Source organism: Gallinula chloropus, assembly GCF_964237585.1.
Source record: "Gallinula chloropus genome assembly, chromosome: 5".
Lineage (NCBI taxonomy): Eukaryota > Metazoa > Chordata > Aves > Gruiformes > Rallidae > Gallinula > Gallinula chloropus.
The window spans coordinates 6313274-6375764 of NC_140090.1; the positions used below are offsets into that span (position 1 = coordinate 6313274).

General features: G+C 44.6%; 1 protein-coding gene across 1 annotated transcript; it reads left to right on the forward strand.

Moving 5' to 3' along the window:
* Nucleotides 1-2635: 2635 nt before the first annotated feature.
* On the forward strand, nt 2636-39911 carry NXPH2 (neurexophilin 2; the record flags this gene model as incomplete). The annotated part of the gene is made up of 2 exons (XM_084265267.1): nt 2636-2689; nt 39168-39911. The coding sequence occupies 2 exons, from the start codon at nt 2636-2638 to the stop codon at nt 39909-39911; spliced, it is 798 nt and encodes a 265-aa protein (XP_084121393.1).
* Nucleotides 39912-62491: the final 22580 nt, after the last annotated feature.

Here is a 62491-nt window from a genome sequence, read left to right on the forward strand (position 1 = left end):
ATCGAGCCTGTTTGTATTTAATAGGATAGAACCACAGTAGTTTAGTTTAAACACTATTGTTCCATTAAAAGCCAATTACAGAAATTCAGCTTTCCTTGAATTTATAGAGCACAGATTTTCATTTTAAAAAAAAAAGATAAATACCTATCTAAATTCTTCACCCGAATTTAGGCTTCATAATTCTAGCTAATTGCATAACAGTCATTTCACCCAGCTGCGCAGCGCAATTCGTCACGACGGAGCGAAAGCTCCGCGCAGGACGCGCAGGCAGTACCGCCTGCCAGCAGTAGAGAGCGCTCAAGATGTTTCCATGTATTACACGGACCCGAGATGGGACCGGGCACGGGATAAACCCCTACCTGCCTCATCCCTGCGCAGGGGGTTCAGCGCTAGGTCCCCGGCCAGCATTCCCTCACGGTGAAGCCCACAACGGATTCATTTCCGTGTGCCAAAGGGTCTTTTCAGCGCCGCGGAAAATACCTCGTCACGGTAGGGAAGGGATGTGTAGCAGCACTCAGCTATTTTCTATCCAGGATGTGAAGGCGATTTGTGGGGCAAAGTCCCAGTAGGTAGATCCTGGTGTATTTTCTGATGATCATTCTGCATTAAAAAAATAATAAAATCAAAGGGCAGCACAACAGGTTGAAGGCCACTAAACTAAGCACTTTAGAAGAACTTTTAAACGCTGCTACAAAAAAGCAACCACGTGAATTACAGTATAATAGTGATCCTCAGTGTTAAGTTTTTTCTCTCTAACCTTGAATCTGCTGCAAATAAACACATTTTAGAGCTGTTCAGCGTATACACAGTGTCCTTTGCCATACATCAAACATCTTTTCTGACCCCAAATGAGAGAACGCGATTAGCAGCTCCGTTGAATCCACATGGTATGTATTAGCACAGCTGGGAGAGGAACCAGCGGGATACCACCAAATAACCACAAATAATCATCATGTGGTAAAATCATGGCTGCTTTCCAGGGCGATGAAAGGGCTCGTGGAAAGCTGCTTCCACTGGGAAGGATTTTAGCGGTTGAAAAAACACAGAGGTAGTCAAAATGTAACTGGAACGCAGACCTAGAGAGACAAGGCAACCAAGGATTAAGAGGAAACTAATCTGCAAACAACGGGCATGGTTTGGAGGTGGAAAACACACAGCCCAGCAGTACGGAGCTTGTGTATCACATGGCGTGTGAATTGCCGGCTGGCAAACAGCAGCACTGCCTGACTTAACACGGGGATATCTGTTACAGGTAACGGTGCTGCCGCCTCAGTCCCAGGCTGCTTCCCACCAACCCCAGCCTCCTGCGCTCACTCAAAACTTCTATTTCCCCTTTCAAGGTTGCAGGGCTGTCAGTCCCCCAGCTCAAAAGCACGGGAACAAAAGTTTCAGGCAGCTCACGCCAATCTCAAAAATTAGTCTGGAGCATATTCATTAATTTACACTAATAGATGGGTATAATAACCTCGGGGTGGCTTCTCTGGAGACAGATTCTGCACCCACCTGGGCTCCCAGCACACTCAGGCATCGTTACCTCAGCACCCACCCTGCCCCATAGCACTTCCCTGCTCACCTGCGTGCCTCAGCCCCACTCAAGGAACCCACTATCCCTATCCCTATCCACTATCCTGTCCCCGTGCCTGCTCAGTGGACGCCATCCCCAGCTGACAGAGATGTGGTGACCTGGGGCAGGCCTAGGGCCCCAGGTGAGCATACAGGTGCCGGGACAGGCTGAGGGGCCTGGCCATGCCGCCATGTCTCCTCACAGATGGGGAGAAGAAATGCCCTGAGTTTTCTCCCGAGGGCTATGGCTGTCGACCCGTGTGCAGGTGCTGGAGGGCTGATCCTACGGGAAAATGGAGCTGTGACAGCGGGTGTGCCCCACAAACAGGATCGGGGGGTGGGGTGGGGTGTGAGCGTTAAGTCAAACCCTTCCCTGTCTCCTTTTACGCCAGAGCGGGAGGTCGAGGGCAGGGCCGGGTGTGGGAGGCTCCCTGAGGGAAGGCAGCGCCGGGGTCGCTTCGCCGGCGGCAAAGCTAGGCTACGGCCCCGAAAACCGTTATTCCCCCCCGGGCAGGGCAGCGGGAGGAGGCTGCGGGCGGAGGAGGGGCCGCCGCGGCTTTAAACTTGCCGTGGACGGCCGCCCCGCCCGGGGCAGTGGGGTCTACTCAGTGCCCGGTGGGGACGTACTGCGCCTCCCTCCTCTCCCCAGCCTGACCCGGCCGGGTGGCTTCTCCGTCCCGGCAGCACCATGGCAGGCAGCGGGGCGGCAGGCTTCAGCCGTCGGGACGCCGCCGCGCCGCCGGCTCGCTGCGGGCTGTGAGGGGACGTCCCTCCGCCCCGCGGGGGGTACCGTGGCCGTCCGGCCCGGCAGCGCCGCCACCGCCGCTTCCCGCCTTCCCGACTCGTTCTTCCCGCCTCCCGCCCGCTATGGCCGCCCGCGGAGCCGAACGGCGCGGCAGTGCTGGGGTCTCGCCGCTGCCTGCCAGCGCCCCGTGAGGGGGGACAAGCGGGGCGGTGTGTCCCTGCGCTCAGTCCTGCCCGCCCCCCCCCCCCCCACTCCTCCTCCTCCTCCCCGGAGCGGAGATGTGCGAGACCCGTGCGAGGGGAGTCGCCTCCTAGACCGGCAGCCAAGATGGTGCACCTGCAGCCCCTGCCTCTCGTCGTGGTCCAGGGCGTCCTCCAGCTCGTAAGTCTCCTTCCCTGCTCCCCCCCCGGGCTCGCTGCCGCTAGACTTTGGGGGCACCGGCGCCCTTCCCGCCGGGGAGCGTGGCAAGCGCTGTCCCTTCTGGATGCGAAGGCAGAGCTGCCTCGGAGCAGCCCGCACCGCACCTCACCAGCGGGCAGCCTTCCCACAGCCTGACACCTATTTTTCTTTTCCTTTTCTTTCCAAATTCTTGTGGGCTTTTTAACGATTTTTAAGCATGTCTGTGGCTTTCCGCCCGTTTGCTGCTCGCCAGGTTGGTTTGGCATCGCCGGGCTCTCAGGTGCCCGAGCAAAGAGCGGCCCCGGGACGCGCCCGCGGAGCCGGCTACCGCGGGCCGGCGGGTGGGTGCGGGACAACACCCGAAACCGTCCCTCCCCGGAAAGTTTCCCGCTGTCCTCAAGTGCCTCTTTTCGTCTGCGGGATGCTCAGGCACTCCGAAAGCTCCCTGGGTGCTGTCGCCTTGCCGCCGCGTACGCGAAGCGTTTCTTAGTATTTTGCTATTAAACTCGCGCCCGCCCGCGTTGAGATGCTGCGCGTACCCCTCTGCGCGCCGCGGGGGGAGGCCGAGGGAGGCTGGCGAGGGTGCAACGCAGCCCTCAGAACTCAAGGCTTTTGAAGGTCGGGGTTCGGAGCCAGGTGCGCCCAGAGCCCAACTTCTCCCGGAGGCAGCGGGGCGTCAGCGCTACAGAACGGAGAGGTCTCCGCGTCGTGTGGTGGTTCTGCGGCAGGAGAGGCTCGGGGGAGAGGGATAAAACCACCCTGTACTTGCAAAGAGATTGGCAGTCTGCACTTGGGCTAGCGTGGGGGTAATTTTTAAGTTTCTATTTATCTATTTATGGGTTTTCCGAGGAGGCTGTCAGCTGCTAATTATCTCTGACCCGCGCTGCAAAAGTTATGCCCCTCTTCTTCCCCCAGCCCGCCCGCCTCGTATCTCAAAGTTTGTCACCGCGGTCAATAGGGAGCGTGTAATAAACCTTGAAGGGATTAAACACCCTCTTTAAGAACTGGAGTTCTAATATTCCAGCCTGAGTTGATTGATTAGGTTTTGGAGGAAGCTTTATGTCAAATTCTAATCCGGTTTTTTTTTTTGGATTGTGCTTGTCGTGTAATGTTTTCTTTTTTGCTCCAGCACTTTATCATAGGAATGAAGCAGCGAGCTGCAGCCCTGCGATAAGGCACACGTTTCTTTCACACTCCCATCCTTTCGGACAAGAAAAGGCTGTTTACATTTTTCACGTTCTTTCAGCCCGGTTTCCAGCTAAACAACGCGCTGGGCTGAGAGATGGGAAACAGTAAATGGATTACAAAGTTGCTGAGCAGGGGGGAAGTAAATAAAACTGCTCCTTCCTCACACCTCCAACCATCCTCACACCTTCCTTTTTCTTAATGCTGTGTTTGGGTTTTTTTTTTTTAAGCAGATATCAAAGGGACAGGGATCAGGTTTGTTGCACAGTGTTTTATGGATGATGCTGGGAACTTGCTGTGGTCTTAAATGCCCCAAGTGAAAGCTGACCGAAGAAGCAAAGTTGCTGTCTGGAATCAAACACAACTCGTGTGTGGTCAGTGCAGGCTTTCAGGTGGATGTGGTGCTCGGCTCAACCAGGAGTATTCATTTTTTCTGTGTTCTTTATACACAAACCTGCAAACTTTTAGGAGTCGATTAGTTTTATAGCTGACATAAATTAGTTTAAAAAAATAAATTAAAGGAAAATTACAACGTGTGAGGGTTTTTTCTTTGGAGGCATTTTAGTTATGCCTGTTAATGCTAATCTATTATGAAAAAGTGGTGTAAATACATTTTAGTGTACTATTACCAGAACATGTAGTTAACATCTGGTTATAGTTACAGCTTATTATAAATCGAGTTTGGAAATATTTGATGCTGGTGGTGATGCATTGAATACAAGTCTCTCCTATTCCCTGTGCTCTGGCCAGTACTTGGAGTGACTGGTGGCTTCCTGCAATCTAATTAGCAGTTTAGCAGGCAGACATCAGTGGTAATAATTTTTGGCTTTTTTTGTCTTTTTTAACCAAAGATCAAGGTGGTTAATACTGATACAACACTAAAGGCTCAGCATTTCAGCCAAGAAAGAAGAAATAGAAGAAATTGGGTGTTTTAGTGTTGCAATACAGCAGCGTTCTAGGAACCCAGAAATGCTACCATCAAACCCTTCCTGATGGTGCATTTTTAATGAAAACAGAGATGATAGAATGCAAAATATTTTGGGATTACATTTTAGTGAAGGTAGAAATACTTTTTTTTTTTTTAAATTAGATGCTCACTTGGCTTTCAGATACAAAAATGTGTTGTCTACTTACCTGCTTTTTAAAGATGCACAAATGTGAGATAAAACCCTCGTAAAAATTCAGTGATCTGAGGGATGCTAAAGATTATGGCAGACAATCTCACAGGATTTCTGAAAATGTTAGCTAGGTGACTTTATATGCTGAAACTAAGATTGTTCAATCAGAAGTTCACGTTTAATACTTCATTAATTGAGTATGGTGGATTTTTGAGGCACATTCTGAGCTTATTATTTTGATGAGTAGGTGGTGTGACCGTATGCATGTGGTATAAACATAGATATTTCTTAAACTACTTTGTGTATTTGGGTCTATTGAATAGTAAGGAAGCCTGTTGTTGAGTTAGGTTAAGGTGCTAACTTGCTTCTGTATAAATGCATTAATTTAAAAAGTCAGATTTACATCATATTGTCAATATAGATCAAAAGAATAATTTGCAGTGCACAGTCAGTACACGTCTGGGCTGTTATTGATAAGACCAAAAATCATTGTGTTGTACTGTATTATCATTAGTAGTGACTCCTGCTTTACTATTTATTTTCAGCAAGCTTTTACAATTGTCATATGATTCTTGAATGCCCTGTTAATTATCTCTTCATGAATAATACATGTTGGAAATTGAAAAGATTGAGGTGTTAGTATTTTATGGTTTGTAGTATGCCTGCTAGTGTCTTGTAAAGTTAGTTGCAGATGCTTTAAAGGAGGGGGACTTCTGCCACTTCCCTGGGGATGTTACTTGTAATTGTAAAGAATTAGTTGGTTGTTGTTTGGTGTTCTTTTTTTTAATAAGTGTCTGTTTTGTGTATTTTCTTTACATTTTACTAACTCGCACCTTTAAAATACTGTGTTTCATAATGTTTGAAATGGCTTATGTGGGTCTTTAAAGTGGATGAAATTTACCTCTTTAGGCAAGCAAAAGAAAGGGGCTGCATATAGGCTTTGAATCAAGAAGTAGTTTGCCTTAGTGGCTATACCAGCTGTCTATAGCTACTTTCCCTTTGTCTTGGCAAGGTATAGTTACAGAGACACGTTCACGGATGGTACAGAGGAATCAGACCTCCACTATTTGTTTATTCCTACATCTTTGCAGCCTGAAATTAAGAAAAGATTACAGCAGCATTTTCTAGTGCCTGTGAAGTTGCCTCACAGTTCCTATCAAGAAACTGCCTCCTAACGTTATCATTGGGCAGAGTTGTCACCATAAACCCCAGCATCAGTTATTGTACAAACCCTTAGAAGCAGGTTGCTTTTTTTTCCAGTAGTGTTTGTATAGATGAAAAAAGACAAGGAATATTGGTTTAAGGTTTGGTTTGTTTTTTTTTTTTCCCCCACCAAGATTTGATTTGAATGAAATTCAATGATGGATTAGGTTTGTCTTGGACTTTTCAAGGACTGACTTTTTACCTATAATGAAAAACAAGTTGTCTGACAATTAAGACGCAATTTTTAGAGGTGGTTTTTTTTAAGAGCTTAGCATCACCTGAAAAGAACACTTATAACTTGCATGAGACATTGCTTCATATGCAGAAATAGCTTGAAAACTGAGATAAAGCTGCATTTCCATTTAAAATATGCGTACCACTTGAGGTGTAGAAATACATCAGCGTCTTCCTCTTGGCTACTTTAATTTTGTCTCTGTAGCTTTACAAACGTGGTCTCTGTAACGTGCCCTTTCAGTGAGAATCAGAAATAGGCACCATGCAAAACTCTCAACTCCTGTTTCGGAAAGGTAAACGCTTCCCTCGGGTCATCTTGAAGCACACAGATCGAATTCCATCCCCTTTAATTTCAGGGAGATCTTTGTCATGAAATATACTGGCCCCAACCTTTCATTTGGTTTATTTTGGTATTTTTTTCTCAGTGCTGTAGGCACTCTAAGCCTACCTCTCATTCTCATGTAACAGGGTAATGCAGGCAACCCCAGGAAGGCAGGCGGTCTGAAGTGGAAGACAGCTCAGCCCATGTTGGTTTCAGCAGGTTGAGAATTTATTATCCCAAGTGAGGAGGTAAGCAGGAAGGTGGACAGGGCTGGGGTTAGTTCACATAGGAGGTTAACAGGCAGCACTACACTCAACTTGTTCTTACATCACATCTTTTGACCTAGTTCTGTGGAACTGATGACTGATTTCTTTTTTTCAGTTTGCTTGTAGGTTGACTGGGGCACTGAAAGGTTATGGGTCCTGTTTAAATCTGCACAGTAAGTCTGTTTGACTGACATCCTTAGACTGTAAGATATACCCCAGGCTTCCATAGCACAGGGCATGTAAAATCCAAGTCTTGATCTTTCAATCTGTAACACGGAAGGTATTTTTTTCCTGCTGTTGTAAAGCACATGCTATGTGTAAAGCTACACGTCAGAGGTGTGCTGTGAGTAGTTCTCATTACTGGTGGTGAAGTGTAACCAACAGCTGAGTGAAACAGAAGGATCTGTGGAGTCCAAACACTAAATTGGGATGTATTGATCAGTCTCTCCTTTCTGTTTTGCTTTCAGAACCTTGGTTCCTGTAAGAAGGGGACTTGGGCATGGCAGTCAAAAGGGCAGGACAGCAGAAACCACTTACTGTTCAGCTGCCAGAGCCTGTTCTAGCTGCACCTCTGCTCTAGGTCCACCAACTTCCTCCTGTACTGTAGAACATTTTGCCCTTAATTGACACTTCACAAACAAAAAGTGAACAGGGAGAAGCCAAAGCTGCTCAGCATGGGACATGGGCACTGGGCAGTAACCTGTCTGCAGCCTGTGGTCTGTGGGTGATGTGTTAACCTGTGTTTGGCTCAAGTATTGAAGAAAACGTGGTAATTCTTGGGAGCTTCTGGTAAACAGATGCAGTATGGAAAGATCAGCACTAGTCTCTCTGAATGGTTTTAAGACAAAAGCTGTCGTTCCATAGGTGTGGGCTGCATCTTCTTCAGAAACAGAGTGAGCTCTTGTAGTGCTCAGGGAAGATTGTCACTTCGGGTCTTCCACATGTACTCCTTGGTGTATCAACACCAAATGCAGGGAGGAAAAAGAATCTTTTGCCTTTATCACTAAATTGCTGTGAGAAGTCGCTGTTTAAAGGCATGTGTATGTCACAGAATGATGTGTTTGCTCTGATAATCTCTCTCTTAGTCTTTATTTTTGCCCATCTCTTAACTCACTGCATCCCATTTTCATTCCATTTCTCACCATGTTAGTAGCTGTGGCTTATGGGGTTTGTTTAGGTACTTAATAAATTGGAGTTAAAGAAAATAATGGGTGGACTTGCTAAGCAGGAGCCTTAATGTTCACCTGCTCCCACATTCCATGTACCAGCACTTGGGATGCTGGAACAGCTACAGGTCCTGTGCAGAAATATGGGAGCACTCTGCCATGTGAGCAGAAGATGGGGTGGGAGTGGATGACTTTCTGGATGTATCTCATACAAAATCTATGAGGTCTGCAGGTCAGGACTTGGAAAACAATCCCTTTCCTGTAGGGAATCTCCTTGTGGGCTGGGGTTCTGTGTCAGCTATAAGCTCAGTCGCAGTTAACAAAGAGGTTTGAGAAACGAATTAAGAGTGGGGAGGAAATAAAGGGCTATGAAGAGAGGTGCACAGTTGAGACCAAGTAGTTTTGTCCTTGCAGCAGAGATTTCAGTGCTGGTATGATGCTGGAATGGCAGCACTTACTGTAAATACAGAATTTGAACGACCTGACTGTAATTTCAGGTAGAATTAAAGAGCTTTAGGAGTGGCAGTTCCTGAGATAAGTTTTCACTTTGTTCCAAACGATTGGTAGTAACAGAAGCTATTATTAGCAGGGAAGTGAAAATGAAAGAATAGGGAGAAATAAAAAAATAAAACTAAGAATCTAATGTCTCTAAAATCAGTTTTTTATGTGCACTGGGGCCAATTATGGTTATTGTGTCATTATAGTGCAGAGTTGAGGCTACTTCAAATGCCCGTATTCTGCTTCTTCAGATCCAGAATGATCCGTTGGTTTATTATCAGTTGAGAATTCCCTGACTCCATAGTATTAGGTTTGGTGATGATCTGGTATTTCTAATTCTCTGAATCACCAGAATAAACACAACCTTAATTACCCATGTTCTAGGAAAATAAAACATTGCATATAGAAGTGCTTCTATTTGCTCTGCTGTTATATCTGTTAGATAGAATGGCTTTTTATGGTTTTGGTGGAGAAGGAGTTGGCAGTGCTTGGGGCTGACCTGAAGAGCACTGGGACTTGGCTGGGGGAGTAAGAGGTGTGAATATGAGCGAGAGGAAAAAGATGGAAATAAAACAGCTCCCTGGGCAGGTGAGCCTGAGCAGTTACTGCAGGAGGAGAGGGACAGACAGACTGAGGGTAACAAGGAATACTTGGAGAGCTGGAACTACTGTTTCCCATGGGGATTAGAGGGTCTCGTGGACAGTGATTTGTTCTCGCTGAGCTGTAGCTGTTTCTGGTGAGTGTGTTCCTCCAACACTGGCAGCTTTAAGGTGTTGACAAGCTGATCCTTCTCCATACTCCAAGTGGCTGGGAGGGTCTTAGAAAGCTTCAGAGATTGTAGTACAGGAGTAGGTATGTAACAGCTCTACTCTGTAGGTGGTCTTTGTGGTACTCTAGTCAAGAGACATTTGTGTATGCCACCATTAGTTTGGGCAACTGAGGGAGGAAAGGCTGGCTCAGCATACCAAAATAGAGCCCCAGGGTATGTTTCTCAGCTTCACCTCCAGCAGACCAGAAGCCTGTTCTGCATTAGAGTAGACCCACTCCTTCACTGGCCTGTCTCCGTATAAAGGCAGGGAGAAGGATGAACTTTATCAGAGAGGAAGCTGACTTCCATGATGTGTTTGCATCCATGGTGGATGACCAGATGTTGTTTAACATGACTTAGTGCTTAGGATTCTTACCCTATTACTATAAAGGTGACACTGCACAACTTTTCCAAACTGAGTTTTAGTGCTCTACCATGTGCTTTCCTTGGATAAAATTCTAATATGTCTATGTTTTTAATCCAATAACAAAATAGCTTGGTGGTTTTTGTCTCCAAAAGACAAGAAAATGTTTAACTAAGAGTATATATTTAAACTACAATAAACTGTATGGGTTATAGTAATCTGAGAGCCATGTCTTTGGAAACTGAGTCAACTCAGAGAATATGTAAATGGTGGAAATAGTTTTATTCATGACCTTTAGTGATGCTTTGAGGAGGAAAACATGAAAACCTTTATCCTGAAATTGTATTAAAATATATTGTAAAGTATAATACATTTATTTGGTCTACTATGGAACAGAGGTTGCATTATGAGGCTGTGATCTACACAAGCACATGCAGACTGCACTGTACTCCTGTTCCAGACTGGAGTCAGGTTGATCCTCGTGAAGTCAGATGGGGTAGCACAAGTCAGAGCTGCTAAATCTCACTGGGAGACCAGAGCAGCAAGGCTTATACTTAAATATGTCTATTCAGCCTCCAGATGTAAAGGCAGGAGGAGCAGCTGTACAACTACTAGTTGTGGGCTATGGAGGTGTGCGTTCCCTGTGGGTCAGGAAGTTAGTATTACATGTGAGAAACTCAACTCCTTATGTCATAATTTTAATGATTAGGGATAACTGCAAAATCCTCCTCTAGTACCCTGTTCTGTTATAGATTCTTAAAACATACTTCCAGCTTGGAGCCTCCTTGGCTTCAGAGCAAATAAAGATCTCTTAAGATATTCAGAAACAATAAAAAAATGTTGGGAAGCAATATCTTAAATAAGTTAAAGATGAAACTTCAATCTTTAAACCTTTTGTTTTTAAAGGACTGTGGCAGCTGAGAAGAGCTGCTGAATCTGATCTTAATTGACCAGGGACGTTTTTGGAGTGACGTGATGTGACAAGGGAGGAGTAAACCCCAGCCTTTAGTTCCTTGAGCAAACAGTACCAGGGAGAAGGCTAAAGCCTGTGTTGTTTTCCACTCATTAAACTAACAAAATGCTAATCAGCTTTGTGGAAAGATTCATAGCAGGTAATGTTACCTCTGTCACTGTGGCACCCCTGAGGAGTTACCAGGTGCCTGGGCCACTTTAAATTAGATGATTGAAACAGTTGTATGTGACAGTCACTAGCTAAAGTCTAAATCTGTCTTTTAAAAGAGAGATTCAATTTTGTCTGTTGTCCAGTTTAAGTTCTGTGGCCATTCAAAGCAAGGACAAGGCTGATGCTAAACTCCTTATCAGGTTTGGACAAGTCCTCTGATGCAGCTGCAGTTGTATGTCAGACTTCATCCTGTGACTGAGCTGCTGCATGGTTTGCAGTCATCACAATAGTCCTCCAATACTGGAAATGCCCTTTCTTGCTGGAATTTTGAATAAACTGCACAGTTTTCTGTGCTAAGTAACAAATCCATCAGTCTTCTCTGCATTCCACTGGCTTGGGTCTGCTCTCTGCTGTGAGAGAGTCTCTGGCCTTCCAGGGAGCTCTTGCAAGCTTTGCTCTGTTGTGAGCTGCCTGCTTGCCACCTCTCTTTCTCCCTTCCTCCCCCTCTATAATCCTGAAGATTTTTCCATGCAGAGATTGCTCCCTTCCTCTGGGACAACCAGCAGCTTCCTCACTTTCCTCTTCTTCCTGGAGATGCCTGTCTGATCCAAAGTATGCTAGACAGGACCAGATACAAAGACTGTTTTTGGTTTTACTGCCCAATAGAAAAAAAGTGCTTTGTTTTTTAAAATAAAGCATAATGTATTTGTACAGAAAACAAATAGTTCCTCTGCCAGCTTTCCAGGATCTGTCAGTGGTCATTGTGACCCTTGCTGTCTGTCAGCTGTCTGTCCAAACTCTTTGATAGCAGATCAATCCAAAAGCTTTATCACCTCTGGACCCTGGGTTGTATAATGTACTTCCAGAGCATTTCCATTTAAAAATTGCCAATTTTTTAATTCAGTTTTTACAAGGCAAAATCTGAGTGGATATCCACTATTAAAGTAAAAGACTGGAGCATGATGTGGGGGCTGTCATACTTTTTTCTTGTAAGAAGCAAGTTCTGCAGGACTACAGATGCTATAGACACTGCACTATTTCTCTTAAAAAAAAAAAAAAAAAAAAGGCATATTTTTCCTTCCTGACACTCATTCATTGTCAAGGTCTTGCTGTGGCAGTGAGCTCTGGTGTGTGAAACGTAGATCAAGACCAAGAGATGCAACAAACTGCACTTGCATCACATTAGCATTCTGGGGGCAGAGAAGCTTTTGGTTTTGTTTTTCATGCTTTCTCTCCTTCCTTCTCAAACCCAAACTCCCAGATTTTTTTTTTATTTTATTTTTTTTTACAGCAGTTCCAGTGAAATCCCAGCCAGTGTTTTTCATTTGGCTCCCTCCCTTATTTAAGAACTTACTCTCATCCATCTCAGCTTTTCAGCTGCCTCTTATTTCTCTTCTCACTCAGTATCCAGTTCTTGGCACCAAACTGAAGCTAGCTTAAAATAATAGCGAGGTAGTTGAGTGTCTGACAGGAGAATAAATTCATTGTTGAGTTAGGGCCTCTTTGATTTAAAGTAAATGAAATGCCTCTCTAGATGTAAGAATGAAAAACCACGACATAACCTCATACTCAGATCCATTTTACAGTATTCACCCCATAATCCTTTTATTCAGATATGCATGACCTGTGTATTATCAGCAATGGACAGCCTAACAGTGCTGTGACTGAGGAATTTAAACTCCACATTTTATTTAACAAAACCTTTCTGTGGGTACTGCATGGGATGTGTTACTCTGCTTGCTTAGACTGGAGGTTCAGTGTTGCTGTTTTTACTACTTAAATGTTGAACAGTGGGGGAATGAATGAATTTACAGTAGCTGACGTTGTAGACATGATGACCAAGAATACTACTCTGCAGAAATCTGCCTTCTGGTGGTTTTCTTTCACTGAACAGCACAGTTATATTTTCATTGGAATAACAATATTAGGTATCGTATCTTTCTTGGGGGTTGATCTATTGGATTGTCTTATCCAGTTCAGGATAAGTACTGGATTTATTTTGTAATCAATGTTGGTAAAGCTGGAAACAGTGAAGGAGATTCAACTTTGTGTTCTGTGTAGATATTAAATCTGTAGTCCTGATAACACAAACCAGTAGGCACTTACCTGACTTGTCCCATACCAGTGATATTAATCTTTCTGTGTATTCAGGGAATGTTGAACTAAACTGGTCTGTAAACAGGTATTAATTACTAAAGGCTTCTCTACTATGTGCCCTATGTCCTGATTTCTGTCTTACCCACTGTGATTATTTAGTTAAAAGCTCATTATCCTTGAGTTCACCAGCTCTGACAGGTCTGTTTGAAGTGGGCAGAATGGTTGAACAGTTATTTGAGGGGGACAGAGATGCAGCTGATGGGCAGCAGCATCATAGGAAGCTTGATTTTCTTAGGAAATAGGCTGAAGTAAAACTTGAACCAGAAATGAGTCTGAAAGCCAAAGCACACCTGCATCCCAGTCAGACAGAAGTTCACCAGGACTTTCTGGGGTGGCCACGTGTCAGGGTTTGGTTGTTATTGTACTGACATGTGGAGGCTACAGAAAACTTTTTAATCTTTCTTTGCCTGTAATGAAAACACAGGCTGCTATAGAATTCATTTAGTTCAGGCTCCTCTTTAAAATTCTCAACTGGGAAAGAAGTAGCAATCAGTTTTGGTGTGGGCAAGAAAACCTACCTAAATAGGGTGGTGTGGTTCTTTTTTTCCTTTCTCATTTCTTCAGTTTGGGAACAACATCTTAATTAAATATGGTCAAGAATTTTTCTGCATTTCTGGAAAATCCAGAGTCATTAAAAGATAGTGGAGATGTTCTCTATCACAGCTTTGAATTAAACACCTGCAGTTTGCATATAGTGCCTGAGAATGAGATTCAGGAGGGAAGGAATGGAGATACCCAGCAAGGTCCCTGAGAAGGAAGAAGCAGTAGCTTAAAATTTATCCCTTCCTGAAACTTCAGAGCCTTCCTCAGGGTTGCAAGGATGCTGCCTTTCACTTCTAAGGTAAAAGAGCAGCTTTTAATGACTAATGCATAAATAGGTGATAATATCTCCATTCTCTGTGCAAATAAGCCAGTGCTTATCCCCTAATTAGGGTAGCAGAAGGGAAAGTGAGCCTGTGTCTCTCAAGACAGTATCATCTTTATCAAGGTCCCTGCCCTCAAAGGGATTGAAAGCATCTACCTTTTAGAGGGAGAGAACAAGTACAAATTTTGGGATTATTTTGGTTTTGGTGGCAGGTGGGTATGTTTGGATTCAGTGTCGAGGGGGGAAGGGACTTTCACACCTACCAGATGTACTTTCCCCTGGAAGGAGACACTGAATTAAAAATTCAAAAACATAAAATAAAAAGAGGTGAGAGCACTATTGCAAGCATTTTTTCCCTCTTTTTGTAATCTTTGTCCAAAGGTGTGTGAAAACCACATCCTGAACTGATTGATGTCTAGGCTTGTATCCTGAGAGAGCCCAGCCATGGATTAGGAGCTCAGGTGCTTTACACAGGGTGCTAAAAAAAGAAAAAATACATGGAATTTGCATCCTTAAACCATAAAGACTGCTTGGGTCTTGTGTTGTACAGTGCAGGTTTAGATTCAGGACCTGGGAAACTGTTACGAACCTGTGGGAAAACTGCATTTGCTGTGTCCCACGTTCTCCCTGCTCTTTTGTTGTTTTCTAGAGCAGATGGGTAGCAGGAAAAGCTGCCCAGTGTCTTCTTGTGGTGTAGGGTTGCTCAGATGGAACGCTTCCACGGGTTGTTTGTTTTTGGGGGAGCAAGGTTTGGTCTGGTTCTGGGGTTTGTTGTTGGTCATTTTCTTTAAAGTTCTGTGATAATCCCAAGGAATTTTCCAAGCTGACAACATCGTATTTTTTTTTACTGAGTATCGCCTAGTACTGTACACAAACTCTTCCTAATTCTTTCCATTATGCTTAGCTATCTTCTTTTCTACCACTCTTGAGACACTTTGCTTTAAGCTGCATCATTTGCCTGTTCCTGGGGACCTTTTCCTCAAAGAACTACAGTGCTGGCATTGTGAGTCACAGCAAGGTTTGCCTCCTTATTCATCTTTTCCAGTGATCATACGTGTTTGGAGGAACTTAATAGCCTTTTTTCTTCCCTTTTTCTTGTTGATTTTCATAGAATATCTTAATGGGAAGATACCCACAGTGCTAACCCAACTGGTTAGGCTGAAAAGATACAGAATCACGGAATCATAGGGGTTGGAAGGAACCTTGAGAGATCATCGGGTCTAACCCCCCTGCCAAAGCAGCTCCCTAGGACATATCACTCAGATAGGTGTCCAGATGGGTCTTGAATATCTCCAGAGATGGAGACTCCACCACCTCCCTGGGCAGCCTGTCCCAGGGCTCTGTCACCATCTAAGCATAGAGAACTCTTGGAGAGTTTGGCAGTTTTGCAGATGAAGAAAACAGGCTAGGTTTAGGAGGAAGACACCATATTCTCAATAACTATCTTAGAATATTTTTTTTTTACTTCAAATTGTGATGCTTTCACTACTGAATGTTTTTTTACCCATCTCTAAACACACTTCCTAGGCAGTTTAGGGAGTTTTATACTGGGTGTGAGCAGTCAGCCCGTGAGGATGGGACACTCTTCATGCCATGTGTACATTCTGAAGACAGGAGCTACACCACTGCATCATCACTATGCACCAGTTACAAAGCACAGCACCCAAAGGTAGGATGAGTACAGTCCTAAGGCTCTGATCAGCTCAGAGCTCAGGGAGAACATTCTTGAATGTAGCCAGAAACATCACCTGTTTCCCCAAAGTGTTACTTGTATTGCAAGCTCTTCAGGGGTGCCTTCTGCTCTCTGTGCAGGGCTGAGCAAGCATCAGTGCTCTGAGTAAATACAGCAGTGGCAGAAAAGAAAAGTTAACAGCAGGAATTGCACATAAACAGATTGCATATCTAAATATTTTGATCACTCTCTAATTCCTGATTAAAGAACTAACCCATGAAGTTCCCAGGGGACACGTTTCTTTGCAAGCAGTGACAACCTTTGTAACAGTCAATGTGTAAGAAAAGCTTCTGTTGAGAGATGCTGTAAAAAAGCATCAGATGTTCTTCTGCTATAAATGTTACTGCTTCAGATTTCCTGTTCCTGAAAGAAATATGTTTGGAGTAGTCTGTAAAACAGTCTTCTTACCTGGAACAACCACCTGTTTCTCATAGAAGTCATCCTCCTTAGTAGACAAGCTTTCCACTAAGGGATAAGACAAGGTGCTGTTTTCTTCTGGCAGTAGTCAGAAATAAGAAAAATAAACGTGGGGGAGAAATCAATCAATTCTGTTAGGCACACACCTTGATGTTCCTATCTGAAATACAGACTGTATGGAAACACAAATAGGTTCAGAGAAGCCTCCAAGTATAGAATTATTGACCCTGAAGGATAAGATACAGCATAACCTTCCTAAGCTGTGCTTTGTCAATTTTAAGTACTGTTTGCAATGTGAGTACTTGAACAGTTTCACCCCTGTCAGCAAAGATTTTTAATAGTAAACATATCAGAGCCTTTGCTATTTTTTTCCCTTTTCTATATTATGCTACTGTAAAAGTATATTAATGTTCTATGCATTCACTAATGTTCTTTAAGGCAGTATAATTAAGTACAAATGATTGATGGAACTCAAAAAGTACACAGATGTGTCTGGTTTTCCATCTGGTTGCTCATTTTCTGATTGGGGCTTCAATTATGGGACCAACTGGTTGAACTCTCCCTATGGTGTATCACAGCCCTGGATACTGTGGGGTCTGCAATACTATGTCCACGTGAAAGATGAAAGATGAAGCCAGTAGATCTCAATGAATCTTCTTGAAATGTAAATGCAGTTATCAAAAGATAACTTCTAAGATGAAACAGTCTTTCACATGATGCTAACTCTGTGTCTGCACTGGGGTATTTTTGAGTCCATCAGGGAAAAAAAAGATACTATTTTCCTCAAAATGCTTTTGAACACTCACCCCAGCCATTGATTCAAGAAGCACAATGTCTTCCAGACAACTCAAATATGAAGCAGTCCACATCTAGCTGTATTACCTAGCAAGGAAGAATATCTCAGCCTGTGACTCATTCAGTGTAGAACCATGAGACAGTGTCCTGGGAAGGTAGCAGATGAAAGTTGTCCTTTAAGTCTACCCCACAGTACAAACATGAGTTTGTTTCAAGAGATATGTATACATGAAACAAAATAGCTAAATTCATTCACATGCTGCTATTCAAAGCTTATAATTGAGATAATCACCTTTGAGTCACTGTGTTTAAAAAATAAAGCTGCTGGGAACTATTTTTTTAATGGATCATACTTGGAGTTGTGGCACAAGCATTTTTCTGCTGAGAGAAAGCCTGGAAGAGCAGGAGGAAGGCAGCAGCCATGCCTTTGCTGGTCACCATGCTCACTTAACCTGCTGAAGGAAGTCCATTGTCCCAGTGGCATTGAACTGCTGGCCAGAATATGGGCAGTGAGGAGTAAAAAGACTCTGAGATGACTGTGAACTTAAATGCTCAGCACCCATCAGTGTCTGCTGGATGGGAAGTTAGATTTTCATTAGGATGGAATTTCTGGGTCTTTAGTCACACCTCTTCCTTCAGATTCTTCAAACCTCACAGCAACAACTTTCAACAGTGTATTTTGAAAATAACTTTATCATGGAATCTGAGGCAGACAAGACTGTTCAAATCATCTTCTCTGGGAAGATTAATTTGCAGAGGGTTTACTTTGCTGATACTTTGTTTTCCACAAAGCTATGTCAAAACTTCTCAGTAATGACAGTGATTATGAAAATCTAAGCCTACACCATCCTTCTGTGAATTCAGTCTGTAGTCTTACAGAGGAATGGAACTCCATTTGCTACTGACCTCCAGTTAGAGAATGACCCATTAACTTCTGAGCCTGTCACAACTTGGGTGCTTGGGAGGCTGTCAAAAAGTAGATGACATTCCTCTGCTTTCTCCTCATCCACAGATCCAGTCTTTTGATAAATATTTGGCAAACAAACAATTTAGTTGAGTATGGTAAATTTAGTAAATCCATGGTAAATCTCTGCTGGCTGTTCCCAGTCATCATCATCATCCCCTTCATGTGCCCAGATATGACTTTAGAAAGGATTTGCTCCATGATTTCCCCAGGGGCTGAAGTCAAGTCTGAGCAGCTGGTAATCTCCTGGATTTTTTTTTTAACCTTTTTTTGAAAACAGGCACAACATTTATTTGTTTTTTCCTGGTCATCAGGGACCTCCCCCCATCTCCAAACCCTTTCAAACTTGTTTGTGAACAGCCTTGTAATAACAGCAGCCAGCTCTTTCGGGACACTTGAATGATACCCATTCATCCCTGTGGACTATGTATGGGTCCAGATTGTTCTGGGAATCCCTGACTCAATTCTCTTCTGTGGCTGATAGTAAGGATTATGCAGGGAATAAAATCAAGACTTCAGAGGACTCATTTTAGTTGCACCAAGTTGTTCAAGAGTCAAATCCATCCTTTGGAGTATGCTGTATCACTAAGATAGGCTCTGCTGGGTTTTTGTTTAGTGATGGATCCTAAATGATCATTAAGCCAAAATTTAAAGAATCATCTGTAAAGAAATAGTTGTCATTCATTTTATTTCTCTCTAAATTAACTAGAAGGACATGGTGGTTCACTTCAAGACTCCTTAGGAGATCTAAGCTCTACTTACCAGGGTAAATCTTGAGTTTGGTCTCCTAATACTGCATTGGAGAATGGCTGCATAGAGACAGAAGGAAATGTGCTTCTGGGGCATTGGCAACGTTCCTTGCAGATGAGGATGCTCCAGGGGGAAACAGTGGTGTGCAGTCTCTTGGTAACTCTGGAGCACCATTCTCCCTTATTTCTCCATCCCTATATAGTTTGAACATGGTCTAAGTTTCAGCCAAAAAAAATCTCAAGCATGGTGTTAGTGCCTGGCCCCATTTTTGGAGTGAAATCTCAAGACCAACTTGCCTAAAATACTGATTATTCTTTGCTGTGTAAGGAAGATGATCTGTAATTCGTTGCAAATCCCATCTTTCTGAATTCAACCTGTGCTTTATGGGCAGCAAACACAGAGGTAAAACTGCCAGCCTGTGCTTCAGACTACCAACTTTTTGTTCCTGCAAAAACAATTTGCATTTTTAATCATCTGTTATTTTTGTGTCTACATATTAAAGGCTTGTAGATAAATTATTAAATTGAGAAAATATCCAGATAGGCAAATGAATCTCAAAGCAATTATAACACCTGAAAATTTATCAAGTGATAAATTTTAGCTGGTACTTCTCAGCTATGGAAAGAAATGACTGTTGCCCATTGTCAAGCTCTTGCTCTTGCAGTTTTCTACCATACAGGAACTTCCTACTCCCCTCAGTTTGTGAGCTGATGCAGTGACAAGTTGCAGGGAGATGACAGATTTAGCGAAGGATTTGGAGCCTGAACACCTGTGCAGTGTCATGCATTTAAAAATAGAGTGTGACAGCAAAACACATCAACCCTCTAACGTCCAAATGGAAACCACAGGGGTTTTTCCTTCAACTTTTATCCAGAGAAATGGCTTTCAATCATCGCTGTCCAAGTAAAAACACAAAGCAAAAGCTGTTTGGTCGAGGCCCAGAATAAACAGGAACAAATTGGAGTGGGAGGCACAGGTGCACCAAAAATATCTAGTTGTGTCTGTCTTCTCAGTGATGTTCTGATGTCTTTGAGGGATGCAGATTATTCATGTGGGTTGGCAATCTCTTCAGGAAGCGTTTGCTGGTGGGTTAGAAGAGGACTGTCCACTAAAGCTACCTTGCATGCTTTCACTTCTGCATGACCTGCTCAGCCCTGCAATGAAGATATGAAAAAAAACAGCCAAAATACTTTTTGTTTGTTTTGTATAATCTTCTCTGTGGGAGGAAAAAAAAAAGTATAAATCAAGAGCAGAAAGATAAAACCAGTGGTGCTTGATTACTGGGTTAGATGTGTGTAGCGTGCTCTCCTCTGGAGGAGCCTACGTCACTGACAGGATTTGAAGGGAACATCTCTACGTCCCCTCTCCTTTAATAGTACCCTTGAAAAGTTAATCAGAACTAAAGCACGTAATCTTTTCATGGTTTGTGTTACAGAGGAAACTGGGTTTCCCTCTCTGTCTGAGACTTAAGCCTGCTGCAGTCCCTGGAACAGCACCACAGGCAGGCTGTGAACACAATTCATCCCCCTTTTCCTATCAAGGAGTGCTAACCTTCCAGCATGTGCTCTTTCTTCAGCAAAAGCTTTATTCTCAAAGGTTGTGCATTGGTTTTGGGTTTGTTTTTTTTTTCATATTGGGTACAATCTTTTTGAGAGGGGGTTTTTGGCCTCTTTTCTATTGGAATTCCATTAATTGTTTTAAAAGGGATGTTTATTCACTGTTTGGGGACAACATTTTAATGTGATTGTGTGATAGGGAATTAAGGAAAGTCCATATTTAGCTCTTCTGTGCCCTCATTTATATATGAGAAAGACAGAAATCTGCTTTAAAGTCAGATAAGAATTAGCATTTTGGATGATAAAAGCCATCACACATGAATGGGTTGCTTCTTAAAATCAATGAAATAAATTAGGCTCCCTATTTAGGAGCATCTGGCACCCTTAGAACTTAGTTCATATAATGATATCTCTGTTTATTAAAAAGAATTATGTAACAATATGGTTGATTTATTTCAAGATGATTGGCTTAGCAACTTAATTGGACTATGCAGTATACCAGAGCAAAAAATATAATTTAATTAGCTGATTCGTTTGTGGATGACTGGAAGCACTGCACATCATGCTCTGCTTCTTTAAAGGTGTGCAGCCATTTGATCCTGCATGCAAGGAACTGAACCATTTCAATTTCCACAGAAACCATCTCTGCACGTACAGGACCATCAGCAGCACACTGATGTTCAGGCATCGGGCCTCAGTCAAGGCTCACAGGAACCCTTGGCAGAGGGAGGAACCTGCCTGGAGAATCAGCAAGACAAAAATGCCTGGAAGAATCTCCTCTCACCGTGTCTCTCTTTCTGCCTTGAGCTGAAACTCTCACTTTCCAACTCCCAAACACTATTTAGGATACCCCCAAATTACCCTGCTGTATCCAAGTTTCATATTCATCCTGGTGCAGAGTTTTATTTCCTCTATTTCCAGGGTCACTACTCACACATGACAAACACGCTCTTGCAACAGGGTTTGACTGTTCTACGAGGTTTTTCATGTCTCAGCCAAGACAGAGCAGCTGGGGGGGTGTGGGCTGTATTATTGGTGCACCTCAGTAACACAAAACCAATGGGGTTATTTATTGAAATGTACAACTTAATATCTGAATAGTATTTTCAGAATAGCATTGCAAATATCAGAAATTTCAGAATAGCATTTTCAGCCTTGAAAAAAGAAGGTTAAGAGGGGATCTTATTAATGTTTATAAATATCTCAAGTGTGGGACATGGGGAAATGGCCAGACTCTTTTCAGTGTCTGTGGGGACAGGACAAGGGTCGATGGCCTCAAGTTGGAGCACAGGGAGTTCTGCACCAATATGGGGAAGAAGTTTTTCACAGTGAGGGTGACAGAGCCCTGGGACAGGCTGCCCGGGGTGGGGGGATGTGGAGTCTCCATCTCTGGAGGTATCTAAGACCCATCTGGATGCCGACCTGTGCGACCTGTCCTAGGGACCCTGCTTTGGCAGGGGTGTTGGGTTCAATGATCTCTGGAGGTCCCTTCCAACCCCTAAGATTCTGATTTGACTGTGGTTCAAATAACTTCCAAGATCTCTCTGCTTTTTCAGTTCCAATTCTGCTTGTATCAGCCTAGAGACTGCTGTACAGCGGGCGAATTCCGCTTAAGTGGAGTTAATCACATCAGCTTAAGTGGTTTCTATGTACTTCAGTTTTACACCAATTTAAATGAAATTAGAGGTTTGGATGTTGATTTCTTTGCACTGTTAACTTAAGATACTCTGAGTCCCTGATGATTTCTTTTTCCATTCCTATAATTGAACGCCAAAGTCCCCACTTCTCTCTCACCCCCCAAAGCACACGGAAAACAAGACAAAAACCTAAATTGAAGTCAGAGTAAGGATTTGACTTAAAACATAAAGGAAGAAATAAGGCTGAAATTCCATACTTATCACACCCTGTTGTACCTAGATGCTGCTGCACATCTGCTGTGTGAGATAATGCCCTGTTTAGAGACCGTGTTAGGAACACAGAAAATTGGAAATGAGTTTCAAGTTTCAACGCTACATTTCTTTACTACTGGGAGCAAGTAAAGGCCCTGTTTTTCACTCTTTTTTTGTGGGTTATGTGATTTGATTCCCTCTGTTTGTTTGCTCTGTAAATAATAAAGGCATGAAGGCAATCAGGAAGGGGATGGTTCTGTAAGAAATACTTGGTGCAGCACAGCTGGGTTGGGTTTTATTTTAGAAATTCCCAGATTGTATACCAAGGTTTCATTGTATTAATATTAGCCATAGCAAAAAAATAAGAGATGCTCAATTGAAGCCATGGGTGGAGCAATAAAAAACACATGTAACTTGTTCAGTCATTCATCATGTAATATGAATAATTAAAATCAAAGGCAGTGGTTAGCTGTTACTGGCCTGTGACAGCATATATTCTCTCAGGACTACCTGGTGTTATAATTCACTTCTGTCACAACCACATATTATCAGTTATTTGTGTGAGCCTTGCCTGTAGCTATCAGGCTGGAGTTACATCTGCAGCCAGCGTGCTTTCCAGCTACTTCTGACTGAAAATCATGCATGGTGCATGGGTCTGGCTTCTGTCAGGGGATGTTTTTCTCATACGGTCATGCAAAACATAAGGGTTTTCTTACAATAAATGACCATTGTGCAGGACACTTAGGGTTGGACTTAATGTACAGGAAATGAAGTACATCTCTAAATGAAGACCATCAGGCTTTATCTGGCCTTTTAGGACTTCCATTCTTCCAAGTTCAGTGCTTTCTCTTGGGTTCGTGCGTGCCTGAATTCCTGTTCACCCATGGTGGGAGGTGAGAGGGTTTCCCTGACAAACCAGGGCACAGCAAAGGGGACTGGCTGTCTTTAATGCACAGCCTGGCAGTAGTGACATGCTCTCAATGTACGTGATGGCTCCAGGGGGGAATAGAACAAGTAGGGACATCCCATTCCTGAATCCAGACCTGAGCAGGAGCATCTCTTGTACCTTGAGGAATGAGGAAGAGTGGTGAGAACATGACAGTTTGGCTATGGGACCAGGAAACCAGCTTCCCAAACCAGAGAGAGGAGTAAACCAGCAGTGTAGGGACCTCTCTTCCTCTCTCCAGTCTGTGCTGCATTTATACTGTGCAGTGACTATGAAGACAAGGGGAGAAAAAGCAGACAAGTGAAGCATGCTGTTGGCACCCCAGAGAAAACATCTCCTCCTGTGTATTGAGCAGCAATGAAGTGCACATCAAAATTGTTTAGACATCTTGATCTATATTCAGCTATCAGAATTTTGGCTGAAATTCAGCTGAGCCCTAAGCAAAGTCAAACCCAAGCCACATACATCTTATCTACACTCATGAGGTGTTGCCCTTTGCTGACTGGAAGGAGATCTGCCAAGATTTTCTTCGAATGGAGCATGCTTTGGAAATACCAACTCTATTCAGTGAAGTAATATGTATTTGAGCTCCTTGTTCTCTGAATGTAGGTGATAACAATCCCTGTTTCTCACTGCAAATCTGGCCATCCTGTGCTCCTCTGTGCATGATGTGTGGATGGGAGAAGCTGCTACACCTCGAACAGGAGCTGGAAAGTTCCCTGCTTCAACCTCAGACAAGATGAACAGGGAGAACAGATTTATCTACAAATTTCTGAACCAAAGTCTGTAGGGTGCTAGCTGCATATACTTTGCCTAATTTGATGGTCATGCCTGGTCTAGGTGAAAAGTTTGTACCGCTGGGTGATCCAGGCACACAGGGCTGTGCTCCCTGCACCTGCGCCCCTGCAGCGTTGCAGGCAGGTGGGACAGAGAAATGAGCCCTTCCAGAAATGGTTTGTCATAAGCCACTGGTGCTTTCACAGCTACCAGAAGTTATGATGTTACCTGATGTAACACAGTTTAGTGGCCTGATGACAGAGACTCAGATTGGTAAGATCACCTTTTGATCACTGACTCGGCCATGCATGTACATATTTATAGACTTCAGAAAAGCTTTGTAATTGATTGAGTGTGACAGAAATTCACTTTTAATATAAGGGATTACTTGTTGTCCCTGTAGAACCACCTTTTATATCCACTGGAGGCAGGTGAAAATGTTTACAGCAGAGTTGCTTTTTTGCCTGTCATATGCTTACTGCAGCAGTTACATTTGGATCTGTTTCCTTCTTCGAGCTCCACAATCTGTGTGAAAAGAGGCATCACAAACAGGAAGGAATGTGTGACTTTTCTAAGCCTGGCTTAACTTCCACATCATCAGTCTTTGCACTTTCTGCTTATCAGCTCATATCTTATCTCTTGCTTTAAAAAGTTGTGCTTCCTAACCCCAATTTGTTTGGGTTTTGAGATTACTCATACTGCTTGTTAACATTCAGTCCCAAAGCCATTCAAAAATTATAGTCAGGTTTCTTACACAGGTTTAGAATGGGGCTGTTGGATTAAAAAAACTTCATTTCATATTAAACTCTTTCAGGCAGTGCATGAATTAAGCAGTGACCTGTAGGTCTTATTTGTGATTACGGCTTCTTCTGAACCGGCTCGTTCTGCTTTTTAAAAAGTAGTGAGAACTGATGACAGCACAGTGGCTGTTTTCAGAGTAAATCTTAAATTAGAAAACTCTCATTTTGGAAGCAAATTCCAAGACTATGGCCAACTGAAAAAGAAAAGATCCCAAAAGGGATTTGAAAGCCAAGGTGCAAAAGGAACGTTTTGGTTGTGGTATTGTGTGTGGTTGAGTCCAGGAGCTGGGAAAAAAAGTCCAAATGGGTTGTTGAGAGAGGAATGGGCATCATGGAGGCATTAGCTGAATTTTGGGGGGGGAAAGAGGTCTGCAGTGAGGGAAGCCAAGAACAACAACAGAGCCGAGATTTCTCGCTGAATGTTTATCCAAACTGACCTCATATTTCGGCCTTTGGAGGTTTTGCAGGCAGAGGTTTGGGATACTGTTTGCTGTTACAACACTTGGACATGCTGACATTTGCTTTCCAATTTGTACTATTCCTGGTAACACAGGGCAGACTTTTTAAGGCTCTGATTTTATACAGCCTTCCTTTTAAAACACCTTCAATACGCATCCGAAGGGAGAGCACCCTTCTGCCTCTTCTTCAGGATTGTACATTTTCTAGGGTATAGATTCTAGATGTGTGTGCCTTGGAAGCCCTGTGCAAGAGTCCCATTCCTCCCCTCCTCCCTTGGGTGATTTATCCATCTTCAGTGCTTGTTTCACCAACTGCAAGCACCCTGCCAGTGTTGCAGGTTCTTGTATACAACCTGCAAATGTTATTCTTTATATGCTAATAGCAATACATCAAACACACCGTGGGATGAGACCAAATTAATACTTGGTTACGTGCACAGTCATTCACAGGAAAAGAAAGACTGAAAGATGTAAAGATGTGTGGTATTTATTCCCATTTTGTTTGACACAGGTATGGTATGTGTGGGGCAAATAGGTTTGAAATTATATTTTTCTATGCAAATGACAGCAATTTGTATTAACTCCTATTGTGCTAGAATGTGACATTTTCATCTGATGTAAGCCTTTCTTTCTTCAAATCCTCTTTCTGCTCTTACATGTAGGAAGATCCTAGATACTAAATATCTCTGTAAATTACTGCAAGGGAACCAGCCAGGGACACGGTGTGACATTCTTCCAGTAGTACTGTGTATCAAGTTCATCTCTTCTCCCTTCTTTAAACCTGAGTCATGGATTTGTTATGTCAGGACAGATGACTAACCAACTTCTAATTAAGCCCTGTTAAAACTTACTTGGTGACAGGATTTCTAATTAGGACCTTGTCATTTTTAAAGTGTCTCAAACTTGTCATTTCATTTTTGAATTAATATTTCAAGTACCTGGCACTGGTCTTGATTGGGACTGGTTGGGGTTTGTCTGTTTGCTTTTAAAATTAATCAAAAAAACCTGTGTTTTTCTGTTGATAAAAAATTGCTAAGGAATTTCTGTTTTAGAAAGCTTTTAATTTAGAAAAGATGTGACCAACTAATCTCAAACCGTTCCCCAATCTTCAAAGCACAAACAAACTCAGGCTGAAAGGAATTCTGGTTTTCTTCTTGGGGACATAAAAGATGGCTGAATAAATTAAAAGGGATTAAAATTGGGTTTCAATAGGACCTTACAGTATGAAGTCACTGTTACTATACCATTATGCAGCACACAATGGCTGCAGGCGTGGCTGGCTGCTGCTAGGCAAAGGCTAATATTGTTTCACCTTAAAACTTAATAATAAAGCGGCTTCAGTCAATGATTTTCTCTTCTTTAAGAGAGTAATCTATTTAGGAAAGCAGCATGCCTGCATGTGTGTAGGCAGCAGTAAAGTATCTCAAAGTGCCCCAGTGTGCTACCTCATGCTAAGTGGTTTGAAAAGGAAAAAAGATTTTAATTTAATTTAGAAAAACCGCCGTGGTCTTGTGCGCGTACAGCGGGGAGGTGAGAAGCTGTGAGCCAGCACGCTGCCGCTCCTCCCCGGCAGGAGTGAGGATGGGGAAGCTCCCAGCCACCCCTAGCTTCCACACCTGGCTGCATGGTGGGGAGGAAGACAAACCTCAGCCCTGCCTTCATCCCGAGCTGTGCGATGGAGCCGTCTCTGCTGGAGCCGGTGGGGAGAGGCAGCACGAAGGGGCTGCTGGGTACCCCCAGCAAGGGATTGGTGTTTGGTGCAGTGTTGGGAAGGCTACACCCCTGTGTTTGCCAGGCTTTTCCCAAAGGGCCTCCATGTCATTGAGAAGACATAAATGGAGAAGCTTCTCCCTGATGTGTGACCCTTACACCTCCTTACTGCACTTCTGAAGCATCCTCAGGTGGGTGTTTGTACCCCTTCCTCCCCCGGTAGCCTGACCTTCCATCGCTTGTTGAGCTGTAGGTTGCCCTCTTCCTCTGCACCAGCAGTAATCCAGCGTTCTCTGCTGGTTTCCCTGAGTTTATATCACAGAGCTTTCAAGCAGAAACATTTTTCTTAGGGATGTGCCAGGATGGTGCCACATGGCTCCTGCAGTTCACAGTGGCCTGGGTCTGGCTGTCCCTGTCTTGGTGCATTGACAAAGGCACGTGTGGGAAGTAGGATTTCCAGGAAGGAACATCATGCTTGAAGTAAACAACAAGATGTGTGTTTTCTGGAAGAGAGCTTTCAGCTTGAGATTACTAATGATTTTCCCCCCATCCCTGCCCAGTCAATGGACTCTTGGATACATCCACACCTTCTTCACATAGCAGGAGGAATCATTGAGTCACTGAATCGCCCCAGTCAGCGGGTTCTTTAGCAGAAGGTATTGCCCAGGGCCTTGGGATGAGGACAGCTTTCCCAAAACATCAGCTCAGAACTCAGGGCCGCTCTTTTCAACCAGGAGCTTTGCCTGCTGGGTTCTGCAGTGTCCCTGAGCTGTACTGAAACCACGGGCTGAAGGGGATGCGAGTGATGCTCTGCCAGGGCCGGGGCAGCTCTCGGCGGGTACCACCTGGAGCCAGCTTGGCACCAGACAGCACTGCAGCCACGCAGCCTGTCCTGCCACCCCTCCAGACCCTCTCTCAGCCAGAGGCAATGCCAGGAAAGAAAAGACATTTTTTAAATGCTTTAAAACAAGCATTTCCTCCCTACCTCGACAGAGAGTTGTGCACCCTCTGACAAGATGCACTTAGCAGTGAAAGCTGAGATAAAGTTCAGAAAGTTGGATTTTGTTTCAGCTCACTCTCCCATCCCTACAGTTGTCTCCTGTGAAAGGCAGCAGAGTTTGCAAGCACACGGTATCTCCCAGGAACGGGCTCCTCATCTCTATCACGTCGGTGACAGGTTGTTAGGAAATGCATCCTGCAGTGAGGCAACAGAAAAATCTTACGCCTTATTTAAATAATGGTGTTCAGTGCCTATTAAAATGTAGCTTCTTGCTTTAAAATAGCATTAATTAAAATGTAGAAGAATGCAATTCAGTTACACTTTATGCTTCAACCCGGCGCGTACTGTTCATAACTCATTCCCAGAAGTAATATTCAGGGCAGCACGGCATCCTCCGTCCTGCCATTAAAAGCCCAAATGACTATAAAACCTGTTCTTTTCAAAAACTTGGCTCAAGTATCCCCATTGTTAGATTTTTCATAACATATTACTTTGGTCATTAGCGTTTTGCAAGATAATTGTATCAGTGATCTAACTTTCCGACAGTATCCAAAGTGGCTGAAAATAGTTTGCTGCAGCACCTTTGTCTTTTAAAGGCCATTTGGGGCTTGTTATTTTAATCCTTGTGCAGCCTGATTTATCACTTCAAACATCTGTCAGCTGTGCTTTGTCTTGAAATTGATAGTGATAGTGTTACTGATTTTTCAACAGCAGCTGTTGGAGGTTCATTAGTCAGACTCTCAAAGGCAGTAGATAACTGTAATATTTTTCTTTGTTAATCATCTCTTACGTGTTGTAATAACACAGAGCTCGAAATCGGCTAGAAGCCCACAGCTTCTCTCTCCTTTTCTAACTTATCAGAGGCCATCCTTTTATTCATTTAATCTGGCTCGATTATTAAAACTCTCTGCTTCATAATGCAGGGAAAAAATGGAATAATGGCACGTGAGTAGTGAGAAGAGACAAATCAGCTGTTGCTGTGTCGTACCTAGTGGGGAGGGAGGTCACTCAGGGTCTCAGAGTTTGCACCCAAATATGAATCAACTCCGAAGATGAGATTAAGGGCTGTTCTGTAATTGATTTTCAATTTAAAATATACAAGGCATACAAAACCTCCATGACAGCTCCAGTAAAATCAGGCTCATTTCTTACAGATACAGCAGTTTTCTGTGAATGTATTTTCCCCACTGTATAAAATACTCTTAATGGTTACCTATGATTCTTCAAGCATTTCCCCCAAAAAAACCTCCCCAGCCTCTAGCAGGGTGTCACAGTGACTCCTGCAAGGAGCTTCAAGGGACCTGAGCATCTGTGAGCTCTCCTGCAGCTAAGAGCCTATCTGTGCTACCGCTGGTTCAACCAGCAGCCCTCACCAACAGATAATTACAGTTCGAAATTAGTATTTTAATGAACTGATTTCAGCAAATGTAAAGCAAAATCTCCCAGGCATTAAAGAAATAAGATGGGGAGGGGGAGGAGAATTATTAACTGTGAAGTTCAGCAGATGGATGGTCAGCAGGTGCTGTCTTGGCACAGGAGTTGGGGGTCCCTGGTTCAATCTGTGGGAAGAGGAGGCTTGGTCAGGTTTGGGTCCTCAGTAGTGAAGCTGATCAGCAGTGTCTGCAAGCGGCACGGTGACTTCATCAGAGATTGAGAACCTCTGGGACATCTCACAGGCTTTCCAGGTGAATAGGAATGTCTTCTAAAACTAAGTAGTGCCAGATCTTCATCCTAAAAGTCTCAGTCCCATAGGACAGTACGTGTGCCCATAGCACCAGTGAAGCTCAGCACAAAATAGATAGCAGGAGCACAGCCTGAATTTCCAGCAAACGTATGCAGTGACTCAGAAAGCACCTGGAAATCAGTTCCTTCTTATGCCTTGGCAGAGCATGAATTGTGTATTCTTCTTAAAGATGGACAAGTACCTCGATCTGGTCTGCATCAGGCACTGTGGTCATGCCAGGACTAGGGACAGGGTTGTGTAGAGGAGCAAACAAGTAGAGGTACTAAAATAAATGTCCCCCACACCGCAGTCTTGACGTGTGCCCAGGCAGCCAGAAGACATAAACCATCACCTCACATGCTCAGCTCAGGTTTCACCTTCTCCCTTCCAGGTACCAGGGTTAGAAACTATTCTTGAAACAAATGCACATTGATTTTGAAGTCAGAACTTCAGCTTTTAGCCTTCTATCTTCAGAAGCCCCACCAAGCTACATTATTCCATTAGTATGCCATGGACTTGATGGCCGTTGTGTTTCATTTGCTGAAGGAGAGTCGATCTCCATCGCAGCGCAAGGCGCTGGATCACCGCCCCACTCCTTGACAGCATTTTCTTGTCTGTCCTGTTATGGACCAAGAATTATTCTTGAACGTTTAATGTATTTATAAATACTATTCCCCACGTTTTCTGTATGTGTGGTAATTGAATTAGATATTTTTGTACAAGTCTTGCCTCTGGATCGGTCACAGAAGGGTTTACATTTATGTTACTTCTCCACCCTTCAAACAAGAGCTGGGTGTCTTAAAAATAGCAATGATAACTTAGTAATACCTGGGCAAATTATACAAGTTGTTCCTCTACAGACATACAAATAAGACAGCTATGAGTAGAAAGAGCTGAAGTGCTTGTGAGTAGATGTGTGCAATTTTTGGCAAGAAGCCTGAACTGAAACTTCCCCCAACACACCCCCTTGTTTTAAATCCGTGGTTTTGTCTTTGGGTTATTGGAATGTTACAGTCTGCAGTGCTCATTAAATTAAAGATTTTGCCTGTTACCTCCCCCTGCCTTTCAGTACCAGCAGATGTAGACAGGGATCTTTCTCTCTCAGATCTTTGGAGGCAGGAATGGCAGAAGCCCCTTTCAGCGGTGTGCCGTGAACCACACTTCGTTAGCTCCCCGCACGCCTGCCCTCGGAACAGAGGGGCAACTTGCCATATTAGAGGAGGGAAAAGTAGTGCTGAGTCGCACGTTGCCTTTCATGTTCCCAATTTATGTTTTCTGACTTGCCTTCTGTGACAGTCTGAAACTCCTGAAAGGGAAGCAGCTCAGCAGAGAGGGAAAGCTTCAGGCGTCCCCTTATTTTCGTGTCTTTCAGGTATCTAAGCCTGTGCTTGTGTTCAGCACAGTATTAGTTGACTTTCAGGTAGCAGTGTGTCAGAAAGCATTCATATTCACAATTAATGCCTTGATACATATATTTATTCTGTCATTCCTCATTCTCTTTCTATCACCTTTCTGTGATGCTGCTCTGATGCTGTCCCAAAGAGCGATGGCTTTGGAGGAAGCCCCATCACTGGACACTGACAGCAGGACACAGTACAGCAACGATCATGTCCCTTCAGTCAGTGAGGATGCTAGTACAGCATCCCTTTGCAGCAGGAAGGGGGGGGGGGAATTTCTTCGTAGGATTCATTTACAAGCAGAAAATTTAATGGGCTGCAAGGTTCCATCATGAAAGCTGCTTTTTTTTCTGCTGAAACAGCTTGTCATTTTAGTTTTAACTACAGGAGACAGGACAAAATTGTTAAAGCAATCCAATTATATTAGCTATCGAACAGGGGATTTCTGTCCACCTTTCCTGAGTGAAAGAAAGTAGCAATTGCTGCATTAGCCTTTAAAATTTTCCAAATTCTAACCCCTGTAACATGGGCAGGGGACTCTGCAACGTCTGAGTATTCTGCTGCCATCCAGCCAGAGATGAGTCCTTCTGAAAAGCCACCCCCTGCTCTGCAGTTTCACCCCATAAAGGATATTGCTGCAGAAATTAGCACACTGAACCCCCACAGTCCCCTTTTCAAAGAGATAGAAATCAAGCAGGTGAACTCTGAATTTCCAAGGTGATTTTTCTCTCTGCCCCACAGTCTCCCAAAGAGTCTGTCGCCCACGGGAGAGAGACAGCCAGTCACAATGATTACCCAGTATTTATTTAGTTAGTTTAATACAGGAGAGGTTGTACAAGGTAGAAAAAGCATTTCAGGTGCCTGGAGAGCACAGGCATCCAGTCTGGCAGGGTTCAGCTCCTCCTCTGAATACTGGCATCCCACCCCCCCAGTTAGCATGGGTAAATGGTGATGGCAATTTCATCAGTCTCTTCATTTACAGAATCACACACAGAATCACAGGATCACAAGCTTGGAAAAGACCTTTAAGGTCATCAAGTCCAACCGTTCCTGTCCTATGCTAAACCATATCCCTAAGTGCCTCATCTACCCGTCTGTTAAACACATCCAGGGAAGGTGACTCAACCCCCTCCCGGGGCAGCCTGTTCCAAATCTCAACAGCTCTCTCAGTGAAGAACTTTTTCCTAACATCTAATCTGACCCTGCCCTGGCACAGTTTTGTGCCATTTCCCCTTGTCCTATCTCCTGTCACCTGGCTGAAGAGACCATCGCCCACCTCTCTACAACCTCCTGTCAGGTCACTGACAGCGATAAGGTCTCCCCTCAGCCCCCTCTTCTCCAGGCTGAACACCCCCCCAGCTCCCTCAGCCACTCCTCATAGGATTTTCTCTCCATCCCCTTCCCCAGCCTGGTTGTCCTTCTCTGGATGTATTTGAGGACCTTGATGTCCTTCTGATGTTGAGGAGCCCAGAACTGGACCCAGCACTCGAGGTGCAGTACAGGGGGAAATAGTTAATTCCCAGCCTTTGACAAACACATAAGGAAACTGGGGTTGCCCAGCAAATCAAGGGAACAGGCAGGACTTTGGGTAATGCTCAGGTGGGTCCTGCTTTTGCCAGCGTGCTGCTTGCACATGAAGTTTGGACAAGCCTACATCCCTGCTCCCTCTGTTCCTGACCAGTGCTCAGGGGACTGTATGCAACAGGGACAGCTCACAGGCTCCTCAGGGTGAGACAAGGCTCCCACACAGGTAGTTAGCATCACCAGGACCTGGGGAGCTCCACCAGCAGCCTGCAACACACCCCCCTGGAAGGGGACAGTTGCCCAGAGCACTTTGGGGTCCCTCATCAAGCCACAACCACAGCAGAAGACTCCAGCTTAGGAAGTAAAGCCAGCAGCCAAATCCACAGCCATGATTTAGCAGCTCCTTCATCTCGAATATTTCAAGGCATTGGAAATAAAATACAGCAGTGGGTTAGCTGCATGTCTGTGGAGCTCCCTTGTTATTTTCTCAGTACAAGAGCTGCATCCCTGCTGTCAGGCCCTCGGGTACTCACGTGCACTTGAACCAACAAAACCAATTCCTAATAAGTAGCTTCTATCAACTCCTCTGTACTTATCTAATTTAAAATACACCTTCTGAGGAAAACACCCAACAAACTCCAACCTGAGGAAGGATGTTACGTGCTGCCTACAAAGCAGAGTACACCCTCAGTTTGCTGCAGCTACTGTTGCCCAGTTCACCTTGGCACAGGGACCAGTGAGCTGGGAGCTGCAGCAAAGCTGGGAGGAGGAATTGGTGCAAATTGAAAGACTTTTGGGAATGAAATACTTTTCTGATTCAGTGCAGAGCAACTCCTCTTTTCTTGGGGCAGGGTGACCTGCACGATTTTGTTTTCTCAGGGGAAAGCTTCCCAGCAGAACTTTGGGGAGAAAGGATCAAAAATTTCCAAGCAAAAAACCTGAGCTTGCACTTGGGCAGATGAAGATGGAGGCAGCCTTAAGGATTTCTCTGCACCGTAGCTCAAGTCGTTACTTCACAGATTCCCTTCCTAGCAGAAGCTGCAGTGGTAAATGAAAGTTAATCCACCTTACAATTATGAAAGCACAGGGGCTTAGAACACCCTGCAAAATAAGGCAGTGGATGGAACAAACCTGGTGCTTTTACACAGCCCTGCTGAAAGGAGGGGTTGCTTAATTCCTGAATTCCTTGAAGTATTCCTGGCAGCAATCACATCTGCTGCCATAAAACCCATCGCGGCCGCTGCCTTTGGGAGAAACGTATTTAATAATCAGTAAAGTTCAAGCTCAGCTTGTTGTGATGAATTATTAGCAGCCATCATCATTTTCTTAGGGGGGGGGGAAAGAAAGAGGAAAGCTATAATGGAACACAATTTTATGTTTTTCCATTTAATTGATGATGGGCTGAGTTTTTATTAATCTTCCTGGGCTCCAGTGTAAGATGCTGAAAAAGCTAATATGAGATCATTGTATCTGGTTAATGTGTGTGCTTTGCAAAATTGATAAGGCCTGTCAAGGCATAAATTATTTAAAATTTGATAAATGTGTTGAAATCATTGAATTTTCAAACAGACAAAGCAGAGCTATTTCTCTTCCCCTCCCACCTCCCCCCACCCCGTCCAGACGGAGGGTTTTGTGCAGCCGCTCAGTGATGCTGCAGTATCCTTGCAGCACCCAGCTTGGATTGAAAGGAGCATGAGGAAGCCAGAGTACTATCATGTGCTGCTGCACGGTGCCACCAACACAAACCCACGAGATCCAGCCTCAGGGCTGTGAGTAGCAGAGAGTGAGGAAACCACTGTACAGGTTTTACACTGGTGAAACTGGGGGCGGGAGGAGGTTACTGAGTACCACCTCCCTCCTACCACCCTTTCCTCTCCATCACTGGGATAAAAGGCTCACAGCAGCACCAGAGAGCAGAGGAACAGTACTTCAGAGCTGTTTATCCCCACAGACCCATGTATTTCAGCTAATTGCTGGGAGTCTTTAAACAGACTCCTGGCAGGGCCGAAGCTGTGGAAGTGATTGCTGGTGATTGATGAATAACCTGGATAAAATTCCCACAGCATCAGAACGATTAACTCTTGCATGGGTACACCTGCTTCTAGTTAGTGCAGTTAAGAGAAGGGTGTGGGAGGGAGTTCCAGATGAACCCAAACTTATTCAGGCAAGTAGAGAAACTGCAGCACTTGCTGATACCTCATCGATGCAGGCTCATTTCACACAAATAGTTTGCAAAAACAGTGCTGTTCCACAGCAGCCAGGGTTGCTCATGGAAGAAAAAGGTTTCCAAGAGCAGCCACAGCCCGTTGGAGAAGCACACAGGAAGAACCAATGGTTTGCAGTTTAAAACTCTGTAAATACAAAGCCCATCACACCTGGGGCTGAGCCGCTCCTGTGGTTAACGTAGCGACAGAAAACATCAAGGCAGGGGGGTGGCTTCTGTCCATCTGAATGGGTCTGAGATTATGTTTCTTATTGGAAAATATCTACAGCCTAATGGGAGGTTTTGGGTAACTGGGTGACTTTTTTACACTAGCCTCTGTAATATGGAAAAAAAGATGAGGTGATTTCTTCTGCTTGGCAACTGATGGTTTGGAGGGAATGGGGAAATGCAGGTGCAGCAGAGGAGAACTACAGCAATAGCCATCTATTTAAATGTATACACCAACCTCCCTAAGCCAGTAGTTTTCAAATACCCTGCAAGCATTATATATAGAGAAGCAGTCTAGTGAAATGGGAAGATGCTGAGGAAGTCATTTTTTTTTTTCCCCCAGCATGTGCTGCATTCTTTTAATACACATTCTCCTTATTTCCTGGAAATTGCTAACAGATGTGAATAAAAAGCTGAACAAAGGGCATCAGCCTGTCCTTGCTAAGAGCAAAAAGGCCATCAAGAGAAGGGCCTCTGCGCTGTATAGAGGAAAACAATGGGTTAGACTCTGGTTCTCTTATATTGCAGAAAGCTTTACCTAAAATAGTAGAAAAAAACCCCGTGTGCATGCACACACAAAGGAGGTTTTACATAAAAACAGCACAAATATTCTTCATGCCTCTGAACAATGCACCCTCCTTCCTGCTGCTGTGCTGGGGCTGAGCAGAACCAGGTGGTTCTTTGTTAGGCACCTTTTTACTGAACATTTGCAAAACACAACAAAGGTCCCTTTGCTGCACCCAGCCCAGCTGACAGCTTCTGTCAGCCTCCGAGCCTCCTCCCTGCAGTGGAATCAGGGAGACAGGGTGGCTGTAGGATGAAGCAGTCAGGAATTAAGGCTGGATGAGATTGGAGAATCCTGGCAGACTGCAAACTACATCAAAGGAAGAAAGAAATGGGGAAAAAATGACTCAGGTTAAGCAGAAGGTATGACTTGAGAAAAGAAGACTGAGAGGGGATCTTATTAATGTTTATAAAGATCTGAAGTGTGGGACACAGGGGGAAATGGCCAGTCTCTTTTCAATGGTCTGTGGAGACAGGACAAGGGGTGATGACCTCAAGTTGGAGCACAGGGAGTTCCACACCAATATGCAGAAGAACTTTTTCACAGTGAGGGTGACAGAGCCCTGGGACAGGCTGCCCAGAGGGGTGTGGAGTCTCCTTCTCTGGAGATATTCAAGACCCTTCTGGACATCAACCTGTGTGCCCTGTCCTAGGGACCCTGCTTTGGCAGGGGGGTTGGATCCCATGATCTCTGAGGGTCCCTTCCAACCCCTGTGATTCTGTGAGCTGGGGCAGTGGTTAGTGCTGGCTGCCTGGCCCTCAGATGGGAGTAGTGCATCTGGTAACTCAACAGAGTAACGATCTCCTGTTCCCACGTTAGGAAAGCTGTTCCACTGCTGCATGAAACAGTCCACAGCACTGTAGCTCTGGGGACAAGTTTCATTATCTTACGAGTACACCTCGCGCGGTAATTAAGATAATTAAAAGTAGTCGTAGCTCAGCGCAATGCAGCTCTGCAATCCCACTGTCATGGTTTTGAAATAACTCTGCCCTGCTACCTTACCTGTGTGACAAACCTACCCAGTTCCCAGCCTTCAGCCACCCCAACCTTACACCCATGTGTTTATTTCTCCTTTCCATACCAGCCCCCTCCGAAACAAAGCGGCTCAGAAACCAGCAGCTCCGCGAGCTCATTTGGAGTGAGAGCCCCCTGAAGAGACATACACTGAGCATTACCCGCAACACATGACTCACTGCCCTCTAGATTCCTTCAAAAAGGAGAAGGGGGAAAAAAAAAAAAGCCAAATTGCATGGATTTCAATAAACATCACAGAAGAAAAGTAGCCCAGGAGGACCATCGTGTGCATTCCTGTGCCCTTGCCAGAGGACAGGCAGAGCTGGGTCGCAAAGAACCAACGTTAGACCCTCCTGTTAGCCCGGCAGCTTCATTTCCATGTGTTCCTCTTGAAAATTTCCAACTGCAATTCCCACTTGCTAACAGCCATACCAGCTACAGGTGCCCAACGGCTTTGAGTGGCCATTAGCATTTTAAGCAGCAGATCATTTAGCCATTGCAAACACACAGAAAACTTCCTGGTATTTCAGCACTGCCAGGTCCCTGGTCCCTGCTGGAATTTAGAATTGCAGCAGCAAAGCCTCTTTAATTTTGTGTGTGTGTGTGTGTGTGTTTTTAAAGGCCTCAGGTCAGTTTTGGGGTGAAGGATGGCTGAACCATGTGCATCAGTTCTTGTTTCATCTGAAGAGAGCCGCTTCTCTGCAGCAGGGAAGGTTATTTCCCTGGCAGCGATGCTGGCCAGCTGTTCCCAGCATCACCCGGCTGATTCCTGAGCTGGAGAGCAGGCTTTAGAAGTGGCTGAAGAACCATGCATAAACATGACACTGCTTCACCAGGAGCTTTCCATCAGGGTGGAAACGACTGCTTCCCCCAGCACGGCTATGACAGCGCTATTTGTGCTGGAGCAGATAAGCATCTGTCACTGTTTCCATTAGAATCTCCTATTTTCTCTCAGCCATAAAAAAACCTGGCGTAGAGAAAGTTGACATCCAAGGTCTCAGGCTGCCAGTGATCATTGTTGTCTTCCCCTCCCCTCCCCCTTTTTTTCTAATCTAAAGAAGAAAATGAGGTATTTCTGCAGAGACACACCTGCACAGTACGTTTGGATCCAGCTGCAGATTTATTTAGTGCTGGCCTTGCGATGCTGAGGCTGTGAACAGCAATGGCAGTCTCTGGGCATCCAGTCATCATCGCTGCGTTAGGGACAGTCAGGGGAGCACGTGGTACGTGGGCTCTGGTTTAGAGAACAGGCAGCAGTGAAGATGAAGGGCCCTGGTGGGTCTGATCTTTGCTGGATGGCGAGGTGAAAAATGGAAGGTGAGAGAAATAACAGTTGGATATTCCAGAAACTGAATACTGCCAGGAACCAGAGGCATTGCAGACCCTTTGGGATCGGTAGGAGAAGGAAAAACAAGCCCGGCGTTGCGGTTTCCCTCGTGAGACGGGCAGCGCAAAATCCCACCCTATGAATTCAGCGTCAGGCAGCAACTGAGGATGCCACACACGCTGGGTTTGGGCTGTTTTAGGCAAACATTCCCCCCCCTCCCTGGCCCCCACCGTGATTCTCCTGTGGCTGCTAACTGGAGACTGAAGACCCCATCCTGTGTGGCAGCATCGCTGGGAGCCCATCCTGTGTGGTAGCACTGCAAGATCGATGCTGAAGCGAGCGTGGTGCTTTGGCAGGATGAGGACAGGGCAACACTCTTCATTCTTCTTCCCCTTTTAAGCACCTTTCCTTTCTGTTTTCTAAGAGTAATTGCAGCTGAGAAAGTTTTTCTTTGGACATTAGGGTGATGGTGTAAGTCCTGAACAGAGCAAACCCCAAATACTCTCCAAAACTTTAGGTTTTAAAGGATCTACAGAGGAAAGGTTAGATTGTCATCTCCAGCTTGCTGGAACACAGATTCTGCTTCTGACTCTCGTGCTCGTGCTCAAGTGCTACAAGAACCATGGCATGATGGGCTGACCCTGGCTGGAGGCCTGGTGCCCCCCAAAGCTGCTCCATCACTCCACTCCTCAGCTGGATGGGGAGAGAAAACATAAGGAAAGGCTCTGGGTCGAGATAAGGACAGGGAGATCACCCAGCACTCTGTCATGGGCAAAACAGGCTCAACTTGGGGAAATTAGTTAACTTATTACCAATCAAATCAGAGTCAATAAATAAGACCTGGTTTTAAAAACACCTTCCCCTCACCCCTCCCTTCTTCCCGGGCTTAACTTCCCTCACAATTTCTCTCCCTTCTTCCCACCCAGCAGCACAGGGGGATGGGGAATGGGGCTTGGGGTCAGTTCATCACACATTGTCTCTGCTGCTCCTTCCTCCACAATGAAGGATTCCTCACACTCCTTCCCTGCTCCAGCGTGGGGTCCCTCCCATGGCAAACAGTCCTCCACCGACTTCCCCAACATGAGTCCTTCCCATGGGCTGCAGGTCTTCCAGCTGCTTTCATGTGTCCTTTCCATGGGGGTGCAGTCCTTCAGGAACAGACTACTCCAGCCTGAACCTACCTTGAGTAAGATCCTTGAGCAAGATCCTTGAGCTATCATAGGGCACCAAGACCTGATGTGTTAGAGCAGTCGACCTGACAGGAACAGCCCAGACCCTATCGATGTAAAAATAAATCCTAAAGCCTCCTTTTACATCTCAATAGTTTTATTTTCAAACTTTCTATTTAACAACTCTTTCTTTCTGGTTTGAAACAGGTATTTTGCGATGCTAATCAAGTCGTCCAAGCCACAGACGTGCTGGACTGGGAAGACAAGGATGCTGCAGAGACACTGGTTGACAACGTGGTCCACTCCAGGATCATCAATCCTTTACGCCTCTTTGTTAAGCCATCTCCAGTACTGAAGCACGGCCAGGTGTCCTACTCGGACAGCATAGAAAACTTTTGGGATTGGTTGTCCAACATCACGGAGGTTCAGGAGTCTCTGGCACGAACTAAGCGCAGACCTATAGTAAAAACTGGGAAATTCAAGAAAATGTTTGGATGGGGCGACTTCCACTCCAACATCAAAACTGTTAAGCTGAACCTCCTGATCACAGGGAAAATCGTCGACCACGGAAACGGGACCTTCAGTGTTTATTTCCGACATAACTCCACAGGCCTGGGGAATGTTTCTGTAAGCCTGGTGCCACCTTCCAAGGTGGTTGAGTTTGAGTCGTCTCCACAGTCGACGCTGGAGACCAAGGAGTCCAAGTCCTTCAACTGCCGAATCGAGTACGAGAAGACTGACCGCGCTAAAAAAACTGCCTTGTGCAACTTCGACCCGTCCAAGATCTGCTATCAAGAGCAGACTCAAAGCCATGTCTCCTGGTTGTGTTCCAAACCCTTTAAAGTTATCTGCATTTACATTGCTTTTTACAGCGTAGACTACAAACTGGTGCAGAAGGTCTGTCCTGATTATAACTACCACAGCGAGACTCCCTACTTGTCCTCTGGCTGAGGCGGGCGCGGGTGATGAGAGGTTACAGCATCCACCATACAAATGAGCATTTCCATTGACCTTTTTGGAGAAGATGATGTTTTCCTAACGGGTTTAAAAAGTCTTTAAAAAAAAAAAACCAAACCCTGTAGCTGTGTTTGTGCTGTATGGTAAATCCTCCAACTATTTATGTAACCATCGTTTTCATTTGAGACCAACCGCGTTTTAGCATTGAGAAGGGAACTACCCAGCAGGCACACAGCCAAAAAAAGAGATATTCATCAAACTAAATGATGTCTGTAACCCACACCAGTGTTGAAAAGCAGGTTTTTAAACTAGGCTGGCTGGCAGAGTGCTTGTCTTTTACTTGTGCAGGACAGGACTTAGCACGAGCCTGGTTCTCACTGTGAACTCTAGATGATGACATACAGAACAACCAAGCAGATTTGTAGCCACTAATAATACACAGACCCCAAACAGCTCTGCCACTTGTTTGGTAAAGAATGTTACACACACACGTAGGGCTTAAGGAATCAAGTCCAAATACTAAGAGAAAGTGCTATTTCTAGGATTAAAAAAACAAAAATTGGAAAGGAATCTGCATTCCTACGAGTAGTAGTAGTTGTGTGTACTCATTGAAGTGAAGAGTGAGTAGTTCTTCCTTCAGACCTCTTACCTGTGGATATGCAATGACGTAATTAGACACTGACGAGCTTTTAGTTCATTAGAGCCACGAGGTGTGCAGGTTTGGTGTATGTTTCTTCCTTCCCTGGTCACCGTTTGTTTGGATTCTTCTCCGCTGTCGCCATATGCACCAGTCACACCAGTTCTGCAGTGGTAGAGAACACACGTACCTGGGAAAAAGATCACCTCTGTTGAAGTCTGAAGAAGGTAAGGGGGGGCTGGCTTCAGGAAGGCGTCACCTTGGTACCCAGCCCTCTCAGCGCTGTATCCCAGCAAGGAAAATGGGTCCCAGCTTAAGGGTGGCACGGGAATAACACGAGCTTTCTGCTCATGCCACCCGGTTGTCTTCCTTAGCGTTGCATCCCATGCTTCAGGTCGGAATGAAAGCAGCCATGAATCAAGGGGACAAGAAAGAACTGCACATCTCCTCCTCACTGAGCAGACTGCAGACTCCTGCTGCCAGCACAAAGAGGTTCAGCCAGAATCTTCCTCACTCCAGCAGCATCTCTCCTCCACTGCTACTTGCAAGAACAGAGGGTCCTGGCTGTGGTTCTGTCAGTAGGACAGATGCTGGTACCATGGCCATCCACCATGGTTAGGTCTGGTGATGCTGCCACACTCCTTTGTGACAGCTCCATATCACAGGTTCCATGGGAGAAGCTAGCTGAGGAAAGTCCTTTCCATTGCTTCCAATCACATTTACAGGGCAGGGTCCAAGAAGTTACATACAGCTTAAACAAAGTACTCCTAAGATACTCTCTGTGAGTGGTGAGCACCCAGGTGAATGACTGACAGCTCAGACTCACTCATGAGATTAATTCTGATTTCCTTGGTAATGCCTCATACAAAAACAAACAAACAAACAAAGAAAATACTCCATTAAAAAAAAAAACAAACAACTAACTGGCTAATTTGTTTCTCTTTTTAGGTGACAAATTTCAATGTGTGGTTTAGTTTGGTCAGTAACCTGAATGTTTTCCTTCCTCTGACTTCACACAGAGTCTCTCCTGCTCTCAATGATGTTTTTTTAGTTTGTCTATGACTGTTGACTCCCACACGATGGTCTCCTCTGTATCCCACATAGCGTGTCCTCGTGCTGGCTGTACATAAGCTTGGAGTTATCGCCATGAGTTCAGTGGTTGGTGCTTTTGGAACCTAGCTGTAAGCCATGATCTTAGCCCCATGTATTTTTACTCAGCCCTGTGGGCAGCTGGAAGAAACCCCTACGTGCAATTTATTGTAGAGTATGTGGAAATCATGTATGTATATACACTTAAATATGTGTACATATACAGAGCATACGTGTACATGTATTTGTATGTAAATAAAGGGAGTTTGCTAAATCTGGCACTTGCTTGTGGCATATTTGATTATTTACTTTTTAAGTGGTGTGTGTGCAGAGGCACGAAGGGAAATTAGGGTGCTGTGAGACGTGGCTGAGTGTGGTTTCCTGGGAGCTATGTAAACGTGCCCTGGAGCGACTCTGCTGTGAGCCTCAGCAGAAGAGGTGTGCGAGCGTTTCAGGATGCTTGGGGAATGCATCATCAGCTGTTTTATAAGGGTGCAAGGTCCATGAAAAGTCAAGGGGGGTTAGCCTAAACTAGGAGGGGTTCCCAGGTGATTCAGCCTTTGCTCAGTGTTTCTCATTAAAATGGGAGCTGGATTCCTGCCCCTGCAGACTTCTCACTGCAGCACAGCCCTGTCCTGAGGAAGATAAACCAGGGCCTTGAGCAGACAAACATCGCTCTGGGAACACCTGGAGACTCACAGGACAAGCACTGGAAGACACACACCCAACTGCAACCAATGTTTGACTTAAAACAAGTCTTGGGCTCCTCAAGCAAGGCCTCAGGAGCAGCCTTGGAACACAGCCCCCAACAGTGGGAGCAGCCCAGCCTCCTACAGAGCTGGGTTCTCACCTTCAAGTCCCACCAAGGAGCTTTCCTGCCTCCAAACCTCCCAACAGGTGAGAAGCGACCATCATCAAACGCTCTCCACTCCTGATCAACACAAGAGTTTGGAGAAAGCCAACGTTAGCCAAAAGAACATCTTTTGTGCCAAAACCATGGTGCCAGAGAACTCACCCCTGCCCCTTTGCCAATATTAAATCTTTAGAAATCAGCTTAAACATGTCACCTTTGTTTCAGCTCCTCTTGGAGAAAGTCACTGCACCTACAAGGGCACCACAGCCAAGTTTGGCTCAAGAAGGAATTATTTCCACCCAGTGAGGTAAGCAAAGTCCAGTCCCACGAGCCAGAGGAAGGGACAGACAGCCCCAAGTCATGCTGCCCACGTACACAGAACGCAACCTGATGAGATGTCGACTTAAAACACCCATTCCTGGGTAAGAGATGACCAGTTTAGGTAAGTTTCAGGGATTAGGAGTCATGAGAGGAACAAAGGATTTTAAAATTAAAAATTTGGAAGATTAAATACTGGGTTTTGAAAGTGTCCCAAGCTGGCAGTGAAAACTCGTGACTGAAGAAGCTTAAATCTAAGAGTTTGCAACACGTTAATTTAACCCAACCCTCACCAGCATAGCTCTGTGTGCATTTGGGTCAGCGCAAACAGGTACTTGAGCTCCTTACTCAATACTCTTCTTGCTGTTCTCCTCATCCCATGGACACTCATATAGAAAACCCCCATTAAAAGCTAATTCCTGATGCCCATGAACATCAGCTCTTCTCCTCCAGCCCACCCACTGAACGATGCTGCTGGAAACATCCACACTCAGTACTCTTTTCAATCATTTCGACTCAAAACAGGGCAGTAACTCAGTTGGGTTTTTCTTTTTGGGGGGCTTGGACTCCATGATCTCTTGAGGTCCCTTCCAACCCCTACAATTCTCTGATTCTGTGATTTTTCTTCCCCTTCCCTCCCAATAATTCCATCTTTTGGATCCTCAGCCCTTTAATCTCCCCAGAACCTGGGTCTGGTCCAAGCTCCTCAGCCTCCGAATCACAGCAGCACAAGCAGCCAGAGCAGCAAGACAGGCAGAAGAGAAGCAACAAGCTGAGTGTTGGTTGCTGGGAGCTCCCTGGGGCTGCTGCATTTCCCTTTTCAGGAGAAGTTTCTAGGCAGCACTACAAGAAAATCCCTGAGTAATCCTGATGCGACTGGGAGAACTCTCATAGCGACCAGAAGGTGCTGGGCTGGGAGCAGCATCCCGTGCTGGGTATTTGAATTGTAATTCAAGGACATTTGTTTGCTATTTGTTTTATGCTCTGCTGACCAGCATAATCTGGATAATGTTTTATTTATAGTATAATAATGATTCATCATTACCATGTTCCTATTCAAATAGGCACAGTTGAGAAGACAATAACAAGTCGGGGATACTAAGTGGCTCAATGAAGTAAGCATCCATCAAGGAGGTTTTTAGCTGCAGGGGGTCCTGTTAGACAAAAGGAGAGGTTGCCATTCCCATCTCCATTCCCATCTCTGGGACCACCTCTCAACACACATCTGCTGTATCAAAATAGTGGGGTCAGTAGGTCCAGGGAGGTGATTGTGCCCCTGTACTCGGCCTTGGTGAGGCTGCACCTCGAGTGCTGGGTCCAGTTCTGGGCTCCTCACCATAAGAAGGACATTGAGGTTCTGGAGTGTGTCCAGAGAAGGGCAACCAGGTTGAGGAAGGGGCTGGAGGGCAAATCATATGAGGAGCGTCTGAGGGAGCTGGGGGTGTTTAGTCTGGAGAAGAGGAGGCTGAGGGGAGACCTTATCACTGCCTACAACTACCTGAAGGGAGGTTGTAGAGAGGTGGGCGATGGTCTCTTCAGCCAGGGGACAGGAGATGGGACAAAGGGAAATGGCACAAAGCTGTGCCAGGGCAGGGTCAGATCAGATGTCAGGAAAAAACTCTTCACTGAAAGAGTTGTTGGGATGTGGAACAGGCTGCCCAGGGAGGAGGTTGAGTCACCTTCCCTGGGCGTGTTTAAAAAAAGGGTAGATGAGGTATTTAGGGATATGGTTTAGCTTAGGATGGGAATGGTTGGACTCGATCTTAAAGGTCTTTTCCAACCTTGTGCTTCTGTGAACAGCCCCCTCCTTTCTTTGAAGACTTGCAAATAAGGGACACTGCCTGGGTATCGGCTGCCGCTGCCGTGCGGTACTTGGGGGTTACTGCCCGTACTGTGACGATAGGCAAAGCCCTATGGGTGTGACCCCCTCCATGGGCTTGCAAAACCAAAGATCACAGGTTTATAGCAGGTTCTCCAGGCTCTGAGGGGCTGGTTTTACAGGAGGTGAATGTGATCAAACATCCTACTCTGATCAAACCACAGCTCCCTCGGAGGGGGGTCAGGAACTGGATGGGCTGGATGCTGCCAGCATCATGGCAACATCTTTTGCTGCGACCCACCACACTGTGCAGCTCTCCTGGTCCAGAGTACCTGTGGGGTTTCAGTCAGAAGGAAGCTTCCAGCCTTGGTACTCTCAAGCAAGAAGCCCAGGCATCCAGACTGAAGTGGATTTTGGGGAAAAAACCCCACAATAAATCAATCACAAAAAAAAATCCGTGACTCAGTCTCCACCTCAGCACAAACCCAGTGCCAGCTGCAGCCCAATTAAAAAGCAATTATGTTCACAGGAAAACACTTTACTCAGGGAAGAACAAAGTCCTACCTACACAGGGAGCAGCAAGACTCAAACAAGACCAGAAGTATCAGCACCAGCACCTTCCCACTCAGCAGTAACCAGCAGCCACGTGGGTCAAGCTGAGGGTGTTTCTTAGGCTGCTCTTCAGTTTTAGCCTCAGGGCTGAAGGGAGAAGAAAAAAACCCACTAGTTCAGACCCCTCACCCAGACACGGGGAGATAAATGTCTCTGTGGGTGCAGAGATGATGAGCTGCTCGAGCCACAGGGGCGATGCCAGAAGCATGGAGCTGGGGCTTGAGGAGACCGGGGCTCTCCCGCCGTGGCAGGACCAGGGGTCTGGCCCGGGGCCTCACCATCAGAGCAGGGCACAGGGCATCTTCTCTCAGCCATCCCCTCACTCATCTCACACCTCTAACCACTGTTGGAAAGCCAGGGTGATCTGAGCCCAGCAGCTCCTGTTCCAGCCTCCCTCCTCCACACCTGCCCTGGCAGCTCTACCTTTGAGCCCCTCTGACACCCATCCCATTTCTCTGTTCTCTTGCCTCATTCCCAGGCAGTACGTGGCTTTTTTCCCATCGTTATGAAGTCAATTAAGCTCCAGGTACCTTATCTTAACAGCTCCAAATAAACTGGTGATCTCCCTGAGAGGTGAGACATTATAATTGGCTCCAAATTGGCACAGAAGTACAGTGAAGTACAAGACTGTGAGGTTATTTGGATTGGTCCTGAAGTTTAAAAAGGCCAAAAAACAACAAAAAAAAGCACCTAAAGTTAGCAAGGTGTTTGCTTGTATCTCCTGGTGCTGGTCAGGATTGTGTCTTGTCACAGGCTATTACTGCTCAGCTGCTTCTCAGGACTGTCAACAGTGATGGTGCCAGCTCCTAGACACAGGTGATCCACTCCCTAGCCCAGGGAAAGGGTAACTGGAGTCAGAGCCTGGCACAGGGCACGCTGCTCAGGCTCTGAAGGTGTCCCTCCAGGTACACCTTGACAGGTTTCTGAGTCTAAAGGACTCTTGCCTCGTCCCAAGGGGGACTGGGAACATGGCAACAGGTTCCTCACGTTGCTGTAAGCCCCATTTTCATCCTGCAAGGGAAGCAACAAGGCCCAAGGCAGCCACGAGAGCCAGGTCTGGGTAAGCATCCGAATTATGGGGTGTTAGATGGACCCCCATTTCTAAAGTCTCTGATTAAATGCAAGTCCCCCAGGCTGCTCTAGAGAATGACCAAGGCACCTCCTGGGGAGAAAGCGTTTGGGACCGTCCAACCCCAGGCAGAGTGCCCCTGCTCAGAGAGGGCACATGGCCACTGCCCCTGGGTGCAGACCAGGACACCCCACCACTGGCACCAGCACCCCACACCAGGTCTAGAGGATCAGGCTCTGGGCACCACCGCAGATATGGGGCAGCTGCCCACTGCAGTCACTTGCCAGTAGCTCCTTGTCCTGTTCTAGAGAAGATAACTTAAAAAATCAGTTCAGGTTTCAAAAGATCTGAAGCTGATTTAACTTATAATTCCTGTATAAAAGAGACCTGGGAGAGTCCAGCAAAGGGTACAAAGGTGATTAAGGGCCTGGAGCATCTCCCCTACAAGGAAAGGCGGAAAGAACTGGGGCTGTTCAGCCTTAAGAAGGCTGAGAGAGGATCTGATTAATGGTTATCAGTATCTCAAGTGTGGGACATGGGGAAATAGCCAGCCTCTTCTCAGTGTCTGTGGGGACAGGACAAGGGGCAATGGCCTCAAGTTGGAGCACAGGGAGTTCCACACCAATATGGGGAAGAACTTTTGCACAGGGAGAGTGACAGAGGCCTGGGACAGGCTGCCCAGAGGGGTGTGGAGTCTCCATCTCTGAAGAGATTCAAGACCCATCTGGATGCCGACCTTTGCGACCTGTCCTAGGGACCCTGCTTTGGCAGGGGGGTTGGACTCGATCTCTGGAGGTCCCTTCCAACCCCTATGATTCTCTGAATCTGTGAACTTGAACGTGAGCACAAGTGTTTGGGCTTAGGAGGACAGATCAGTGCAAAGCCTCCAGACCTTCCCAAGCCTGTGGTACCTCCCCCCTCCCAGCACCATTTCTTTGAAGGAGAACCTGGAGCACACGTCACGCTGGCCGGTGGTGCTGAGCAGACAGGCACTGCCAGCCCAGGATCCTGGTACAGAATATTTAACAGATTCCTGAGCAGGTAAACTGAAGGATTAAAGATATTTCAAGTTGCCATGCAGAAGATAAGAAAGCCTATTTATTATAATAGTACTTAAGACTACTTAATTCCCAGCCACTTCTCACGTCAGGTAGACTTAACTGCAGCAGTTCTGACTTCAGTCACTGAAGATTTGGATTAGCCAAAGTGCTGCAGGAGAAGAAGGTGCCTGCTCACACAGGGAAGCTGCTGTCCCAAGGGAGCACCTTCTGCTTCCTTCTCCTGGTTTTTAAGCAGCCACCACGCTCAGTAGACCGGCAGCCAAGCCCAGCCTGACCGCTCAAAGCACAGAGGAACAGAGTGCAAGGCAGCCCGGACCCTCAGGTGCAGCAAAACATCTATTTGGTGGGAGAAACACATTTTGATTCATCACACCAGCTCTGTAAAACAAGCAGAGCTCCACACTTAAAGCCCAAGCCCTGAATTGTGTTGCCAGCAGCAGATTAATTGCAGCTTCCAGGGAAAAAAAAACCTCACACTCCCGAGCTTATTTCACATTGACTTTTATTCCCACTTGAATTAAGTTCCTTATGTTACACCAACTCATTTGAATTTTTTGAATTGGTTTTGCACAGTATCATTTACTGATGCACTATCTTTAATTACATAACACACACACACACACTCTCTCCAGCTGCATTATTAATGAAAGTGATTTTAATTAAATGGCTCTCAGCATAATATTCGGTCATTAATTTCACATGCTCGGGACACAGAGATTCTATTCTGATGGTCTGGGGGAAACTTTGTACTTTAGATGAGGGACCCTTCCAGAGCACTGGGTTGGGAGTGGAGTCAAGAATCATTACGAGCACCGAATTACCCTCTCAGCAGCTGGCACCACAGTTCTGCTCTGCTGGGTATTATCTATTCTTCGGCTCAAGTGCTCCTCTCGCTCCGCCGTGCCTCACCGCTGGTAATTCCCCAACGCCTCTCACTGGCTTCATATCTATTCCCCAGCAAATAGTATCCTGGTTATCTTTTAGGAATGATTTATATTTAGACCACAGAGCCAAGGATGAGCCCTCTGCAAGGAAAAGCTGGGCACCCTCCTCCCTAATCCTGTGTCACCCAACTGACTCTGGCCATGAGCCTCCGGCAGCACTCTGGGAGGTGACAGAGCATTTGTGCTCTCAGGGACTGGGATTCTTTGTCACCTGCCCACCAGAGACATGGACATAGACATCACACAGGCTTTGCTGTGGGCAGCCTGAACGCTCACTGCTGCAGAGATTAGTTATGGCCAGGAGTCAAAAGACAAGCATGAAAACATCACCCCCCCTGCAAGTTCCCCATGGCCTTACTGGAGGCAGGTAGGCCTCTTCTCTGGCCCAGCACGGGAAAGCAGCTCTCCCAAGCAGCCCTGCACAAGCTCTTCCCATCCACAAAGTGTCCAGAAAAGATTTGTTTTCAGACCAGTTGTTCCCTTCTATTCACTGGTTTTAAAAAAACACCCCTAAGGTATTTTCCAGAAAGGCTTTGGAAGTCTTGGAAGTAGTTTTTGTGCCTTTCTAGAGGAGCTCAAAGGAACATGAGAGTAAGGAGATGGCACAGCAGTGAACATACCCAGCCTGTGAATTCAGTGACAGCTCTGTCCATCTTCCCCAAAGGCAACTGCTCATGAAACAATACGCAGGTAGGACTGTTCTTGGGTCCCTGGCTGTCTACTCAGACTCTCAACAGACAAGCCCTAGTGACACACTGTCCTGGGCCTTCGCTTCCAAAGTCCTACCCAAAAACCTGCCCTCTCATTTCTTCATCTTCAGCACCTTCTCCCCAGTGCTCATGCATGTGAGAAGCCAAGCAGCTCTTGCCAGTCCCCTTCTCCCCAAAGCACAGCACCCTGGCTTACACGCTTACATACCCCATCCCTTCCCACTTCAGCTCTGTTTCCTGGCTGAGAGGTTCACACTTTTGGATTCCTCTCCCCACTAAGCTGCCCATAGAGCTGCTGTCCTGGCTGAGCTCCATCCCTGCTCCTGCAGCCTAACTGCCTCTCAAAAGCTCCTGCAGTCTCCACCTCACTTCAGCTCAGCAAAGATAACCTTGTGAAGAAGGCGGCACACAAGGGTGGGTATGAATCAGAACAAATGCTCAGAAGCCTTCTGTCAGTGAGATGAAATCAAGCCCTTGGAGGAGGCCAAGGGGAGACCTTATCCCTCTCTGGGGCTACCTAAAAGTAAGGTGTAGTGAGGTGGGTGTTGACCTCTTCTGCCTAATAGTGATAGGACAAGAGGGAACGGGTTCTAGTTGTACCAGGGAAAGTTCAGATTGGATATTAGGAAAGGTTTCTTCACTGAAAGAGTGGTGAAGCTTTGGAACAGGCTGCCCAGGGAGGTGGTAGAATCACCATCCCTGGAGCTGTTCAAAAACCAGATAGATGTGGTGCTTTGGGAGGTGGTTGAGAGGATACGGTGCTGTAGCACTGATGGTTGGACTTGATGATATTGAAAGTCTTTTCACAGAAACAGATGGGTTGGAAGGAAACTCCAGAGATCATGGAGTCCAACCCCCAGCCAAAGCAGGGTCCCTAGGACATGTCACACAGCTCAGCATCCAGCCAGGGCGTGAATATCTCCAGAGAGGGAGACTCCACACTCCCCTGGGCAGCCTGTCCCAGGGCTTTGTCACCCTCACTGTGAAAAAGTTCTTCTGCATATTGATGTGGAACTTCCTGTGCTCCAACTTGAAGCCATTTTCCCTTGTCCTGTCTCCACAGACAATTGAAAAGAGGCTGGCCCTGTGTCCCACCCTCCAGATATTTATAAACATTGATCGGATCCCCTCTCAGTCGTCTTTTCTCAAGGCTGAACAGCCCCAGCTCGCCCAGCCTTTCCTCGCAGGGGAGATGTTCCAGGCCCTTCATCATCTTCATAGCCCTCTGCTGGACTTTTCTAACCATGAAGATTCTACAATACCTGAGGAACTGGAAGGACTGAGAAAACTTTAGCCAGCAGCTTCAAAACCCTGATAAAAACATAGGGACTCACCTCATCACCAAGTTTGAGTGTTGACTGGAGAAGAGCTGTGGGGACAGACCACAGCTATGGGCCAGCAGCAGCAGAACCCATATTTACACAGCCTCCCTGTTAAAGGTGATCACTTTATGGGGACTTCAGTGGAAAGGGGAAGGAAAATGTTGCACATACACACACACACACAAACTAGTAAAAATCTACTATGGCAAAAAAGCTACTACAGGCACCCAGTGCATTTAAAATGGGTTTTAGAGAAATGGGTATTTTTCCATGAGAAGACTGATAATAATGTATGCCCACATTCCCAGCCTTTCATGTCTACATAAAACATTGCACTGTAATGAAGATAATTGAAAGTATGACTTTCATCAATATTTAATTAGCATTTGGTGCTAACTCATTATTTCTGTACAATTAATTTGACATCTTGCTGTATGGCCTGCACACATTTCCTTCTGGAGGGTTGTTTCATTGGCGGCACGCGAAGTAACACGGGACACGTGCACCTGCCCTGAGGCAGCGAGAGGACTGTGAAATATGGAGAGCCCAACTGACATTTTAATCTACTACAGGACGCAAGAGCATAGTATCGATGCTCAGAACACACACACACCATGGCTAATGCAGTTTTCTGTTAGGGGAAACATTCTACTAAGTGAACAGTTCCAGAAAAACAAGTCCTACCCACGTCACATCCGCCTTGTCCTCTCTGTCCTCTCCTCAATCCCCAGCTTACAAGAATCATAGAATCTCCTGAGTTGGAAGGGATCCCTAAGTTTTTCATAACAGAAGCAATCACAGAATTGTAGAGCTTGGAAGGGACCTCAAGAGATCAGAGAGTTCAACTCCCAAAAGGATTGGATCATCACGTTCAACTCCACACAGAGCCAGCAAAGTAATTCAGTCAAACAAACCAGCAATGCCTTACATCAGCAATGTGAACCTCTCTAACAATTTTATGGTGATTCCCTAATAAACACATAGAAACCTTCATGAAAAAGTGGATCTCCTGGTGATCACAGACTATGAGGTGACACCTGATGACTAGGCTGTGCTTTAGAGTTAGACAAAGGGCAGAAGATGCTTCACGGTCCTTTTTGTCCAACTTACAAAGTTACAGAGCTTGTAGTAGCAAACAATGCAAAGTTTTCTTTCTACATCCTTCAAGAAGTGCTCTGCACCCAGAAGATACTACAGATAGTAAACGGGAGTGTTCACAGAATTGAACTTTGTGTTGCCACCATGAAGAAGAGATGTCAGGGAAAAAAAGTAGTGAGGAGTCTCTGCTGACCCCAGATGTTAAATGAAGTGCTCAAACAGACCTTGGGCATGCTGCACCCAGGGGTTTTCTGATCTACCTTGAGTCAACACAGAGCCTGTTTCCAGAAAGGGGAAGAAGCCAGACACATTTTAGCCAACACCTCATCTAGCATGTTCCAAAGACAAGGGACTACAGCTGGCGAAATGCCTGATGGGTCTTTCAAACCTGTTGCAGCACATTCATGGTTTCCATTCACCAGCGATTCAAACAATTTTCAGCATCTTAAAAGACCCCCCCACAATTTGAGATTGCTCAATTCATTAATTTCCCTGTGTGTCAGAGATTTGAATGAAGTGTTTAATGATGCTTTAAGGAGAATTACAAATGATGAGCTGGTACCAACAGCTGTAAGTGGGAAGTTCCAAGATCTGCTTCATGAGCTGCTTTCCTTCCTTTCGCACATACTGGCTTTAGCTGAGCACCAGCCCCCTCCAGCTGGTTTTTGGGACTTTCCTCACTTCCACATTTTCAAGAATGCATTACTCACAATTTTTCAAGGAAAAGTGATTCCTTTTTAAGCAACTTCCAAGCAAAGGCAAGTCTAATAAATAGTTTTCTGTAACTTTGCTACTAGGAGGACAACATTCAGGTCTAGTGTGAAAATAGCCAGACCCATCAGGGCTCCAGCAGCTTTTACTGCCCAACTGGAGAGCGCTGGTGTGGACAACACAACTGTCCTTCTTCGCTTCACCCTCAGCTTCCCTCTGAGCTAAAATTACTGAATGAATAGCTTCAACAACGATGTACAGGGACAGCAACTCAGCTCTCCCCGGCCCTCTGCTTCCCTCCCAGCCAGAACAGCTCCCCAGGTAATTGGCATTTCCCTTACAGACCTTCAAACCTTCTTTATCTGCAGGAATAGGATCCAGCTCCAATGCTCCAAGTTTGTTTTAGCTTTACAACAAGCAAGTGAAGATTACAACACTCTGCCAGCACTACAGGTGGCTCTGCGATAGGAATCTCTCCATACAGCTAAATAAGCTGCTTATTTTTATTACTGATGTGGCCTCCGCAGCGCTGAGCATCACTGAGCCAGCCCTGGGTTTGGAGATTGTTTTTAAAGGACCAAGGAAAACATTCACACTTGGAAAAGCTCCTTGCCACCTCTGTAACTCACACTAACAGGCAAACAAGGATTATTGACAGTCTCAGTGTAACAGCACCTTCCTCAACACGTTTCTATCTGGGGGAATCAGGACCAAACACTGTTTGCTCTCTGCAAACAAGAAATGAGGGAAGATTATGGACTTGCTGATAGCGTTGACTCAAAGTAAACACGACTGCTCACAGAACAGCTATGACCAGGAGTGCAGAGATTGTTATTTACTACACAAAATGAGCCCAACTTAGAAGTGCTCTTAGCTTTATATCACATGGACCATCTCAAAGAGCTGGTTATTTTATAAACTTTTAAAAAAAAAAGCCCAAACAACACAAAACCACGGACCTTTAACATTCTTCCTCTGAACAGGAGGCCATAAAACACCTGCACTTTTTACCCACCTGAGTTTCTAACTGCCCAGAATACCACTTTACAGTAAAACTGCAGCCACCAGCTCAGCACATACCTCGGTTGCTCAGCCCCATCTCGACACTTCCCAAGCCTCTTCACCAACACTTCTTTGGGCTGATTCTTCCAGGGCCAGTTCCAATATTCTGCCCAAATAGCTCTGCTTAAAGACTGTCCAGAATATTCCCAGGCATGCAGACAGCCAGGGCACGCTGCCCCAACAAACACCATGTATTTAGCTAAACACCACCATGTATTTAACTAAACAATTGGCAGGACAAGTCAAAGGGAGTATTTGTTGATTTTTTAAAGAGTAGTTGGAAGTCACAAACACTCCCTTTCTCTGATAAAGCACATCTCAGCAAGTAGCCTTCCTGTAGCCATCCAAGGAGTTGCTCATTCCAGACATACCAACCTTAGGACAGAAGCAGGTTCTTCCCCTCATCCCACGCACGGTTCCTCAGTGTCTGCAACCCAGCCATCATACTGACCTGTTTACTTCTGCAAGGTCCTACCCTGCACATTCATTCTAGCCTCAAGGTAATGTGCTGCATTAATAGCTTTAAAGCATCCCCTTTGCAGAAAATCAGTTGACTATCCTGCCAAACATTAAGTTGATTTCTTCAAGTTGAATCTTTATTTCCTGCCAGTCTACTAGGAAATCTTGTCCTGCTGCCCTTTTCTCTACTACTGAGAAAATACTTTCATTTGATCTCAGTTCTTCCCTCTGGATGAGTGTCTGTATCAGAAGACGAAAGCAAATTAAGCAGAAATCAAAATTGGTTTTGCTTGTTTGGCTTTAGCAAAGGTCAGATACCTGCAGAACAACATGGAAAAAGATTGGGGAGGTTAACTCTGGCCTGGCCAGAGCCAGGACTCTTGGGCTCCTATGCAGACACAAACCCAACTGCTATCGATCACATACACAGAATTGATGTGATGATATATAAAATCACACACACACACGTGTTAGGAGTAGGACAAATGGACTGACAACATACAGGAGGCACACAGAGTCTGAAGAGCTCTGAGGGGCAGATACCCCACATTAGGCTCTTCCCAGTTTTGCCATCTCGCAGATCTTTTCCAAAGCTGCTGCAGGGACAAGGATGAGTTGAGCCTCCCAACAAAAGCTTTGCATCCCTACAGTCCCTGCCTATCCACTATCAAGCAGCTGGGAAGAAACTGCTTCACAGCAAAGGACCAGGACCTGGGTTATGCCCAAATTGCTCCTTACAGGAAGAAAAAAGCACATTCAGGTACCCAACACACCTGCCGTGTCGTCCCTGTTCTACTGAGAATACCAACCTGAGCATCTGAAAAGCCCCAAAAGAAACAGACAAAACTGGCTCACCCACATACACAAATCTACGTTTTTTTAGAAACAGCGAAGCCTGAATATGCAAATTATAAGAATGTATTAATTATCATTAATCATTCCTTCACAAAGACTAGAACTAATTGGAGAAATAATTTGAGAAAATTGAAGTACATGACAGAAAGCATTAAGATTCATTAAGTTTCCATTCTCTGGTCTGTCAACTTGTCAGAAGTAGATGCCTGCTATTCCAGCATCACTGGTAAAACCCTTTGCATTTTCTGGGTCTGGTATACAATTTAACCCTTGGGATAGCTGGTTCTGAGATTAACTACAGCTGACGCGACACGTTCTTTGGGTAAAAGGCTCTCTTACAAAGAAAAGTTGTATCTCTGTTTTGCTTAAGCAGGGACATTGAACTTGAATTCCATGATAAAGCATGTACAGGTTCACAAGATATTTTGCATTTATTATCCAAGAGGGATGCCAGCACACCTCCTTTCAAAGAAAGGCCACCACAAACTAATTTTATGTCTATCTACTTCACAGAATCACAGAATCGTAGGGGTTGGAAGGGACCTCCGGCCCCCCTACCAAAGAAGGGTCCCTAGGACAGGGCGCACAAGTCAGCAGCCAGACAGGTCTTGAATCTCTCCAGAGAAGGAGACTCCACAACCCCCTGGGCAGCCTGTCCCAGGGCTCTGTCACCCTCACAGTGAAAAGTTCTTCTGCATATTGGTGTGGAACTTCCTGTGCTCCAACTTGAGGCCATTGCCCCTTGTCTTGTCCTCACAGACCACTGAAAAGAGGTGACCATTTCCCTTTCTCTTCTCCAAAAAACACTTCTTGCCCTGGGATAACCCTCCCCAGGGAAGTTGTACTGGTACAAAGTCTTCTGATCCAGTGTTACGAAACAGAGTCCCGCTCTAAGGCAGAAGCCAAGTCTTGCTAATGTAACGACTCCCACAGCCCATCTGCAAGATCTGACCCGGGCAAGATTCAAGAGTTCAATGGACTTCCCACCACCACCTTTCAAAGCATAAGGTAGGAGCTTTATACAGAACATCACAACTTTTAACCCAGCAGTGGTGCAGCCATCCTTAACAAGATCCAGCCTTTGCTGACTACCATGGGCAAACACTTTAATTGTGTACTTAAGTAGCAAGTAAATGACTTGTTTTAAAACTTCCACTCTTTCTAAGCTTGACACCATGGGGCTGGAAAATTCCCTGTGCCTACTACATCAAATTAAGATTACAGCTTATAGAAGTTAGACAGGAACATCTTAAATCATTTACTTGGCAATTAAGGTTCAACCAGGAGGTTAACCTGCAGCCAAAGCTTCCACACTTTAAGAAGCCACCCTATTAGAATTTTTTGCATATGCTTCAAAATTTACTTTTATTAACTGAAACAGCTCAGTCAACTGAGCAGTGAGAAATGTGGGAAGTCAAAACCCATAACTGCTTAAAACATAGCACAAGCTCTGATCAGCAGTGCAGAGTCTGACACAGAGCGATTTGTTTTCTACCTGAGGATCACTGCCAACACATGAAACATGCATAAAGCTCAGCACAGCACAGATCCTTACTCATTGCTTGATTGAAATCCAGTGCCTGCACTGAAATATTGTTACACTCCAAACTCTAGTAGGAACACAGGAGAAAACTGTTAGCATTGGGTAACACTTCCCACCTTGCAGGATCATCGCCACACATTGCTACAGCCCGAAGTCTCCTTCAAAATACTTTTAACTGAGAACTCAAAACACTCCTGGCAGTTTCTCCCTAAGCCAAGGCCACACAAACTCTGTAAAATTATTTCTTCCCCTCCAGAATCTCCAACCACAAGCTCATTTTTGTTACATATATACACACTTGACTTAGGAGAAACCCAATTTTACACTTAAAAACATCAACTTCACATACTGTTTAGAATATCAGTTATCTGACAGCACTGAACAGCACCTCTATTCCAAAGCACTCATGGAGTCTGGCTTGTTGGGGTTTTTTTCTGCCTAGATGCAGTGCTTGTAATGGAAAAAGCAAGTCCTTTACGTCGTGTATCATCTGAACTGCTTCATTCGACTTCTGCTCTTGTGTATCTTCCATCTTTCTCTGAGAGAACAAAGGAGGAATCTTCAAAATTGACAACAACAAAAAATAATCATGTTCTAGTGGAAAACTACCCAAGAAGTTTATCTGTCTGCAAACTGCACAAAGCAACTTTTAATTTTAACACCAATTAACAGCAATTCCTCTATTACCACACTATCACAGTGCCAAGTGTGGAGTTATTTATGTATAATGGAAGTAGTTTGAGCATTAATATGATTTACTCAAATGTGGGAAGTAATATTTGTAGTGGAATGGGTGATAACCAGCTTCAGTAGTAACTGAGACATCACCTAAAACATAGAAAAGCATTAGTATAACAAGGTTAAATTCTTCCTTACAGGACATAGCTAAACTTGCTGGATCCTTTATTAAAGCAAACAGTAAGGTAGGCAAGATCTTAGAATAAATTGGAATTTTCCACAGTAAATTTACGATACAAGTTGTCACCATCAATCAAAAGCAACTGTGGAGCGTGGAGGAGCAGCACAAAGACACACTTTAGTTGGTGTTTCTCACCTCTCTGGCTGCACTCAAACATTTCTCTTCTACTGGCAGGAACAGGGACTGCTTGGTAGGACATCAAACACCTTCAGCATATGGCCAGGCTGGCAGCTCTGCACAGTGAGAGATGCTTTTTGCTCCGTGTATCTTACCAGTCAGGATGTGTTATTCCAGCTTTCCCCTTTTAAAGGGAAGGACATGTGTTGGATGTTCCACCCCAAGCTGAGCTCAGAAAGCTGCTAAAGAAAAGGTTACTGACAGTATTTTAGTTAAACCAAGGTTAGACAGATTAACACTGAAAGTTTTGGGGTTTTTTCACAGAAGCATTCAGCAAAATGAAGAAGAAGCTTTGTGCACCCAGTTTCCACAATAAAAGACTACTACAAATCATTTTAGAAGGAAAATGGGTGCTTTTTTTTTTTTAATCAATGCTAATTGAGTCTGTTCAGCTGAATAATGAAGGAACCTTTTGTATGATGACAAGGTAAACACCTCCGAAGAAAAATTATTTCAGGAGGACTAAGGATAAAAACACATCCTTCTAAAAATAAATAGTGAAGTTTAATATTCTTTACCTAGAAATGGAAGCCCAGTTCAGAAATCTGGACTTGCAGAGGTCCCTTTTCATTATCGTTCACTGAAACCACCTCTGAAGGTGTCAGTTATGCCATGGCTGGTGTAAGCCCATGAGAAACTTTAAGCTAAATCACTGCAGTGACGTAAGGGATGCAGGTTTTAAACAAACATGGAGAAATGTGCGTGTACCCACACACAGAGCAGCGATGTAGACAGCCCTGTATCCTTATTTGTGACTCAAGGCATCTTAGGAAGAACCCCAATGCTGACTGGACCACGTTCTCAGCGCAGCCTAGGTAACACAAATCAGGTAAGTGTGCTTGTTCAAGCAGCCTCTGTGTCACTTTATAAAAAGGAACTTACCTCCACTCTAGACTTCCTTGCTTTCCTGGAGTTCAGCACATTCAAATCCAAATACACAACAGAACAGCATATTATCTTTGCAAAATTTCTATGAAGATATTAAACCCCATGAGCCACCCCACCCATATAGATTCCTCTTACATACCACTTCTCCCATTAACAAATGCAAGCAACGTTCCCAGTGTGTGTAGTCATTGTAAGCCTATAATCCTTGATAGGGAGAAAAACAACCCAGAAGAGACAACAGTTTTGATGGCAGGTGGAAAAAACAACCCAGGAATCTCTTGGAAACCATGAAGCCCATCATCATTGCCACAGGATCAACTCTTCTTCCCCACCAAGCATCAGGTAAAGGCAGCCGTTTCTCAGACAGGTGAGTTCTAGGCTATTCAGAGCTCCCAAATGATTTGAAAAAGTGTCAAAATAGAAAAATAACCAAGATAGTGGTTAACAGAGCAAAAAGAATGCTCCCAAAAAAAAAAGGTCTCCAGATGGACAGCAGTATGTTTGACATCAGACTGACAGTGCTGGTAAAACACCTCTCTCAAAGGAGGGAAGCAGAGGTAGCCACTGGGAACATGAACAAGCCCCAAACAAATGCAAGTCACACAGACACATTCTGTAGAAGTAACAACTTTATTGTAACTTGATGTGCTGAAACGCAAAAATATTTTCAGCAACAAGGTACAAAAAGTATTTCACCATTAACATCAGCTGATAAAAAAAGGCTGGATGGTTTGATACAACTGTTTACATATCTGAATTCTCTCAATCGTTTCCATCCCAAAACAGGTCTAAAGTCATTTCACTGGTTTAACTTCTAAAATAGGACTCATTGATCTTATGCCTTCAAAAACCAGGTTACAAATGCAGTGAAGTTCCTTGCAAAACACTCAAAATAGTGAATTCCCTTTACAAACATAGTCCATTTACTGTAAGCAGAAGCTGAGTTACAAGACAAAGTCAGTGTCTTGCTAGCTAAGGAGCTAAGCTCTGCACTAAAAACACTACCAACACCAGACAGAGAGGACAGAGTTCACATTCCATTTGTCAACTACAAAACAAAAAAATAAATCAGTTCAGCTTCAGAATTTTAACTGACTGTAAAATTCAACAAAATTCAACAATATTTCAGGTAGCAATACCTCACTACTGCAATCCACTGTCTTGTATGAAACACAGTTTCAAATACTGCACGTCGTTTTAATCTCCCAAGGGAGAAAGACTCTTCCATGAGGATTTAAAAGGAACATAATCTCCACATAGGTCTTCCACCAACCTGCTGTGCAAAGGTGAGTTTTATACTAACTACTCAATGCTTAGAAAAACATCAGAAGTAGAGTAACTTGTAAAACTAACTTTGTGTTGATGATTATCACATTTTGACATACACCTATCCTGTAACAGCAAATATTTTCACATTTTCACAAAAATATACCATTACTTAACTTGTAATACTTATTTCCCCTTTTTTTCTGTGTTGTTTCTACCTCAGTGAAACTGAATTTAGGAAGCAAGAATCAACATGCAACAGAGCTCAAATGGGTAATTTGTAACTTTTCCATCTCAATCCTGTACCAAATGGCATTTCTCCTTCACCTTTACAAAATACCTTCTAAAAAAAAGACCTTGTATCCTGTTAAATCTTCCCTTCATTACAACAGTTTCCTAGAAAAGGCACAATGTGTTCGTAGTTCTGCATGCAGTAAATGGACTAGGAAATAAGGATCATTTATTGAAGCATCTTCCACCCAAAACATCTCCTTAGGAGAGGTTCAAATGGAGGGGAAAAAAAAACAACCAATAATAATACATAACAGCATTTCAACAGCAAATTGAGTCCTTATTTTTAGAAAGTCATCCTTGACAAAAAACACCTCACAGCCACACGCACACACGCACACACACACAGGACACATGCAGGGGTCTCCCCAGAAAGGTATGGAAGTGGTGGTTCACATGTATTCGAGGGAGTAGTGTTGGCAAGCCAAAACATGGCACCTTCATACATTATATTCCTTATCTGTATATAAAACTAAGAAAAAACAAAACAACAAACCCTAAGATTTCAGCCTGAAAAAAAACCTGTCCACTGTATTTAGTTTTATAAATCTGCTGCACTTAGAACTGACAACTGAGGTTTTGAAGGGCAAGCTCTTGAGATGCAGGGAATAAAAACAAGCTCGTGTATCCAAAGGAGAACGTTGTAATTACCAGCTCTCCTGTTCCAGTGAGAACACTGCATGTAGTTAATTAAAGAAGAGGTGAATAATTAGTGCACTCACTTAAGAATACAGCAACTGTTTTAACCTTAAGAGCTGACAAAACTTTAAATAATAAATAAAATCAAATCTGAACAGATCGATTATCATGGGTTGGGGTTTCCTCTGTTAGTGTAACGTATGGTGTACACTGCCTGACCTGAAAAGTGGATGCTCTAGGATGCAGATAATATTACAGCACAGTGCCTGACTTTTTTTTTTGGTACTAAGTGTGCTATTAAGCTTTTTTTTTAAAGAAAAAAAGTCTTCATAAAGTTCTTGAAGATTACTGTACGTTGTTGCTTTAGAATGAGCTGGACTGGACAGTCATTACAGCATTAAATATTCAAGTCACTTTGTATGTTAGTGCTGCAAGTTTTACCAGTGATGAGTATGAGGACATATGGTCTTAATGCATTTTGCAGTGCAGCAATTTTGGAGGGAATGGTTACCTTCTCATCTCATCATGAAGAACGCTAACCTGACCTTATTTTAGATAAATAGTTTAAAATTGCTGAAAGGATAAATCTCTGTAAATATATAATTTGATGCCTTATGCACTATTACATTTCTGATTTTACACTTTATCCATCATAAAGACTTAGAAGGTAAAAAGAAAATGCATGTTTAGAGGTTATTTTATTCTTTAAAATTGGACTGGGCATTTTTTCCAATTACCTTTGCTAGTGGTTTACTAGATGTGAAAGTATAAAACTATATCCTCTAATAATTTTGTTCAGAGCAGTTCAGATGAATCTTCATGAAATGAGGATGGAGATAGACTTTAAGATAGTAAACAATCTGAAATTCTTCCCTTCTCCTCCCTGCACAACTTTTTTTTCTTAAAATAGGCAAACTAAAACCCTTATGCAAATAGGTTTATAAATTAGGTGAGATCTCCTCCCATTCCCCACTGCTAAACCCAAGTCTTCCCAAAAAAAGACATATAGCATATTATCACTATTACAGTAAACTCAATGCAGTAAAACTCAGGAAACATTTAGAGTGTGCACTACTGCAGACTTTTCCTCCCAATTGTAAACAAAGCTATCAAACACTGAGGATGTTGGTATTAAAGCTAAGGTTCATATAATAAAGAACTGGCCCGTGACAAGCAGTTTACAAATGTTTCATCCTTTTCACATTATGCAGAATTTCAATTCCATCCACAATGCTAGTACAATAACTGAAATGCAAGACTGAGCAAGTCTCCGCTTGCAAACACCATCTGACATTTCGGGGAAACGTTCCTCTTGCTGTGTACACAACCTCCTCAGGTGTTAAGGGAAGCTGTGTGCACACGCCAAGATAGGAAAAAAAACCCCTTCAGAATTTTACCATTCACATGCCTTTCTCAAAGAAGCGAAAATATTCTGTTACTTAAATATGAAAGCTTGCGCTAGCCACCTTCAATTGAGTCTTAAAAAGACCTGCCTTTCTTTTCTAACAAAACTAAATCCCATGTGGCTGTGGGCATCTTAAAATGTATCTAAAAAGTTAAGCCACAATTACCTGTACCTCATTAATTCATCAAAAGCAAAATATATATGTACCACACAACATACAAAAGTTACACGTTAAAAGTGCATATTCAGAATCCATTTGGCCCATTTCTTCAATTTACATTTGGTCATTCTATGCATCCTTTGCTCTTCTATGTAACCATACACGTGGGATATATTTCTTTTCCAGACACAATACTATTCTGTTTTCACATTGAACTCTTCACCCCTCGTTCAGTTCTGCATTAAATGTAAACTAATGATGGACCATAAAGAAACACCAGCACGAGGTTTATTCTGTGTTTCTTTTTACCGTTTGGACAGCTTTGACACACACACACAATAAGCATTACAAACTGTAATGAAAATACATTTTTTGGGCCAAACCATTGCATATTTGCCCCCACAATGAAAAATAAATTATGTTCAAAGCAGTATATTGCCATAAATAGCCTATAGGCATTTGCAGAAGGCAAACAGGCTCTCCCCTATTATCAAGCACTTGCCCAAGGTACATTATGTGCCTCTGGTTCAAGTGCTTTTAGTGAGAGGCTAGTTAAAACCTTCCAGTTAGCACAGGACCAAACTATAATCTTTTTTTTCTTCTTCTGAAAATAATGGAAGATCCCTTTCAAAAATTAATCTTCAGTTATCAACTTTACTGCATTATG